Source organism: Coenobita brevimanus, chromosome 96, assembly GCF_032717465.1.
Source record: "Coenobita brevimanus isolate Jiangsu-jjx chromosome 96, ASM3271746v2, whole genome shotgun sequence".
Taxonomy (NCBI): domain Eukaryota; kingdom Metazoa; phylum Arthropoda; class Malacostraca; order Decapoda; family Coenobitidae; genus Coenobita; species Coenobita brevimanus.
The window spans coordinates 3616530-3688618 of record NC_137049.1 but is presented as its reverse complement, the minus strand read 5'-3'; the positions used below and the strand labels follow the sequence as shown (position 1 = coordinate 3688618).

Below are 72089 nucleotides of genomic sequence, written 5' to 3'. Positions count from 1 at the left end.
TATCATATAACCACCAGTAATTCATCAGTGTCAGAATTAACGGCTTACCTTTACCTTCTTTCAGGTTTTTAAGCATACGGATAATAGCAGTTTCTTACGATTACGCATTCAGTTCGGAAACTAGAAGCAGTCTTTATACGAAAGTAAAACCAAGCTAAAACCGTTTTAGAACGATATTTTCCAGTTAGATATCTGGCTGTAAGTAGAGACTCGAGTCCTTTGCCTGAGAACGAGCAGTTTTACGTGAAATCCACCTGCAGACGTTACCACTTTAGCGGTAATACTCACCTTTCGTACTGGCTACATACTATGGTTACTATTTTTCAAAGCAGGTATGATGATAACAGTGGAAGTAATTCACGGTATGCCGGCAGGTCCTGTGGAAAAATACTCTTTTATCGTATTATATGGCTTACAGAATCTATAGAAATGAAATATAATGTTCGTAAGCAGGCTCCAGTGATTTATCTAAGCTTTATCCTACTCTCGCATATTCTTTAAGCTGCAACACCTGCTGCTGTATTGTTACTGAGTCGGCAAGTAAACCCGCAGCGTTTACAAAAGGATACTGGTTTATTTCTTGTCTCCCCCTTACCTGCATCCCATAAACTTAGCCCATCCCTCAGTGTCCACGTACAGTATCTACCTTCTTCACCACACCATCCATGAACAGCGAAGAGACACAGAGGCATCATTCATCCCTGACTCAGCCCCACTTTTACCTCAAAGCATTCATCCCCCTCCCTTCCCACCCGTAAGCATGCCGTACACATCGGTTAAAATACCACCGCCACACCTAAGAATTTCCATTTCACCAAACATATCTTTTATACTTTTTACAAATACCCCCAATAAACTCTATCACGCACATTCTCATGTCTATAGATGTTATTTACATGTCCCTTTCTTCTGTTCAATAGTTTTCATTTTTTTTAGGTTTTCAAAGCAAACACTTATTCCGAACAACCCTGTCTACATCTCAGGTTAACCAGTTCTTCTCTAATGTGTGTTCTTTCTCATTATAACTTACTGGGTACGCTATGTAGCCATATACCTTTAATCTCTGTACATTCCTTAGTTTCTTTGTTGCCACTGTTCAGGAATACAGAACATGCATTCTGCCACTTTTGCTGCACATCATCTCAGTTCTTGTACTCCCTCCTCCCCCCACACACAATTGACGTACTTCTTCATAATATTATGGCACCATCTTTCATGAGACACACTACAGCATTGCAAGATTTCTATTCCTGCAGCTTATTTGTTGCACTTTAGTTTAAAATTATTGCTCTATCGTATACCCGTGCACCAGGTCTAACCAAACTATCTATCACTGCCATTCGGTCATTTGTTATTACTGAAAGTTTTTGGGACCACCTACCCCATATATCTATCAAATCAGAATCTGTAACTGGTGCCACCAAGAACATTCAGTTCAAGAGAGTCGTCTTGCATAAGTGGTAATGTCGACCTACTGACCGAAAGGATACAAAATCGATCCCACAACGGGCAGGGCAGAGTTGAGGGATCTGAATTTCGTTAAAAAAGACTTAAATGAACTTTCGCAGGATCCATCGTCATGTCATAAAACATCTCTGTTCATACAGGTGCTCTAGCCTTGAATGAGACACCTATAGCATGAATTCTTTGTACGGCTGAATGGTGGGCTCTAATGAAGGAATGAATGTGCACAGTCCGTAGCACGTAGGAGGACCAGTTGGCCTCAGGCAGCGGCCTGTTTTGTTTATCGCCCGAGTCGGATACGTAAAGAAATACATAAATGCAACAATGAATATAATGTCCATTACTGCAGCTATACACCTACACCGACCACCACTGAATACTGATGAACATGCGCGCGCGCGCGCGCGCGCGCGCGTGCGTGCGTGTGTGTGTGTGTGTGTGTGTGTGTGTGTGTGTGTGTGTGTGTGTGTGTGTGTGTGTGTGTGTGTGTGTGTGTGTGTGTGTGTGTGTGTGCGAACAATTTCTGATCATGAATCACCTTTCAAAATAATAGTCAATAGGATGTTCACCATTGTCATCACGAACTTTTGTAATAAAATCGAGAGGAAGGGAGGAGCACATTGTTTTGGCTTGAAAAGTACGAAGGGAATCTGTAAACGGTCACGAGATGCATTGGTCTGCGTACAGATACAAGGGAAGAGGAAGAGGAGAGAGAGAAGATGAATTACGCGGGAGTAGAATAAGAACAGATATTGCAGGATGGCAGTCAAAAGTGATGAGTGATAGTAAAGCATGAAAGAAGTTGTTGCGTAACCTGGTCTGTCTGGTCTAGCAGACTCATCAACCGCAGGCAAGCAATCTCACCTTGATGGCCGTCCCGTGCCGTGAACCGATGTTCCCTTGCGGCAGACACCTTGCAATAGTGAGGCGCGTGGAGGAATGTGTAGATTTGGTTCCTGGATGATTGCTGAAGGAAAGGAGTGCAGGGAGTAAAATAAGAAGGATCAGGAAATAAATAAAAAGTAAACAAATGAAAAGGAAGGACAGTAATACAGTGACTGCAAAAGACGAGAGAGAGAGAGAGAGAGAGAGAGAGAGAGAGAGAGAGAGGAAGAAGAGGAAGGAAAGGGGAAGGAAGGGAAAGATGAAAAGACAAGCTTAATATACAGGAAGAAAATAAAGAAGACGAATGATGACAGAAAAAAAAAATAAAGGAAGAAGGAGAAACAAGGAAGGAAGAGATGAGGATAAAAACTAAATATACAGACAAAAAATACAGAAGACGCATGGTGACAGAAAAAAGAGAGAAGAGGAAAAAGAGGAAGGAAAAGGGAAGGAAGGAAAAAACAGATGAAAAGAAAACAGAGAAGACGAACGATGACAGAAAGATAAGAGGTGAAGAACGGGAGGGAATTAAGAGAGGAAAAAGGAAGGAAGCGTAGAAGAGAGGAACAAGAGGGAGGAATGGAGGGAGAAAAAGGGAAGGAAACGTAGAAAAGAGGAATTAGAGGGAGGAATGGAGGGAGAAAAAGGGAAGGAAGCAACCAGACACCTTTGCTATAACTTGGGTCGCGTCCCCCCGTCGAAGGTGATTCATGGAGCCCTGCGTCACGAAGAAGAGGGGAAGCAGAGGCGGAGGGGTGGAAGGTGAGGAAGGAGGTAGGTGGGGAGAAGTGGAATGACGGAAGGAAGGAAATAGAGTTGAGGGAAGGGAAAATTAGGATGAGGGAAAAGAGGGAGATGTAGAATGACGGAAAAAAGAAAAATGAGAACAGGGAGTTGGGATTGGAACTGTAAGGATGAAAGAATATGTGGAAAGTGAAAAGAATGACATGGGAGGAAACAGACTGTGAGGAATAAAAAAAAAAAAAAAAAGCTAGATAAAACGTAGACCAACAAGCGCACCTGAATGGGATAACTATAGCAGAAAGAACAGATATATAAGGCAAAGGGGATGCAAGATAAGAGATACCAAAGGAATGACAGTCAGTGTAGGTGTGAATTAGTAAGAAGAGACGTATAGATAAGCAGACAGCGAGGGAAACGGCTCCAAAGTGCGCTGAAAAAAATGGCCTGGTTGGCATGTAGGCTCGCATTACCTATTACACTTCTTCCTCCTTCTCTCCAATTCGCAGCCTGACTTTTTAACCCCTCCTTCCTGCCCTCTCGAATGTCTCTTCCTTCCACTCGCGCTTAATGGCTTGGCGAAATTGGGCCCCGTGTAGAAGGAGTAGGCTAAGAAGAGTAAATAAAAAATGTATTATGTAAATTCTCTTTTTACTTTGTGCATTCTTATGATCAACTAACAATTTGCAGCAAGGCAAACGCTATTTTTTTTTTTTTTTCAATATATGTATGTTCCGACAACTAATGAACTAATCTGCATTGGAAATTACATTCTCGCTATTTGGTGTAAGAAAATATAGCCAGTTTATTTAAGAAATTCATAGAAAAAAAAATCTGTTACTTATTGCTTCTGTCAGCAGTTTCATCGTCAATTTCTATTAGTCATAAAAAGTTGATTGGTTACAATATTTAGTCTGTTGCAAATCAAATGAATCGTTGGAAAAGAATACCTTGTACACCAGATCTTTAAACTGGCCCGCCTCATCTCTTTGTTAAGGATTCAGCTCAGTGTTTTTGACTGGGATAATGCATCAGACTCTTGTACAGTACATTGCCAAGTGTCATGGTGCTGGTATATCCATAAGGGTACAGACGTGGTGTGCTCTGGCCGCTGTTTTCACCACCGCCGGTCTCCGCTAGCTCCACTGCCGCGCCGCTGTGCCGCCTGGGCTCACTGCGCCAGTGTCTCTACCCATTTCAAGTAATATTTCCTTCATCTGTCCAGCTGAAATCTTTGTAGATAGGCAAAATTGCATCTAGGAGACGTTCGTGTAATTAAGATATGAAACTGCAATTCATTTATAGGCCTCCCTCTATGATCGACCTCTCTAACTGTGAGACGGAAAACATATGAATTTTTAAAGAAGTCTTTTGGCTGTGTCAAAGAAAATATAAGTACGGACATCAGCTGAAATTTTTTATTCAGATATTTCGCCAAATAAAATTTTAAAAGTTGCAAGTCTAAATTATTTTGAACAGACGCCTTAGGTCCACCTCACACTTTTTAAAGATGTGCTTGTAACAACACACACACACACACACACACACACACACACACACACACACACACACACACATTTGATCAGAAACACAAAAACATTAGACACTACTTCTTGAGTACTGATTACACCCGAAGTCTCTCTATCTATCTATTGCAAAGCTTCTTAATCCCGTAAGGGATGGCCACAAACAAATCGCTTCCATGTCCTCCTACTTTCTCTATACTCATTTCAAAGCCAAAGGTGGCTGTTGTGTATACATACGCAACGACTTATCTTGCTCTCGTGTTCCTGAACTTGATTCTTCTGAATTCTCCACTCTCTGGCTTCGGCTTTCCTGTCATTCTCTGACTAAATATATCTGTGCTGTTTACTTATCCCCTAATTCTACTGACTATCAAAAATTCTTCGACTATCTTACTTCTACGATGGAACACATTCTGTCCATTTCTCCTTTCTCTGAAATCTCCATTCTTGGAGATTTCAATGTTCACCACCACCTTTGGCTCTCCTCTCCTTTCACGGATCCACCTGGTGAACAAGCCTACATCTTTTCTATCCTTAATGACCTAGAGCAGCTTGTACAGCACCCTACCCGTATCCCTGACCGCCTTGGAGAGAGCTCCAACATACTTGACCTCTTCCTCACAACTAATCCTTCTGCTTACTCTGTTAATCTTTTCTCTCCGTTGGCTCCTCCGATCACAACCTCATTACTTTAACCTGTCCTATCGCTCCAGTTCGGCCTGCGGACCCTCCAGGGAAACGTCAGTCTCTGGCATTTTGGAGCTGCGGACTGGGAGGCCCTCAGGCAGTACTTCTTTGATTTTCCCTGGAATGATTATTGCTTCCATGGCCGTGAGCCATCTGAGTGTGCCTTGCGCATTAAGGAGGTTATTCTCTCGGGCATGGAAGCATACATTCCTTTCTCATATCCTTTGACTAACGCAAGAAAGCCTTGGTTTAATCACGCTTGTTCTAATGCTGTCTGCAACAAGGAGAAGGCCTACAAAAGGTACCGGAGCCAACCCACCCCTGAATCACATAATCTTTACGTTTCTGCCCGGAATCGTGCTAAGTCTGTTCTTCGCTCTACTAAAAATAATTTCATCCATACTAAATGCTCTCAACTCTCCAACTCGAATTCTTCCCGCTCCTTCTGGCACCTTGCCAAAAATCTTTCTAACAACTTTACCTCATCATCCTTCCCTCCTCTTTTCTACTCTGATGGTTCTGTAGCTATTTCTTCTACTGATAAAGCAGATCTCTTCGCACAGACTTTCTCCTCCAATTCCACCTTAGACGATTCCGGTGCTGTTCCTCCATCACTTCCCCCTCTGACTTCCTCATGGCTGACATTAAAATTTCTTCAGTTGATGTATTTTCTGCCATTACTGGCCTCAGTACTAACAAGGCATATGGGCCTGATGGGGTCCCTCCTGTTGTTCTCAAAAACTGTGCTTCTGTGCTTACACCCTGCCTAGGCAAACTATTTCGCCTTTGTCTGTCAACTTGTACCTTTCCTTCTTGCTGGAAGTTTGCTCTCATTCAGCCAGTCCCAAAGAAGGGTGACCACTCCCAACCCTCCAACTATCGTCCAATTGCTTTAACGTCCTGTATTTCAAAAGTTTTCGAGTCAATTCTTAATAAAAAAATTTTAAGGCATCTTTCCTATCACAGCCTTCTTTCCGATCGTCAGTATGGGTTCCGTCAGGGACGCTCCACTGGCGATCTTCTCCTACCTTTCAGACTCCTGGTCATCCTCCTTTCGGGACTTTGGCGAAAGCTTTGCCATTGCACTTGACATCTCAAAGGCTTTCGATCGAGTCTGGCATAAATCTTTAATTTCCAAACTGCCCTCCTACGGTTTCTATCCTTCTATCTGTACCTTCATCGCTAGCTTCCTTTCTGGTCGTTCTATAGCTGCTGTCGTAGACGGCCATCGTTCTTCTCCTAGATCTATCAACAGTGGTGTTCCTCTGTCCTATCACCAACTCTCTTCCTTTTATTCATCAATGATCTTCTAAGCTGTACATCTAACCCTATCCACTCATACGCTGATGACTCCACCCTTCACCTTTCCATTCGGTTCCCGCAACGCCCATCTCAACAGTTACTTCAAGAAACAAGGGATGAGGCTATGGCACACCTAATGTCTGACTTGGCTCATATCTCTGACTGGGGTAAAAATAATATGGTTGTCTTTAATGCTTCTAAGACTCAGTTCTTACACCTATCAACCCGACAAAATCTTCCACAGGTATACCCACTAATGTTTAATAATATTCAGATTAATCCTGCATCATCCTTGAACATGCTTGGGGTTTCATTTACTCGGGACTTATCTTGGAAAGATCATATTACATCTCTTGTAAAATCTGCTTCCAAGAGATTGGGTGTGCTAAGCCGACTCCGCTCTTTCTTTACCCCTGCACAATTGTTGACTCTATACAGGGGTTTTATCCGCCCCTGTGTGGAGTACAACTCTCATGTGTGGGGAGGCTTCCCACATACAGCTCTTCTCAATAGGGTGGAGTCAAAGGCTTTTCGTCTCATTAACTCTCCTCCTCTTACTGACTCCCTTCAACCTCTGTCTCTTCGCCGCACTGTTGCATCTTTATCTCTTTTCTATCGCTACTTTAATGGTCACTGCTCCTCTGAACTGTCTGCTTGCATTCCTCCACCTTTACGACGGGCGCGTAGCACCCGTCTGGCAGCAAACTCTCATCCCTTTTCTGTCCAACTCTCTAATGCAAGAGTTAACCGTTACTCCCAGTCTTTCATTCATGCAACAGGTCAGCTCTGGAACTGTCTCCCTCTGTCTGTATTTCCTCCTGCCTATGATCTCCAGTCTTTCAAACGCAGTGTGTCCAGGCATCTCAAAATGATCGGATCTTGAATTTGGCTCTCTATTGTATTTTGTTTTTCTCTTGGAGGGAACTGTTACTGCGGGCTCATGGCCTTTGGTTCCTTCTTCCTCGCATAAAAAAAAAAAAAAAAAAATGTCGCCCTGTCCCCTACCATTTCACTGCCCTGCTCCCAACTCACACCCCTCTCTCTCATATACCTCTTCACTTCATCCTTCCTTTCATCCTTGGCCTCCCCCTCCCTCTCCCCTGCTCCACCCCACTCACATACACTCTCCTCGTCAGTCTCTCACTCTCCATCCTCACCACATGGTCAAACCCGAAGTCGCCTTTTACAATTACTCTTGTTCAGATCAGACAATGTCATTCCCCTTTAACAGGGACTTTTCAAACTAGAGATGTTAGATATATCCTTCAATAATTCCTACCGTCCCATGACGCCTGTTAAATCGAATTCTTACGACCATCAAATGTATTTTTTTATTTACTTCTCTAATCTGATTTTAAATATATATATATATATATATATATATATATATATATATATATATATATATATATATATATATATATATATATATATATATATATATATATTGCTATCCTCCTACCATTCTTTTGATACTAAAAATGATGATTCTGACTGAGGGGGTTAATGAAGGCTGTACCCAACTCCTCCAGTTCAAAATGTTTCTCCAAAGTTGAGTAAAGTCATCTATAGACAACAAGAATATAAAAATATTTAACGTTATCGTAGTGAAAGAAATAAACCAAAAAAAAGGCAAACTGACAGAGGTTATTAAAGCTATTCCCGAATAAATTAAAAAATTGTCACAAAAGTCTTGCAAGCAGATTATCATTCAGATAGCGGGCTGTAGCTTTCAAAACATAATCTAGGACGCTAATTTCTGTATACCACTTATACAATACACGCTAAAAATAATTTTTTCGGCATAATAATTCTTCCATTTTTTTTTTTAGTTTTATTTCCAGCCTAACTTAACCTATCCTAACCTAACCTTACCTAATAGACTCGTTTAGCTGACAAACTGACCTAACCTCACCTAGACCTTCCCTGGATAAGAAAAAAATAAAAAAATGGTACACAGAAGGGAAAACAGTCTCTCGGACATCATATAAGTGACAATAGCAGCCACAGAAGGCATAACTTTGTTTCTAAAAAATTACATTGTCTATGAAGTGTAATCTTTACATACTTTCCTATCCTCCGCAGTCTGACGACGAATTATTTATATCGTTCTTGCCAACTCTGGATTATTTCACTTCGTATGGTAGAGCTGTCCAGTGGTGAAGGGGGTAATGAAGGCTTTATTTCATTCCACTATTTCAAGAACTTCGTCCTAAGCTGCATAAAACTGTGTGCAAATGCAAGAATCAAAGTTGAAAATAAGCCGCTGGGTTGAAGACGGAGAGAACCTTTCAAATTTTATGCAGTAAGACTTAAAAATAAAAAATAAACTAATTAATAAATGAAAATCATGGTTCTCACATCACTCTCGCACTTCCTTTACCTGTTTCAATATAGAGAGTGTATTAGCATTTAAGCAGTGACAGGTTGGTGTGTGTCTGCCATTTACCGCGCAGGACGATTGTTTAGCCTCAGGGAACGGGTCAGTTAGCCTATGTTTAGACTCGGATAAAGCAAAAAATAATAAATATAGACGTACTTCCTTATTTATAAACTTTCTTCAGTTTGGGTTTTCTGTGAGAATATCTGTTTGTACTTTCGAATTCATTCACACAGCCACCAGGTACTTCACTGCCAAAGAAACATCAATTACAATGCAAGAGAAATACAAGACAGTACTAATTTCTGATGATAATAAACTACAAAAGATACTTGTCTATTGCAGAAATTGGTTAAGGTCCTTTGTGAATACGGTACCGCCTAAGATTTTTCATGAATACGGTACCGCCTGTGAGCTCGGCCAGCCTTCACCTCTACCCTGACATTAAACCACGGTAGGGATGGGGGAAATATCAAGGGGAATCTAAGTCATGATGACGATGTAGGTGACGATAACGATGGCTCTAACTGATGGGGATGACGATGATGACGATGGGACTGACAAAGATGACAGTACAAGTGACGAAGAGATGCAAGTGACGATGATGGTGATAATGACGAAGACGATATAAATGACGATGCCGGTGACGAAAACAGTGACAATGTGCGTAAAGATGACGGTGACGAAGACAATGGAACTGAAGAAAAAGAAGAAAAAGGGAATGCATGTGACGGGGACGAAGACGCTGTAGGTAACGATGACGGTGACGAGGACGAAAACGATGCAAGTGAGGATGGCGAAGGGGAAGACAGTGTAAGTGACGATGAAGAATACGAAGACGATGCATATAAATGACGATGACGTGGACGTGGACGATGACGGTGAGAAAGAAAATGATGATGACGATCTACGTGACGCTGACGGTAGCGTGGACGCAGACGATGACAGTGGAAAAGGGGATAACGAAGACGATGAAGGTGACGAGTATGGTGACGTGGATGATGACGATGCGGGCGCCCCTCGTCATTGCAGCCCAGCACTTCATCTTTCCGCCCGGAGACTTGCTAATTTCCACCGAGACAAAGTTCTGACACACCGCCGTAAATCTGTCTCGTGGCGGGAGGGAGGCGTGTGTGGGTGCGTATGTGTGTGTGCGTATGTGTGTGTGTGTGTGTGTGTGTGTGTGTGTGTGTGTGTGTCGTATTCATAGACTTTCTTGAGCTTTAATCTCTCAGTCCGACTTATATATATATATATATATATATATATATATATATATATATATATATATATATATATATATATATATATATATATTCTTGATGCTGCGGGACAATTTCATAAAGTACAGGAAGACCAATCGCGCTGGGAGATTTAACGTGGGCTATATCAACCCACCTTCATTCAGAAAGTAGTAGTAGTAGTAGTAGCAGCAGCAGTAGTAGTAGTAGTGGTAGTAGTAGTAGTAGTAGTAGTAGTAGTAGCAGCAGCAGCAGCAACAGTAGTAGTAGTAGTAGTAGTAGCAGCAGCAGCAGCAACAGTAGTAGTAGTAGTAGTAGTAGCAGCGGCAGCAGCAACAGTAGTAGTAGTAGTACTAGTAGTAATAGTAGTCCGTAGAGAAGAGATTTTGGGTATGATAGTGTGGAGATTAGTGTAGAGATTAAGTGTATGTTAGTGTGGAGATTAGTGTAGAGAATAAGGGTATGTTAGTGTGGGGATTAGTGTGGAGATTAGGGGTAAGTTAGAATGGAGATTAGTGTAGAGATTAAGGGTATGTTAGTGTGGAGATTAGTGTACAGATTAAGGGTATGTTAGTGTGGAGAGTAGTGTACAGATCAAGGGTATGTTAGTGTGGAGATTAAGGGTATGTTAGTGTGGAGATTAGTGTGGAGATTAAAGGTATGTTAGTGTGGAGATTAGTGTAGAGATTAAGGGTATGTTAGTGTGGAGATTGGTGTACAGATTAAGGGTATGTTAGTGTGGAGATTGGTGTAGAGATTAAGGGTATGTTAGTGTGGAGATTAAAGGGTATGTTAGTGTGAGGATTAGTGTAGAGATTAAGGATATGTTAGTGTAAAGAAGAGAATAAGTGGTGAATAAAATCGGCAGGTGAATGCAGGAATAAACTTAAGGATTCGTTAGTGTAGAGAAGAGATTAGGTTGTGTGTAAGATTTGTCTTTTTATATTCTAAGCCCTTCTAGCTTTTTGACGTGCATTATATATTATTCTTTCCAAACTGGACAATTGAAATCAGAAAGGAAAACTTTAGATGCAGGAAAGGTTAGCTATCGGCCCTTATTCCCATTGGTTAAGGAAGCTCCGTAATACCTGTTCAAAAGTGATTCATTTTTTTTATTACTCCTTACTCTCCTCTTCTGTGTCATTAAGTCATTCGAATACCACCATAAGCAGCATTGGTAACATACATATTGCTATTTGCCGGCCGTATCCAGAAATAAATCGCTGAGGAGAAGGTGCTAGGGAGCGTCCATGACCCTTCCTTAACCCCTTCAAGACTATTGGTCCCTCTTCAGCTAAAAAAAAAAAAAAAAAAAGTCTGTAGAGAAGAATAACTTTTTTCCTTGAATTTTTGCTGTCACCAGGTTCTTATATTTAGCACAAGGAAGACTTTGTATATCAGAAGGTGTTAATGGAGTTTGTTTCTAGTCTCATTCCTGCCACAGATCTTTCCTAATCTCAATAATATCATCAAAAAGTGGTAAGAATAATTTAAACATATATAATGTAGTCCTACTGAATGGATAAGTTGTCAGCTTTTTCTTTCTTTCTTCTTTCTTATTTTCATCTTTCTTTTTCTTTCTTCCTGCCGCCAGACGAATATAATAAACCTACAAGAGTCCCTACTGCACGGAGAAAATATTAAGGCCTTGTATAACTGCCAAGTTTAGAAAATTCTATCCTAAGATACTATAATATTTACCTGGAAATAGAAAGCAAGGAATAGCCATGACGATGAACTGAAATTTTAAGTAGTGCATACGGTCGTTTCTTTATACATTAAACTTATACACCTGCCAAGGAAAACTATTCTTGATAATGTTTTACTGTTATATATGGAGACTACCGTACCCTAAAAATTGGATAAAAATGTTAATTGATACGTCATTGCCTTTCTCCCTCCTAGTCAGTATTATAAATGCTTACGGGGCATGAGTTATCGGCTATATAATTCTTGCTACAGTCAGACAAGTATATTTATTTTAGAAATGCCATTCTATCCACTATTTGTTGAAAAGTCTCCATTCTCCCTAACAAAAATTCAATAATGCCATTTACTAAAGCTGACCAGTTAATAAATTTATGTGTTAAAATGGCTGAGATTAACGGGAGGCACGAATACTAATTATCACTAATATCAAAATTTAAAGAAAGTTCTTTACACTAATAGTCATACTTAGTAGAGTAATTCTTTACCCAAATAGTTAAAATTAGCAAATAGCCCAAAAACAATACAAATACAGAAGGTTGTTCCACCCCAAATTCTTTATATCTAATACTTTATTTCTTTTTTCTTATCTGTTCCTTTTCTCTCATTGCATGCCTCCCAGTAAATAATTTTCCTCCTTTTCCCACCTCAGCTCTTCCACTTACAAAGATTCCTAGTTACCTCCACTACATATTGCAGGCACATATATATATTTTTTCCATAATTTACTCTGTCCATCCATCCATCCATCCTACAAAACGTAAGATATTTTAACTATTTTTCTCACCGCCAGACAGATTAAGTAGTGTTAGTAATGGCTTCCTGTATTTGATGGTTAAAAAGTCTTCAACAACCCCTGCAAAACATTATACAGTGCATCCGAGTTATTATAGTCCTGTTACTGCAAAACGATTGTATTCTGTTCAAGAGTGGCCTCGTTCAACAAGGGATAACACCTTCAGTCCGATGTCGTACTTTTCTTTCTATTATTGCTGTCGTTAGAGGGTTTTATTCATCGCAGATTTCATTTTCCTAACGGGAGGTGTTAGGTATAAGTTTCACTAACCCTTTCCCTTCAACAAAAATACGCCACGGGTTTGAAAGGGTTAAGTTTCTGACATCACTTTTGCCACTGAAGTTTCACCCTTTAATTTACTTGCCCTTAGCGTCACACTGTTTTTTTCCCTCACCCTTTTTTTTTGGGAGGGGGGGAGGGGGATACTTTTTCATTCGTGGACGGCCGAGTACAAAGCCCTCCTTTTTTTTTTTTTTTTTAATGGACTTCTAGAAGGCGTATAAGCGGCGCCAGTGATTTACACCCACGTGGCAGTCGAGTGTCATTCGAATAAATCTCTTTAAAAGTGAACCTTCATCTCCCTCCTTCCCTCCCGTCCCATACCTCATCCTCTCACTTCCCTCCCCTTTACTTCCATCTCTTTTCATTACATCCGTTTTCCTGTTCGTTCTATTCTTTACCATGTTTCTCCTGTCTCTCCCTGTTATTTTCCAATCTTCTTTTTGTTTCCCTTCCTTTTTATTTCTTCAGTTTCTTGTATTTTCCTTAATATTTCCTCTCTCACCTCACTCCTTCACTTCCACTCAGCTTACATTCCTTCCTTTTCGCTCCTCCCTGCCTTTTCTCACTCTCCTGCCCACTCTCCCACTCTCTCATGTTTCTTCTCGCCCTTTCTTCCATTCTTTCCTTTACTTCTTCAGTGTTTTCCTACATATTTCCTCCGCACCTCTCGCTTTCAAGCCCATCCAGCTCACTCTCCATCATTTTCTCATCTCTCTGTGTCGTATTCTTCCACACCCCTCCATTCTCTCCAATTATCTTTCGTGTTACACTTTCTTCCACGCTTGTCTTTTCTTCGTCGGCGTTTCCTCACATTTTTCCTCCAGCACCTCACTCCTTCACACCCATTCAGCTCACTCTCCCTCCTTGTGGCTCCTCCCTCCCTCTCTCTTCCCCCCATCTCCCCCTCCTCCTCACCCCATCTTCATGTCCCCGCCCCTCTCTGCTCGCCAACCAACTACACTGAGCAGTGCGGACAAAGAACACAGTTGCCGTCAAAGGGGTGTGGGCGTGTTTTAAGCGGTTCAGTCTTGTGAGGTACTTTTTAATACAGCTTCGGAGACCCTCCTGGACGTGAAGGGGTTAATGGAGACTGATCTGACCGCCCTCCGGTTCAAAAATAGCCTTCGAGCCTAAATAAATAGCCTTTGGTTATCAAGAATGAAAAGGAAATGCCTTTTAGTGGTGAAGGGGCTAGTTTTTTCACTGCTATGGGCGACTTGGGGTATTTTATCCTCTTTATAGCACAGAGATTTTATTCAACGGACACACACACACACACACACACACACACACACACACACACACACACACACACACACACACACACACACACACACACACACACACACACACACACACACACACACACACAGTGGCAGGCAAAAACATTATCGCTCCGCCTTGCTAAAAGGCGGGGGATAACAATGATACAGAAAACGCAAAATCCAATAACTAGTCTCCGGAGCACGAGCAATAAATAGATAACCGATGATGCACAGACAATACCATATATAACTACCTATAACCCAAATTATGATGATCACTTAATAGTAGTCTCATATCCAATTAGTCTCCATTAAATAAGTACCTGAAACGATAAGTACCTTTCTGTGCTCCTAACTTATGATTATTGACCATTAGACCCGGAATGGCATAACCCACAGTAGGTCTACCCGGTATCTGTGAGTAAAACATTCGAATTTTACTTTTCATTTATATATAAGCTTAGGTATTCCTGGTCTTCGGCTTTTTTGCGTTTTCATATGTGGTGTATATCATTTTATTTTACTGCTCAGGCATTACCGGTTTGTAGGTTTTTTTTTGCGTTCAGATGTTTGTACTTTGCTAAGTGCTTACTCTAAATATGTGCTTTTGTCGTGCATGTTTTTGACACCTACAGTGTAGGCCTTTATGCCTGCAGTGCCTAGTTGAATGCCATATTAGACACCAAATCCAATCTTTGTTATGCATAATTACCTGTAATGCAGCATGCAGGTAATCATAAGTCCAGTTTATATACTGGTAGTTGAATAGGTCTGTGTGCTAAGTTATTTGCAAGACATTATATAAAAATGTGCCTGTTATTGTTGGTTTCGTTATTCATGATGTATTAAATTCAGAAATATTTTTTAAAAGACATTACGTGAAATAGAGAGGAGAGAAAAATATCCACCACAAAAGATGAGGATGAGAAACAAATTTACTCCTGTAACTGACCAACAACATGAAAGATAAAACAGACGGAGAATACATCAGCATGAAAAAGGCAATACGTATGCTGCTGTTATTAACAAATAACGTAAATGAAAAGTAGAATGGAAGAGAAGCATAAATATGGGGTTAAATTACTAATACCTTATCATCAGAATGCGAGGAACAGTAAAAGCCTATACTCCCGTTATTAACTACATACAGTATATACTGTGAGAAAAATACTAATGAGAAATAAACGTAACTGATACATAACACCAGGATGAAAGAAACAATAAATATACTCCAGTTAGTGTGTATTTAAGATTTATATTAGTTACCCAATAAGATAGAATATTAGTTACCCTCAGACCAATAAGATTATGTGTAACCTCACTAGAGGGGGTGAGCGACGGCCACACGGAGTTCAACGCGTATTCTGGTCATCCATTTTTCTCTTGGCTACAGCAGTCACATTCCTGCCATCTTTTATATAGTAATTGCTTCAGATCTCGGGCTCCACACCAACCTTCATTGAGATCATATTAATTACAATAAAGGATTATATGTAAACACTCGCATATCACAATGTCAAAAAAAAGTGTTCTAAATTTAACATAATACTCTTCTATAAAGTAAAAAAGGAAGATGCCAAACTAAGAGAGATCAACGAAAAATATTTCATATACAGACTTACACCACAATTAAATAAAGATCTATAAAACACTATCCCAGTCTTGGTTGCGAATCTGAAACAAAAAAAAAATAAATAAAAAAAAATAAACTTTAATTTCGAAGCTTCAGTTTTCACGAGGAAACTAACCTCAGTGAGACAATTCTACTAAGAATCAGTGGCTGTCAAACAATTGCAAGAGGAATACATCTCCTCGTGGCCACTATAATAAATTTAATTCTCCTGAAGATCCAGTAAATTGGAGACAAGCTTTTAGCTAATTTTTTTTTTTTTTTAAATACATATATAATAATAAGTGATTTTAAAACGGCCCCTCATCTTTAGTGACAATTGTCTTTAACAGATACACATCATAAAATATTTTTATCAAACTTGTTTCCTATTTCTATGCATATTGCGGAGTTCTCGTGTACGACGCCACCATACTACTACAAGCAGATTCAGAAAATCTGTGGAAGATAAACGAAAATTCAATTTGTTTTTGCTTTAACATAATTCACCATACTATACACACGTGATTATTTACAGGCATATTTTTTCGTCACTAAGAATAAGTGGCCGATGATGAGAAATATTAAGGAAATATGATATAAAAATAAGCCTCACATATTTGATCAGCCACCCGCTGAGGGGGAAGGGGTCACCTTGACGTGATGGCTGGGCCTGAAGCCTGGCTGGCAGTGCCACCTACTCTGAAGGACTGTCTACCTTTGTAGGGTTCGGCATCTGTCGGTCTCGTGGACCAAGCCCCCCCCCCACCCACATCACTGGCAGAGGAGTCCTGCTGGTGATGTTGCTCATCTCGACTCATCTTTCATCTTAGCAGGGCTTTTGCCTCCCTACGTGATAGCCGTGCATGGCATTCTTCAATGCTGGGTAACATGAGTCCTGGGGGCGTACGTAAGAATTCCGAATCGGAGCGAGAATTCCGAATCGGAGCGAGATTTCCGAATCGGAACTTGAGATTTCCGAATCGGAGCTACTAGTGCCATTTGTTGTCTGTCTTTTGTTATGAAATATCTATCAGCTGCATCATCCTTATCACGTAATGACTTTAACTGGTTGGATTTTAGTCATTTCCTTGCATGTTTGGTCTTTTATGTTCAGTCACGGAGTCTGGGATGTAGGTAAGTTTGAAATTTGGAGTTTTTCATCAGTGAGCACTGATCGAGATTTGTAGATATATGACACAGTATAAAGACCTTGAAAGAACTATGGTGGGAGTAGGTGAATACAGATTGGCTCCAGGATATGAACATTATCGTCTGAAGACGACTGTCTATGTCACCAAGACTGTAAAAGATCGCTAGAAGTTGCTTATAAAATTTATGCGCAGCACTGGCCGAACAAACGGGTGCCAAGTGACATCCAGCGATGGACTTCTCACCCTACCCAAAACTCCGTCGGCTGGGGAGAAACCCCATCAGGCTAAAATAAAACGTACAGAGCGCACAACGACGACTTCAAAGAAACTGAAATTATAGAATGAACAATATACTGTTTGTGCAATATATATATTTCATATACAATTGAGAAATGTATTTTATTTGTTGAATGAATACAGCGCATGACAATAAATAACGGGAAATGAATCCCACTACAAACAAGTACACACATAGGACCAAAATACATGTAGTTACAGTCCCACCCGTTTCAAAGTCTAGCTCCGATTCGGAAATCTCGCTCCGTTTCGGTAATCTCGCTCCGATTCGGAATTCTTACGCACCGGTCCTGGGGGTTAAGCGATGCCGCACGATGCCCCCCTATTCTAGCTAGACGGGAGGCCTGGTTGGGCATGAACTGGTCAATCGTCTGGACACGTTGGCTGGGGTTAAGGGGGCACTGGGGGGCCTGGTGGCTCCTATCGTCCTGGAGTCACCCTTGTCATGGTACCCCGGTGGTTAACTGTATACTCACTCACTACCTTTGGGGTACCCAGCGGTGTTATGATTGGCATATGACCTCCGCTTGTTGGGTTCCATGGTGACTAAAGGGGTGAGGGAACTATTTTTTTTTTTTTTATGTTCCTGGCTTTATTAAATAATAATGTTTTCGACCCTGTATCCGTCCCTGACTCACGAGAGCTATTACCACCCTGGAGCTTTACAGGGCCCTTGAGGAATGCCCTCCTTTACCTCAGCACCCAGCTGTGATCAGGAGGCTTTCCCGTCTGACTGGTGAGGCTTTGGGGTCAGTCTTGGATGAAATAGCGCCTGATGCATGTGCATAATATCTGGTACTGATATCCTCTGTCGGTGGGCCAATATCAAATATTAACATTTTTTGCTTGCACCGTGCCGTTGTTTCTGCTTGTGGCCAGGAACTTAAAATTTCTTCCCAGGGGGATGGGAGCATCCTTGTTAAGGTGTCGTCCCCAGGCCAGACCTTCCGCTTACAGGCTAAGATCCCTGCTTCCGGTAGAGATGTTTCTTGTGTTCCTCAAGCTACATCTAACCGCTGTAAGGGTGCCCTTTTTCCCATGACCTTATCTTCTGGAGTGGTGACTGTTGAGTGCCTGAAGAAGAAAACAGACAGTAATCTGACCCCATCTCCGACCTTGATCCTGATATTTGACAAGTTAACATTGAGTGCTTCTGTGAAACTCACAGCTATCACTTCCTGTGAAGCTGTACGTGCCAACCTCAGAATGGTGTTTCCACTGTCAAAGGTATGGACTTGGTAGCTGTTTTTGTTGCCGTGCACTGGCTGGCCATCCTGGTGTCTCTATCTCCTGTGGCGGAGCAAGTCATTCCGGTGACTGTCCAAGACCCCTTAAGTGCTATGACTGAGGGTGTCCACATGCTGTATCTTCTCGACATTGTCCTCGCTACTGCCTGGAGTAGGAGGTTTTGTACATTTGTACGCATTAGAAGGTTTCGTTTTCTGAAGCAAAGAGGAGGGCCCAGACTCTTCTACCAGTCAGGGGTTACTTGTGCCTCTGTCCTTTCTCGAATGTCTGTGTGCTATCTTGTGTCTCGGGAGCTGCCTCAATCCACTCCATTGCCCAATTCTTGATCTGGTGATTTGCTGGATGCTGTCACCGAGGTTAGTACTGCAAGACTGGTGTTCACCCACCCTCTTATCCGACTGTTTCTGCTCCCGCTTCGGTGGCTTAGGCTTTGCCTACTTCTATGGTGGTGGCGGATGTCCACGTAGGCCTGTCTACTTGTTCTGCTTTGTCCATCCTCCTCGAAGTTCTGTCTATTTGGCAAGTGTCACCTTGATTCTTCGGATTCCTCTGAACCTGAAGATTGTCCACCTAAAGTCTGTTGTGCAACCTTGTGTATACCTCTCTGCTGTTCCCCCTTGCCCTGGAGTCTCTTTACTCTAGCCAGGTCCAGGCTGATATCTGGATGGTTTTGCATGGATCATTGTGCTTCAGTTCTGCCGCATCGGATATCATCCTCACAAGGTTCTGGTTCTGTGGAGTCTGCTTTACTTTCTGAGGCTTCTGGTGGTGGCACTGACCGTCCTACTTCACCCAGGGGGGCCTGCTGCAAGCTACCTTCCAAACAACCTGTTCTAGCTCAGAGGAGGAGTGTTGTAATTCGTCATCTTCGCCTTCACGTTTGCCTTTGGATGGTCAACAAAATGTGCGAGTTCCTGGTGCTGGGCAGTCTCTAAGGGCCTTCCTAAGCATCAGTCCAAACCTTCTTGCCTATCAAGGGCTGCACAGTCTTGCAGTGGGCTGCGTCTCCTCATTTCCGTTTTTCTTCCACAAGGACGGTGTGTATGCATTTTTGTTGTCCTGATGGTAAATCTACGGGCCCACATCTCACAGCAGTAGTTTAGTCACCCTTGCAGGAGCTGCCTGGCTTGGACCAACTGGCCTACTGCAGTAATTGTAGGGGAGGTGGTGGTTCAATCTGTAGAGAGGTGGCCTGCAGTCCTACTGGACTCAGGTTCAAATCCCTACTGGGGCAGGGAACAGTTTAAGGATTTGAATTTCATATAATCAGAGTACCTGATCTACCAGAAGACCCGCTGACATGTCGCTACAATACCCCCGCTAATACCAATACACCAGTTCTGTATGAGACAGCCCTAGCATGTATTTAATATGGACGGTGGGTGTTAGTGCAGAAATGGTGACATGCAGAGGTGTATGGCATGTAGGACGAATACTAGGCCTTGGGAACAGGCTGTGAAGCCTATGCACAGAGTCGGACACACACACACACACACACACACACACACACACACACACACACACACACACACACACACACACACACAAATCCTCTCTTCTTATGTTCTTAGAATGCATGCCTCAGCCGGGTTAGGCAACACCTGAATCGCTTCACAGTTTTGAGTTCAGTCCATTATGCTGGGTCTGAGTGACATCTCTGTTTAGTATTGGAGATCCGAAGATTTAGTACATCAACGAATATTCAGAGATATAGTAGATATGCCACCATAATCCTGAAAACCAAGTCTAACAACGCTGGTGTGGTCTAAGTCTAACCAAACCCACTTACCGCAGTTTCCCTTATCGCCTCAAGTTAGGGAAAGTACACACACACACACACACACATTTACTTTTTCATCTACTGAAAAATATAAGGCAAGTCAAAATAGTATTGACCATTGGAGTAATGAAGTAGGGAAACAGAAATAACCACGACATGAAGCTAGGAAATGACCAAATGAATAATGTGCCACGAAAAAGTGATCAAATTTTTTTCCTCTATGTGCATGTGGTGTGCCGTGTTCTTTACATACTACCCAATGATCGGTCCTAACAAAGGAAAATACATCCATTAAGGAGGGAACGGAGAAAACTGTGCATATGAGACAAGGCAACGAAAGAAGGGATGGGGGAAGTAGATAAGATTATTGAAAAAAATAAAAAAGGCGGAAGGGGAGGTTAAGCCCTATTATAAGGTGATCCAAAGACCATTCTTTAGGGGCGTCAGGGGATATTCTCTCGAAAGCCTGGGGTGTCTGAGCAAATTTAAGGGGTGGACAGTGCTCTCTCCACCCACCCCCAGCCATCTCCCACGCTACGTCATTTGTATTTAAGGATTAACATCATCGTCATCCAAATCTCCCCTGCCCACCATCAGGTGAGGTTAACCATTGTAAGATATCCATGTTCTTTAGACGCTTGTAAAAGAAAATGACTGCTAGGGGTTAACTTGCCTGGAACGTTACATCTCTCTCTCTCTCTCTCTCTCTCTCTCTCCCATCATATTGCTATATGCCTGGTCAAACCCCGATTCAGTACTAGGGAAGTAATCAAATAACTTTATATTAATACCATTAACCTGTGTCCTCGTATTTTACAGGTTGTCTGGCTCTCACTGACAGTCGTTATCAATGACACTGACCCTACCTGCCACAAATGATCTCGTCTCTGCAATAGTTAAGTCAGGCACAGAAGCAGGGACCAGCGCTGGTTGTAACTAAACGAACCACGGGACAACATCAAACTATTATCTGTTGTTATTACTAAGTTCTGTAATAGTACGCCTGCTTTCTTTTTGCAACAGTGTTACCATTACTGTATTTCCTGGCACTACTGCAAGTAATGCATCCCACTCTAATATGCATATATAGCTAGTTTAGGTGTGTTAAAAATAGATATGGACTGCACAGTCTATGCCCAAAGTAGGATGAATAAATAGTGTATGCAATGGGATAAACTCTTTATTTACAGGTTTATGTAAAGAGTGAGGTAACTTCATATACATTTAAATGTCTCGCACTACACAAACCTGTGAGTCATACCTCAGCATAGTTTTAATATATCACTCATGCCGATGATAGTGACAGAAATATGGCTACACTTAATACTGCTGAACTGTAGATCCTGCAATCACCAGTTTAGTGCGTATCACAGTGATCAGCGTTTCATTTGTAACGGAATCAACATTTTGTTCACTAAATTGTCACACATTAAACATGCATACTTTAACATCTATTAGTGTTTGACTCTCAATATCTTATCGCTTATTCGTCATGTATAGACTTTAAGAATAATTTGCATAGCATGTTTGGCTCATTGCCCTGGCAAACCTACATTATGTGGACCAATGGACGTATATTAGGCTACCTAAATCAGAACCACTGTGTAAATACATCCTTTTTCTGGGGGAATTTTCATCATGCAGGATAACTTCATATCAGTTCTCATTTTTTCCCTAATGAATCTTGTTGTAGTCGGAACTACATACTTCATAATTCCACTCAGTTCCGAACGTTCTTAGTAAATGTAATAATTGTTTAATGTACTATTACCTTCCCATTTCTCCGCATGAAGGCTGTACTTTCACAAACATTTAATAATTGTGATATCAAACTCTGATATGTTACTTTGATACTCTTAGTGTGAGGTTATGCGAGTACAGAACATGGTAGTAACTATAATTGTTTCAGTTCTTCTCTCACTATCACCCATGTTCAATCAGTGTAAACTTCCCTGACGTAAGGTCGAGGACAATGAAGGGCTGGTTCCTGCGAGCCCCGAGGATAAGCATGGAGGTGCCCAGCCTGGCGGTGAGGGGCGTCCAGTCTTCTGTAGGGGCGGCTATCCTCGAGTCAGAGAAGAAGCTTAATTTGTCGTCGTCGGTGGCATAGCAGCGCACCAGCACCTGCCCTCCTATCCTGTAGGCAAAAGCCAATAACAGTCACGCTGATTATAATTAAAGGGCTAGTTACAGTACCTAAGTCCAAGGATTATTAAAGAACGTGATAAATGATACGATAAAAGAATGAATCAAATAAAGCTGTTTATTAATTATTCAGTAAAAACTACCCACCCACAACGCGAAACATGGAGTAAGGAAGGTTTATTCTTTTCAAAAGCTATATACAGTAAGTCATCCTGGATGGCCTTTCATGTAACTACTGCAAAAATGTAAGATAACTAAAAACAGCAATATGCAGTAATACTAGCCTGCATGCAATAAATGTGGCGCCCTCGCCTGAGGTGGATGCCAGGCGGATGGGCGGGGTTATAGGTGGGTCAGTTGGTGGAGGTAGGCGATGCGTGACCACCCGACTCCGCCACTCCACCAGGCTACCGTCGCTGCACCCCACCACCACAGTGCCACCCTTAACAGAAACAACGCTTATTAGCAGTTTGGTTAAGAAGTTTTAATGAGAAGCAACCTAGTGAAAGCAAAAAGTTTCATCATTTTAAATTACTTTTGCAGGAATCTTCTGAATTTAAAACCATTATTATGATAATTATTCTAATAATCTAATATGATACAGTGGGAAATACATTAATATGTGCAGAGCTTAAGTGCAAAAGTAATGACTTCTGTGATTAGATTGTTATCTGCAATATTCATACTACAGCTGGGCAAATATCTCTGGATAAACCAACATAGCTCCACCGTCAGGGCTAGTGTCAGCAGGTGATCGGAGTGTCCCCAGCTGCAGTAGAGGGCCGAGTCAGGGATCTGCGCAACAGACAAGAGGACCTTTTTTGTCTACCCCTGCTTTTCCCCGCGTATTAAAGTGGCCGGGGCGGTTAGTAATAAGTTTGTAGACAGGTACCTATGCGTGACGAGGACGTGATTTTTTTTTTTCTCTCTCTATCGTCAATGCCAGACGACAACATTCAAGTAAGGAGTGGCTTCCCATCATCAGAGGATTCAGAACAGTCTCCAGTAACCCTTTTAAGATCTGAGAATCATAACTACTTTATTCTTTGTAATGCCAAATGATATTCAGTTTGTAAATGACTTTCCCTTCTCATCTGGTCAAGAAGTCTTGTAAGGCACCCGAAGGAGCAGCTTGCCGACATCATGAGACGTAGGGATGCTCTGCAGTTATCCTTTGGTGTCGGGAAGATTAATGTGTCTCATCCATTGCACAGAATTAATGTGTAATGATGGTCTCGTCCTCTTACACCAAGCAGGAGGTGTCCCGCAGCAATTTTCCCTCACAAAGGAATTCAAAATGAAGCTTTCCCCGTGCCTCATTATATCATACAAGGAAACACAGCGTTGGCAGCCTCGAAGCACTAACCTAACGGAACTGTCCGATAACCTCAGCATGGTAACCCTTCACTGTACAGATTTTTAAAATTGATTCTGTGTACCTGTGTGTGCAAATTTCTTCACAAAGTTAATGAGGTGCTTCAGTGTCTCTATTCAGTCTCTGCTGTATAATAACTCAATCATTATAACGAACTTTAGTCTCCGCACCATCACGTTAACTCACAATGACTACCACAGCTACCTCTATCATATTCACTAATATCACTGTCAACATCGCCACCGTCTTTACTACCACTGTCAATGCACAATATCTTAAATCTTTGCTACCACTATCATCATCGTCACTACTACTTGCATCATTCCGACCTCTCATCCCACCTAAGGATGCAGTCAAGTAGGGTCCACAGATAAAGTAAAAGCCCGGTAGAAGGAGAGTTATCAGAAGTCTGCAATGTGAAATAGGCCGATCTTTCATTCACTCACTGTTAACTATGCCTGTTTCGTTAGTACTATCCAGAACACCTTTATTGCCACCACCACCACCACAACCAGGCTTGAGACCGTAAACACCAGGTGATCAATGCAATACCCCTGAAGCGGATACAAAAATGGTGATAGGGAGAACTGGAGCTCATATTTCACCAGTCATCAGGGAACTATACTGCATTCTGGCTTATCTCCTTTGCGTTCATTTTGCAGATTAATTTCACTTAGTGTGTACCGGCATGCTCTTATAAATATTTTTTATTTTTTTTACCTTCGCACAAAATTTGTCTGCTAAGTACACACCACATAATTGAATCAAAATGACTAATGACAACAGTGCCTCGGTAACCCAAGGGGATGGCACCATATAATACTGCACGTCACCTTCTGTAGCCCCTTCTTATGTGACATTCCCATAAGATGTCCTTTTTTTTTTTTTTTTCTTTTTGTATGTGTCCAACTCTGGGCTAAGATGCGAATGAATGTGTTTGAATGGATGAGTAAATGGGGAGTGTGTCGTCCTATCTCGGCTACCTCCCTTTCCTTGGGGGAAGCAGCCTAGGTATATAGATAGATAGATAGACTCTGGGCATAGGCTTCACAGCCTCCTATCAAGGCCCAGCAGTCCTCCTACATACAATACACCTCTACATGTCACCACTTCGGCGCTAACACCCACCGTCCATATGGAATACATGCTAGGGCTGTCTCATACAGGACTGGTGTATTGGTATTAGCGGGGGTATTTTTACGACATGTCGGCGGATCTTCTGGTAGATCAGTAAAGCCTGATTTAATGAAATTCAAATCCTTAAACTGTTCCCTGCCCCAGCCGGGATTCGAACCTGGGTCCGTTAGGACTGCAGGCCACCTCTCTACCGATTGAGCCACCTAAACCATTACATCAAAAATTTTCCAAAATTCTGCAAGTTATGATTAAGATATTATGCCCTGAAGGCTGGTTAAACAACACGTTTACTCTTTAAATATCACTGACCTACCTACCTGGGACTAATGGCAGCGACCCCCTTCTATATCCTGTATTCTCTAAGTTCTCATCTCCAAGTTGCATTTGAAGCATGTACACAATGATGTAGCTTGATTCCGAGCTCCCAAACTAACCTGAATTCTCTGCACTTAGGCTCCGGTAATCTTGTCAGTCTTTGTGCAAATACAATTTACTGTTGACATATCCCACAATTTTGCTAAGCCCTTTTTACTCAAACTTGGCCTAAAACTGCCATCTCTCCATTTTGAAGGCCAAATTGATGTTAGTCAGGAATATGTGCAGTAGGAAGCATGCAGAGCACTAGCATTACCTTTTTTCTGCCACTGACCTACTTGAAATATGCTACAAGAAGACGAAAATCTTTGCTAACTTAACGTAAAACAACTATAACAACCGAATACTCTCAGGCTATCACACTTATAAAAAGTAATACATTATATGTATTTGAGAAGAATATAATGATATCCATAACCTTCGGCTCCCGTCACGATTCACCGATCAACTTCTAGTCTGTCTGCTTTTACCTCACGGAATCGGACCACTCCTACAACTCAAATACAAAATCGTGGTTGCGTGAAATTTAATGAGCCTTAGCCGTAAGATAATGAGTCACCTTGGTTAGTATTGTGTGTGTTGTTCAGTTCTAACGTGTGGAGGAGGGGACACACCACGTAGCTAAGATGAACAAAGTGGCTTAGAAGATTATTCATTTTCTCAGCTTCCCTTCTCAACACAAATTTCCTTCGGACCCACCCACTTTGCCTCAGTGTTTCATTACTCTGTCCTGATACTATCACGTTGAATGGCGTTCTTTTACATTCTACTTGTATGCCTTCTCCTTTTTCGTGGGAGTGCAGCACCAGCCTAGTTACACAGTAGATTTAGTCCTTCATGTTTACGACTCTTGTTCCTTTTTTTCATCTCGCCTACCACCGTCACTCTTCCGTATGTAATAAGTTCAGATCTACATTCCAACTACCCTGTAATTGAATTTATCTGAAATGAACGATACTGGCAGGCTTCAGATATGTTTCCTTTTCTTTAATAGAGTATAAGCATCAGCATAGGCATCATTACCAGCAAACCATTACAGCCAGTACCATATTCATTAGTAACACTACCGTTACTGTTGCCATCATTACCACACTATCACCCCCATCATTACCATCACTATCACCAGATGCAAATGGTTGGCAAAAGACAACCGGAAAACGGCAGATCGCTGAAAGTCATGAAAGGATGGTCGGTCGGAAGAAACGGATGGACAGGGAGGAACCTTTATATAGATGATTTATGAAGAACTGCACCTACCGGAGAAGCACTGATGACGGAGAATACAACTCCCTCTGGCATGACATCAGGGAGGCGGGCTCGGGTAGGGAAGAGGGAGTTGCCCACCAAGTCCAGGAAGAGTAGGGAGCGTGGGGTGAGTGCTGCCAGGGTGGTCTCCCCAGTGTGAACCACGCCAGTCACCAGCCCAGCACCCAGGTGAGCCTCAGCAACATGTGCACCTGAGAGTAAGAGAGCACTGTGATACTGTCCTCATCGTACACTGTACAATCATTAGCCAAGTCACCAGTTAATTTTCTTTCCTTTGTCACCGTTATGTTCTTGACCTACGAAAGAAGAGAGAGCAATGTCGAGTCCATTAAGGTAGAATTGTTAACATCAATGAGGAGGATGTCTACTGATAATAGAAGGTACACAGATGTAGAGAGACGAGAGGGTCAACACCCCTAGCCTTGTTTCCTTGCCACACTAATAATAATAATAATAATAATAATAATAATAATCATTATTATTATTATTATTAATATTAATATTAAGTATTATAATTATTAATAATAATAATTATTATTATTATTATTATTATTAATTATTATTATTAATAATAAAAATAATTAATAATAATAATAATTAATAATAATAATAATAATAATTAATAATAATAATAATAATAATAATAATAATAATTATTATTATTATTATTATTATTATTATTAGTATTAGTATTAGTATAATTATTATTAGTATTAGTATAATTATTATTAGTATTAGTATAATTATTATTAGTATCAGTATAATTATTATTAGTATCAGTATAATTATTATTATTAGTATTAGTATAATTATTATTATTATTATTAGTATAATTATTATTATTATTATTAGTATAATTATTATTATTATTATTATTAGTATAATTATTATTATTATTATTATTAGTATAATTATTATTATTATTATTATTAATATAATTATTATTATTATCATTAGTATAATTATTATTATTATCATTAGTATAATTATTATTATTATCATTAGTAAAATTATTATTATTATCATTAGTAAAATTATTATTATTAGTAGTAGTATAATTACAATTACTAATAGTAGTATAATTACTATTAGTAGTAGTAGTATAATTACTATTAGTAGTAGTAGTATAATTATTATTATTAGTAGTAGTATAATTATTATTAGTAGTAGTAGTATAATTATTATTAGTAGTAGTAGTATAATTATTATTAGTAGTAGTAGTATAATTATTATTAGTAGTAGTAGTATAATTATTATTAGTAGTAGTAGTATAATTATTATTAGTAGTAGTAGTATAATTATTATTATTAGTAGTAGTATAATTATTATTAGTAGTAGTAGTATAATTATTATTAGTAGTAGTAGTATAATTATTATTAGTAGTAGTAGTATAATTATTATTAGTAGTAGTAGTATAATTATTATTAGTAGTAGTAGTATAATTATTATTATTATTATAATAATAATAATAATTATTATTATTATTGTTATTTTTATTATTTTATTATTATTATTATTATTTATTATTGTTGTTGTTGTTGTTGTTGCTATTATTGTTGTTGTTGCTATTATTGTTGTAGTTGCTATTATTGTTGTTGTTGTTGTTGCTATTATTGTTGTTGTTGTTGTTGCTATTATTGTTGTTGTTGTTGTTGCTATTATTGTTGTTGTTGTTGTTGCTATTATTGTTGTTGTTGTTGTTGCTATTATTGTTGTTGTTGTAGTTGCTATTATTGTTGTTGTTGTTGTTGCTATTATTGTTGTTGTTGTTGCTATTATTGTTGTTGTTGTTGTTGCTATTATTGTTGTTGTTGTTCTTGCTATTATTGTTGTTGTTGTTGTTGCTATAATTGTTGTTGTTGTTGTTGCTATAATTGTTGTTGTTGTTGTTGCTATTATTGTTGTTGTTGTTGTTGCTATTATTGTTGTTGTTGTTGTTGCTATTATTGTTGTTGTTGTTGTTGCTATTATTGTTGTTGTTGTTGTTGCTATTATTGTTGTTGTTGTTGTTGCTATTATTGTTGTTGTTGTTGCTATTATTGTTGTTGTTGTTGTTGTTGCTATTATTGTTGTTGTTGTTGTTGCTATTATTGTTGTTGTTGTTGTTGCTATTATTGTTGTTGTTGTTCTTGCTATTATTGTTGTTGTTGTTCTTGCTATTATTGTTGTTGTTGTTCTTGCTATTATTGTTGTTGTTGTTCTTGCTATTATTGTTGTTGTTGTTCTTGCTATTATTGTTGTTGTTGTTGTTGCTATTGTTGTTGTTGCTATTATTGTTGTTGTTGTTGTTGCTATTATTGTTGTTGTTGTTGTTGCTATTATTATTGTTGTTGTTGTTGCTATTATTGTTGTTGTTGTTGTTGCTATTATTGTTGTTGTTGTTGCTATTATTGTTGTTGTTGTTGTTGCTATTATTGTTGTTGTTGTTGTTGCTATTATTGTTGTTGTTGTTGTTGCTATTATTGTTGTTGTTGTTGTTGCTATTATTGTTGTTGTTGTTGCTATTATTGTTGTTGTTGTTGTTGCTATTATTGTTGTTGTTGTTGTTGTTGCTATTATTGTTGTTGTTGTTGTTGTTGCTATTATTGTTGTTGTTGTTGTTGCTATTGTTGTTGTTGTTGTTGCTATTGTTGTTGTTGTTGTTGCTATTATTGTTGTTGTTGTTGTTCTTATTATTGTTGTTGTTGTTGTTGCTATTATTGTTGTTGTTGTTGTTGCTATTATTGTTGTTGTTGTTCTTATTATTGTTGTTGTTGTTCTTATTATTGTTGTTGTTGTTATTATTATTGTTGTTGTTATTATTATTATTATTGTTTTTAGTATTGTTATTATTGTTTTTAGTATTGTTATTATTGTTTTTAGTATTGTTATTATTGTTTTTAGTATTGTTATTATTGTTTTTAGTATTGTTATTATTGTTTTTAGTATTGTTATTATTGTTTTTAGTATTTTTATTATTGTTTTTAGTATTGTTATTATTGTTATTATTATTATTATTATTATTGTTATTATTATTGTTATTATTATTATTATTATTATTATTATTATTATTATTATTATAAAGATATCATTGCACTGGTTGTGCTTCATTATCTTAAACACAGGATGAAGAATTTGAAACATTTTTCTTTGAGTTCTGTACCATACTGTGCTGACTTGGCCTTGGCCTAAAATCTCCATCCCTCCATCTTGACTGCTGACAACAGATTAACACTAGAATATGAGCTTTGTCACGGAAAAGTACTACAGAAAGGATGCAGAGCCACAGTATTGTCTTATTCTGCTACTGAGCTACGTGAAACAAGCTGCAAAAGGATGATAATTTGGGCCAGGTTAAGGTTAATGAACTGTAGTAACTATATAAGCTTAACGCAATATGGTATAGTACTCATACTCTCTACCTCTTCCCCCCATCCCCCGTGATTTGTTCATCTTCCAGGACGCCTGTGATGGTCCGCCAGGAAACAGTCACAAACAAGAAGCTGTGGCAAGGCACAGCAAACCCGTCCCCAGCAGTCATTTTAGAGCTGACGTATCAACACAACACGATATCTAGTCAAAGATGTCACATATCAAATTTGGAGTAAATCAGATAAGAAATTGACGCTATTATGCCCATTTGGATTTCTAGGCCTGTTCTGGTGCCGGACATCGTTTCCATGAGGTGCTGGGGTCTCACACTATTTTTACGTATTACATACAGAAAAGTTTACTCATAATTGAAGAGTGTGCAGTATAGTGTGAAGATAATCAACCAAACACAACTTTAGTGTAAGTGTGGCATGGGAATAAGATGGGCGCCCAGACCTGCAACGCCAGCATTTTTCTGACATAAACTGGGTAAAGGAAGGTGATAGAAAAATATGAAATATACCTATATTTAAGTCTTGGGGAAACATATATCCATACTAATGTATTCAATGTACTTAATACTGTACTGCCTTACTGAGGTGTCTGATGTGCATGGTAGAGTTGTAATTCACTTCTACTCATATACAAATCCCAGAGTGTCAAAGGGATATGGCATCTCTAAACACGGCTGACCTGAGGGCCACTCCCAGAGCGGAGCAGGGCAGGTGTAGCAGATTACACTCAGCCTTCAAGAGGGAGAGACGTACTACTCTGAAAATACTCTCTTGTCGCAGTTGTATCTTTCTCTATGGCGAATAAAGAGAGATAAAAACTCACCTGCTCCATTTTCTGTTCACCTACACGCTACCGAGTCATTCTGATTACAGGATCTACACCAATATTCCCGCCACCTGTGAAGCAGAGGGACATTGCGGGAAGTACCAGCTGTGGAACTCAGTGGAGTCACGCCTAAGCGGCTACACATAAAGTTGGTGGTCAGCTGCGGGATTCCTACGCAAGCTGGAACAGGCCTGACCCACTTGACATTGACCCCCCTACCACTAAGTAGAGGGTGACACCCTGATGTAATGAGGCATGTTATAGGATGCATGTTTAAAAGATGCACTTTTAGGTTTTGGTTTCTTTTCGATATGACGAACTTGAATGGAGCAATGGCGAAAAAAAGTTTTTTTTTTTTTTAATTCTTTTTTGCATTTTGAGGGCCTACAGGCTGGAGCTTGGCCCACTTTGGCCCAAAATTTAATCAGGTGATCAGAAGGTCATAGCTCATCATCCCTGACATTCTAGTCAAAATCGCACCGGTAGTTTTCGCTTAAGGTTGTTAACAGACAGACAGACAGACTAACAAACGGACAAACCAAGTGAAAACAATATCTGTCCCCGAGCCTCCGGCGCGGGGGGGGTAATAATTTACCCGATAGTCAGGACAGTGCTCAATATGGACTCATGCACAAAAAATAAATAAATAAATAAATAAATAATGCTTAAAATAAACCCTACTTAACCCCCTCAGTCCGATGACGTACTTCACAGAGATATTCTGCTACTTTTACATTAATCATTAATACGTTGAGGGATCAGTCTTACAGTGGAGGGATAAGTGCAGTCTATTTCTACACGCTTTTACACATTACCACTTCGGCACTAATATCCACAGTCCATATAAAATTGTCAGAATGAAGGTTGTACTCGTATGGTAAGTAACTTTGACTATTTTAACACCACTTTCTTGGCGATAAATTCTGCACTGAAGTCACCTGTACCGGTATGTAGCTTGCCAAATAAATCGCTAAAGACATGGCATTACGAAAACAACACCATTTAGAATATGAGTCTGCTGAGACCTATAGCGAACATCACTATACTGATATTTCTCTAACTTGCCCTGTAACTGCCATCTCTTCATACTGAAATTTGGTTTGTGGCAATATATTAACACTAGAATATGATGCAATAGTACTTTCACACTTACCTGGCCAAGATTTTTGTCCTTTTGTAATTCATTTCACGTAGATCAGTGACAGAAAAAGGCTGGACTACGGTTCTACATACGTTCCATTGGACTGCTTCGTTGCTAGCCTCATATTCTAGTACTAATCTCTTCTAATCTCTCAGCAGTCACTATTTAGAAAAGGCAATTCTAGGTCAAGAAAGTGTGAAACTAGTACAGTCACCATGCAGTGCTAGGTAAATAACCAGTAGTGTCAATTTTTCTGGCCACTGGGGAACGTGAAGTAATCAGCAAAAGGACGAAAATCAAGGCAAATTTACGGTAAAAGGACTACAGGGTGGCCAGCAAATAACGCTCCACTAGAAATTCACGTGACAGTGTCTTGTGTGTTGCGGGGAGGGCTTATTCGCTTAGTGTGGCAGTTTTTTTTTTTTTTTTTTTTATGTGAGGAAGAAGGAACCAAAGGCAACGAGCCCGCAAAACTGTTCCTTCCAAGAGAAAAACAAAATACAAGAGAGAGCCAAATTCAAGATCCATTCATTTCGAGATGCCTGGACACACTGCGTTTGAAAGACTGGAGATCATTGGAAGCAGGAAATACAGACAGAGGGAAACAGTTCCAGAGCTGACCTGTTGCATAAATGAAGGACTGGGAGTAATGGTTAACTCTTGCATTAGAGAGTTGGACAGAGAAGGGATGAGAGTTTGCTGCTAGACGGGTGCTACGCTCCAGTTGTAGAGGTGGAGGAATGCATGCAGACAGTTCAGAGGAACAGTGACCATTGAAGTAGCGATAGAAAAGAGATAAAGATGCAACAGTGAGGCGAAGAGACAGAGGTTGAAGGGAGTCAGTAAGAGGAGGAGAGTTAATGAGACGAAAAGCCTTTGACTCCACCCTATTGAGAAGAGCTGTATGTGGGGAGCCTCCCCATACATGAGAGTTGTACTCCACGCAGGGGCGGATAAAACCCCTGCATAGAGTCAACAATTGTGCAGGGGTAAAGAAGGAATGGAGTCGGCTTAGCACACCCAATCTCTTGGAAGCAGATTTTACAAGAGATGTAATATGATCTTTCCAAGACAAGTCCCGTGTAAATGAAACCCCAAACATGCTCAACGATGATGCAGGACCAAGCTGAACATCATTAAACATTAGTGGGTATACCCGTGGGAGATTTTGTCTGGTTGATAGGTGCAAAAACTGAGTCTTTAATGCATTAAAAACAATCAGATTATTTTTACCCCAGTCAGAGATACGAGCCAAGACAGACATTAGGTGTGCTATAGCCTCATCCCTTGGTTGTTGAAGTAACTGCTGAGATGGACGTTGTGGGATTCGAATGGAAAGGTGAAGGGTGGAGTCATCAGCGTATGAGTGGATAGGGTTAGATGTACAGCTTAGAAGGTCATTGATGAATAAAAGGGAGAGAGATGGTGATAGGACAGAGGCCTGAGGAACACAACTGTTAATAGATCTACGAGTAGGAAAAGAACGATGGCCATCTACAACAGCGGCTATAGAACGGCCAGAAAGGAAGCTAGAGATGAAGGCACAGATAGAAGGATAGAAACCGTAAGAGGGCAGTTTGGAAATTAAAGATTTATGTCATATTTGATCGAAAGCCTTTGAGATGTCAAGTGCAATGGCAAAGCTTTCGCCAAAGTCCCGAAAGCAGGATGACCAGGAGTCTGAAAGGTAGGTGAGAAGATCGCCTGTGGAGCGTCCCTGACGGAACCCATACTGACGATCAGAAAGAAGGTTGTGATAGGAATGATGCTTTAAAATTTTTCTATTAAGAATAGACTCGAAAACTTTTGAGATACAGGATGTTAAAGCAATTGAACGATAATTAGAGGGTTGGGAATGGTCACCCCTTTTCGGGACTGGCTGAATGAGAGCAAACTTCCAGCAAGAAGGAAAGGTACAAGTTGATAGACAAAGGAGACAGAGTTTGCCTAGGCAGGGTGTAAGCACAGAAGCACAGTTCTTGAGAACAACAGGAGGGAGTTGGAGATTAATAAATGATGCAGTATACACAACACACGAGAAATCTCCAGTTGAAGAGGAAGTGGTGAGTTAAACATGATCCACCCTGCCTCACCTTTGATCCAGTTGAAGACGTGAATGATGTCGGCGTCGGCCAGGGAGGCGAGGAAGCGACCGCTGGGTGAGAAGCTGAGCCCAGTGACTACCCTTTCTGCCCCGCCCCGAAGCAGCCCCAGCCCCACCCCGTCACGGCCCCGCCACACATGCACCAGGGCTCCACTGTCCTCGCTGCCCTCATCATTCTCCTCAGACTCAGGGTTGCCGAGCTGGAGGGGATGATGTAGAGGTTACTGCTTTAATGGGTTTGTTTATACAGGTGTATTCTGATGTCGACAACCATTTCCTTCTACAGAAATTCGGCTGCTGTTTCTGTTACGTTAGCCCTTTGCTGCTGAATGCCCTCCCTGATATCCATGAACAATCGAACTTACTTTACGTTTCTGGTACCCACGACTCCCTGTCTACCTGTCTTCTTGCCTGTTTCTTTATGGTTAGATGCCTCACCTGTGCCGTGGCCACTATCATCGGATCGGCGGGGAGGAGGGCGAGGCAGGTAACGGCAGCAGTGTGGTCCCCGTACCCCAGCTTGTGCCCTGCCACCCGTCCTGACACAAGGTAGTCATTAGCCACAACTTTTGAGCTATTGTGTCTCATTATTACATTCGAAACAAATATATTCATCAGTGGATACTTTATATACCGGAAAAAAAACTCGGGTACATGTGGTCGAGTAATGATTAACAGTTGCGCAAGGAACAATATTGGTTTTAATGTCACAGTGATGTCTGTTCTTGAAATGAATAATTATATCCGCATATGGAAAAGATGTTTATTGGGGAGATACAAGAGTTTTAGTCTGGCTTGGACCCTCTTTAGTCATGAATAAAGGGGATCAGTTGTTTTCTCCTATACTGAATATCGTTTCACCTTTCCCTTCTTCTCCCCCTCTACACTCCTCACTACCACCACTCTTCTTCCTAGTACCCTGCTAAACACATGTCTTTCCTTGCTATTCTTTCCCGAAGGAGATACAAGTCGGGCCGAAACTGATTTATCTCACCAATTAACAACTTTTTCAAATGTGAATATGAATCTTTCTGGGGAGCATAATTTTTAGCATTTATAGTTTAAAGCATTCAAATAAGCTTTCTTTTCTTCTTCAAAAGGAATTCATAAGGGTTACAAGCTTACTTCTTTCTTTAAACAGAGATGATAAAGAACACAGAAATATGGCTGCAGCACCTTGTGAGAGGCTTAGTCTGCCGACGAGCGACCCACTGCAGTAGAAAACGGTGGAGTCATCCGCTGCGAGAGTGGGCAGGGACCTTATTCTGGCGGGGGGCTGTGCGGTGCCGGCTAGATGGGGCAGCAGCCTTTTGTTGCCCTGGCCTGGGGTTCTCAGGGGGCGTTTCCCCATTAGAGAGTTGTTGGTCGAGTTCCTGGTGGTGGGGGGGTGTCGGTTGCGTCTGTTGGCAGGGGTGTTGGGTTTGGTGCCGGGGGTGCTCGTGCTACTGCGAGTGGCAGGTGTGTTGGGTTTAGCCACATTGTTGAAGAGAGAATTTCTGATTACAGGGGCGTTTATTCCATTTTTGGTGGTGGGAGGGGTCTTGGTGCCAGGGATACCGACAGACGAGCGTACACTGATGGGCAGATATTCTCCCTCCACGCCAGCCGCCTCCAGGTCAGTGATGGTCAGCTCTGAAAGTATGACGAAGAACTGACTGAACACTCTCTGGTTCTTCTAACTTACTCTCAGCGAATACAACTGTCAAATTAATGTTTACTGGAGTCATACAATTGAGCTGCCCTAACTATAAGAGTGTTTTGAGGCCCATTTTTTTTAATACTTAACGCGATATTCGTGAGTCTACAGTCTTAGATAGAGAATTTAGTGATTAAGGTACAGGTAATTGAATTATCCCAAGCCGTTTCAGAAAATTTCGAATATATCTCTTATGAGACATTACTAAGCTTTATCATTGCCAGTGAAAAAACAGGGGTCCTCAAATATGTAGACAAGCCAATCACTTTGAAAAAAATCTCAATATAGTTTTTTACTTCATCTTTTTTCGTTCCGAATATGTAAAAAAATATTGTAGGCTACAACCGCATCCCATATCAAAGGAAATTAATCATCGCAGTACACATCATATAGCTATATATCTTTTTTAATATCACATTGATTCCTTACTGTAGACAATCGTAATATATGCAGTAAAATACCATTTCTCGTATGTGTAAATTGTCTTCGTAGCATTTAAAAAAAAATTCTAATGACAGGCCTTATTATTGCTAGCTGATATGCCGACAACAATGAACACAACTATTTACACATTATTATTGCTATGGATGCACAAAGATATTCCATGCTGGTAACACTGGATAGGTTATCTTACCTGAGGATGCTAGCAGTCAGCCTTGTATATATCTGACAGAAATAAACTACAACGCCCAAAGCAGTGAGTAATGTATCCAAAGAATGTATAAGTTTGTATGTTCAAGATTTAATCATTACAATACCATTTTGTTTCCTTAGTAAGCCAATATTTTTAAAACACAAGTTGAATCACATCAGCCAAAACATGTATGCCAGTGAGTGAAAGAATGATATGAATATACGAAATATCAGGGCATGAATATTATAATAATAGTTTTAAGAAAATATAAACTTGCTGGAATCCAGTTTTTGGTGAGAAGAGTGGGTTTTCAACGTCTCACAAAGATGACAGACCCTGGATGACACTTTCGAGAGGCTACTCATATGTTTAAAGGGAGTAGTTTGGTACAATTCATTGTTGACCCAGTACAAGGACCTAACAAACTCCATCATCCATACTTGATAGCTAGAAGCGCATACTACAAGGACGTCATTTTTATCTTATCCGTGCTGTTTGTTCCTCGCTACGAAGAGGAATTCCAATGTTCAGTATAGCAAAGAGATGTTAGATGGGGCAAAATGAAAAGGTGTCCTGTGACTGAGGAGATTAATACCATATACTTCAGTGTTCACGTCCGTCAAGACATAATAACAATATTAATTTGGATTACCTCTACTTATTGTACCTTAATTCCACTAATATGTACAGTACTCAAGTGAGCTAGTTGCCAATATTCTCATGCAATTATCGGAGTCCCTAATCAGTCAGTGGCCTGCCTGATGCTGTTCCAAACTCACTGTGGATCGTTACCTACAGCCAGCGGACCCCAGACATCCCCATCACCTTAATCGAATACACATAATATTTAGAATCTTATGTGCATCTTTTTACACCCAGTTTTGCTGGGCAAGGTCAAAGTTCAACCTGCTTGTCTTTGTGTGAACAAAATATCTAAAATAGCTTTGATCTGAATTCGATCAAACTTCGTGGATAGGTTAAGGATTACCCAAGGAACTGACCTATTGTTTTTTAGAACAATAGGTTAAAATTCATGGTATCATGGCAAGGTCAGCTTCAACAGTTTTTATCCGATTTAAACCAAACTTTGAGGGTGAGTTTAACGTATGACGAGGATAAAGGGATTCGAATTTTTAAACAATCATTCAAAGTTCAAGGTCACAGGGAAAAATTAACTTTCCGATCTGATTTGGATCAAACTCGATGGTAGGGGTAAGGATCACGAATGAATGAAGTCATGCAAGTATGTGAGTAATTGTCCGAAGGTGATGATGCGGGGCTAAGTCTAATGTTTGGCATCGAGACCAATTTGATTGACACAGGTGTTGCATTCTCTAATTATTTTCTGCTCTCTGGAAGTGACAGGTTCTCAGGTTCTATTTTTTTGCACAAAAACAAGCACCAGAACAGATTAAGTGTCGGATGAAAATGTAGTAAATAGAACACAATGGACGAAGCACAGAATTGTTTCGATCTTATACCCTACTGATATGCTATAGGGTATAGCATATCTAAAGTCCTTCCAGTGTTGATAATCATCTCTTTGCTTTCAGTATAATCGACTCCTAATGTGTCACTGTAGGAAAATTTAGCATTATTTATCACTTCACCGAAGGGAGCAAAAAATAACCTGATGGTTAAAATTTGGCGAGTTTTGAAGCACTATGTATTCGTATTTATTTTTGAGTGGAAATGATAACGTGTTCACTCATGAGTACGGACCTTTTGCGCTCTTCCTGTTAGAGACTGAACACACTGACTACTAACACACGTCCTTCATTTTCCACATTATCAGAAATTAGAACAATGTGATATTCTATTCATAGCTGACTCAGTACGATTCCTCTGTCCAGAGCAAACAATTCCCTAATTCAGACATTTCTGTTGTGATATGGTAATATTTAGCTTTTTGCCTAAGATAATTGCATCACCAAGGACATGATGAGTTCTGTTTGTCTGTACCTTCAACAGGTAGATCATCAGGTTCAGTGTCTTGTTGATCCTCTTCCTGTGTCCCCACACTGCCTCCCTCCTGACTCTCTTCCCCACCTGCCTCTCCATTTGCATCAACCGACTGGCCACGTCCCCTGACCTGCCACACCACCACGGACATGTCAGCACCGCCTGAAGTCACCAGCAGCGAGTCGTCGTAGGTCCAGCGCACGTTAGTTACATGGGAGCTGTGCCCGCGGTACTGCCGGTGCTTCTTAGGACTGCCCTGAAACGTGAGGTTGTGGTCATTCTCCGTGACAGTGGTAATAATACAACTGACCTCACTAAATCTGCAGCAGCAATTGAATCCAGCATTATAAAAATAAAGTTTCATTCGTGCTCTCTACCAACCATACATAATATTATGTAGTGTCGACTGCAGCAAAATTTCCCTTTTCCCTCTCAATACATACCTCTTGAAATTTGAGCCTCAAAACAAATATAAATTAACTATCGCACTTCTATTTCCTGAGCCTAATCTTGGTGGAGGAGTCCTCGAATCTCCAGGTGTTTCTCTCTGATCTGGAACGGCTCTTGATTAGCGAGCTCCCTCTAACAGCAACCGAACTCTCACCAGCCCTATTATTCAGTCCCTCCCTAATTATTTGCTCATCTTTGCCCAGCCATCTCAAGGTACTTCACTCTATAAATATACCTTACTATATTCATCACTGTTTCGTTTTCCTCTTGGCAATGTTCACTCTTCCTTTCATCTTGCTAAGTCACTCCACATGCAGTTCCACGGTAAATTACTTCCTTTTACTCTCAGTTTCAACTAATCGTCTCAGGTTAGGAAAAATATTGAGTTCCATACATCGAAATTAGAAGTAGTACTGTATTAAGTAGAATTCTCATTGCTCCCACACTCACATTTCTATCTCTTGTCACGGATCTTAAAGCCCGACAACTCCATTACTTACTTGTCCTTGTATTAACTTTTTCTCCATCACTCTTGTCTTGGTCGCTTCAGTAGCGTCATTCGTGTAAACACTAAACAACCATAGAGGCATCACACATGTTTATTTCACTGACACACTCTTTCTAGCCACTCACATGAACTTTTTACCCAACCAAATATACTAAAGGTTCTCCATCACTTTTAATGTCTGTTCCTCCTGTACAGTCTGGCGTATGCTTTTTTTTTTTTTTTTCCCAGCTGTTTAAATGCCTTATATTCCCTCCCACATGCTTTCTCTACCATTTGCATCACTTCAGAATGGTGAAACACACAACTCCCACCATGCAGGAAGCCTTGTTATTGTTCACTCAGTCATATATTCTGTCGTACTTTGTTGTCTATGCTTCTTCGTAATCTTTGCCTACAGCAGTTAACACTGTATTCTCCGACAGTTGTGCAGTCAATAGGAACACCTCTTCTATTGTACAGGGGTGTGATTATTACTCTTTCCATTCAGCTGGTGCAACTTATATCAAGGCTTCTCCCCACAGCAGGGAACTAAAGCGAACAATCCGGGTAGATTTGTCATAGGATGTTCTAGGGATGATTTAGAATATGGTGTACATTTTTGTTCAAGGGAATGTGGCTCTTGATTAATTTGGGCAACTTCTGGCATCGTTACCCTTAAGGTCATTGCCGCTGTACGGCAAGAATGAATTGAAGGTAAACACAGAAACCCCACCAAATGAACATCAAACACAGAAATCAGACACTTACTATAAAACCACACATTTAAACTGCAGCTCATTAAGGAAGTTTTTTCAGTAAAGAAGAAATTGGCTCTTTCCATCATACACGTCTCTTCACCAAGTAGGCTACTGAGGGGAGAAGACAACGCCGATCTCTTGCCCTGATCCTTAGAAGATATGGACGGCGAGCATCCCCAGGACTGGGTCACTCAATCAATAACACCTTATAGTCAAATGGACCTGACAATCATTACAATAAGGAGGAAGTGTCCCCTCCAGAGGTAGGCACTGTGTCAGACTTGTATGACATTCTCAGGCGAGTCATGGTAGTGATAAAGTTACCTCACTAGTGTAATCCAAACAATGAACCTGCCTACTGTGGCTGCACCTCACTAATATAGCGTCATTGGCAGTTTAATATCGAGAACAAAATTAATATTTAGATATTAATTGGGAAGTTCATTTCCGGTTCTTCTGACCACAAGACATGGCAATAAACGACTAGCAGGAAAGTGATACCTGAGTAAAGTTGTTGCCATGTGTAAAAGACTAGCAGGAAAGTGATACCTGAGTAAAGTTGTTGCCATGTGTAAAAGACTAGCAGGAAAGTGATACCTGAGTAAAGTTGTTGCCATGTGTAAACGACTAGCAGGAAAGTGATACCTCAGTAAAGTTGTTGTCATGTGTACATACAGTATCGTACTGTATATTTAGACAAACAAATACGTGACTGATAGTATTCCCAAACCACTGTATATTCACTGACCTGTGAAGGGTATCTGTAGAGCCTCAGCAAACCGTTATCATCACAGGCAGCTGCCACCAGAGGCAGCTTGGCGGCGGTGGCGACGGCATTGATGTCGGAAAGGTCATCACCGGAACCCCAGATGCCCTCTGTCGTCACGTCCAGTGGGCAGGTGAGCGGGGCCGCCCAGTTCAAGTCCATCCGGGCAGACTCTGGTAGAAGTTGTCGTGTGCCGTGGGGAGCCTCATAAAAAAGCTCCTCGCCCGCAGCTAGTGGTAGTAGTGATGTGTCAGCAGCAAGACAGGATCAAGGAGACAAAGTAAACCATAAAAAATTTAAAGTATTTGATACAGCAGCCTAATTACCGTAACTATTTACCCGTATAAAATGAAGTAATATTCCAGGCTTTTAAAAAATTATAGAAGCAATTTCTGGTGTATATCTATATCCTCTATCTATCTATCTATCTGTCTAACTGTACACATATCTACTTATCACCATCTAGTTATGTCCGTGTATCCACACACACACACACACACACACACACACACACACACACACACACACACACACACTGTAGAAACATTCTGATACGTTTACATGAGTGTTCGTGCTCTTTGAATGGTATTATATTATATAATCTTCAATGTCTCCAGCATTCGCTTACAATTCTCTTGCATCTTTACGGGATCATCTAACTATGAATACTTTTATATTATGGGTCTCTCAGTGAATCTGTATCATATAATTTTTAAGTTGATCTTTTTAGTTTCCTTCCTGATTTGTGTATCATCACTTTCAGGCTCTTATGACTTAGACCAGGCTGGACAATAGCGTTTGGCATTGTTGGAATTGATTGGTAGAGCTGACACGACAATGAAAGCTATAATGATCTTATACTAGTATTATCACTGTCTCCCATTCTCATTCTAAGATGAACCCTCCGATGTTACATGCAACCTGTCATAATTATCCCTACCATGAGAGAATTAAAACCTATTTCATATCTTCATTCTTACGTACTTTTATGCCTTTTTCAGTTTTTGGAGGAGTGCGAATATTAGAAGCAAATATTAATTGCTTTGGTCACTCACCGGTTCTGTGTCTGTCAAACTACGACATCGCTAACTGATTTTGAAATGAGAGTCTTGTCACTGAATCATAAAAATTTTACAGATATATTTCATATGGATTAGAATATGTTTATGGGTATTTTGCTTCCCTTTACCGTCCACCTTGATATAATATCGTCCATTGAATTATCTAGACACTCTGCTTTAGTCTTGCTACCCATCATTTCTTGTGTAAATTCTTATGTTTGTCTACCTCATCTGGCGTGTAACAGACCTGTATTTATCTGCAGGAGCCGTGAGTCTGCATGCCAGGAGAGATGTGTGACCCTAGCTGAAGCCCCACGACACACTCCCACACGCCGCAGTCCCGACCCCTCCTTGCTCACACTGTCGCCATCCGTGTCCACCACGTACAGATCCACCACGCCCTCCTGCGACCCCACGGCCAGAAGGCGACCACTCGGGGAAAAACGGACGTCTGTGATCTCCGAGAAGCGGTGGTGCGCTCCTCCGTGCTTCTCTAGGCTGGGGTACAGATACAGCCCGACGCTGCCTGAGGATGACACGAAGGGATAAGACATGGCTTGAGTTAGGCATATCGGTCTCTGCCATGACCTTTGCCATTGCCTTAGTTAATGCAGAGCAAGAGCCATTGGCATCCGAATCATCAGCCATTAAATACACCTCCAATAACAAAATTAGAGGAAGTTACATATTCACTCCCTCTTTGTGTTTCTTTCCTTGTTTTTGCCACAAGATATCTCAAAACTTACAGAAGGGTTCCAATGAAATGTTATGGATATTTGGGTCATTAGCTGAGGAAGACATGATTAAATTTTGTTGGTGATTTAAGTCTGAGCCCCGGTTCAGATCTATTTTTTATTCATTTCTCCACAAGATATCTTAAAAAGAAAATTATCGACGGATATTAATAAAATTTTGTGGATATGTCGGTCATGGGCCAATGAAGAGTTGACTTAATTTTGGTGGTGATCTGAGTTGTCTGGTATAGGCGTTGGTGGGGGTTTGCGCTCTCTGTGTGCGCTCAACATGTTCCAGTTTTGTATTCATATTTATAAGAGTGCGTCGTCAAGTGAACAGTGTATGGGAGTAAATCAGTTGATTAGTAATAAAAGAACACTGCCCATTTACACATTTACAGGACATTCAGCCTGGTCCTAATTTACTGTGTAGCAGTTAAGAGGACACAAACTGGAGGCAGTTAAGAGGATACAAACTGGGAAAAGTAAGAAAGAAACATTGAGAAATCCATATATTCACCGACCGTCGAGAAAGCCAATGGCCAGGAGAGGTGCTGAAGAGTGTAAGTGTAGACAATGTGCTGCCTTGCGAAGGTTTGCAGACCCCAGTGCCCTGCCACTGTCCAGCGCCCACCGCCTCAGGGTGTTGTCCCCGCCCACCGTCACCGCCTCCAGCAGCCGTGGATGTGTGTCCAAACCCCACACCTCGCCCTTACTGTGGCCCTAAGGAGGAAGGGACGATATAAAGGCGTACATCAAGAAGAGACTGTGATCTGTGTAAGAATTATATACAGATAGTTAGACAGATTGATATAGTACAGATAGATGGATAATTGGATGTCTGTGGGGGGGGGGAAGGAGACAACACACTGAGTTAGAGTATGTATATAACTAGGGAATGTAATCTTGGAGGTAGGGAAAGGCATGGAAGGGAAAGATGTCTTGTATGGCTCTGCGTATGAAGTTTTGATTCAGAATAAGTAAAGAAACAACTGATTTATGATAGAAATGGATGAATTAACGTGACAGTCAACAGAATGGTTCAATACCACATGTGGTCTGAGAAGAACATATTAATATGTGGCATATTTAGTATGAACGATCTGACCCTGGCGCTAGCCTGAGTGATTAGCATTACCAGCTTAGAAGCTGCAGGTCCGAGACTGCCATAGTTCGAATGCTGGTGTGAGGAGCTGGTGTCACTCGACTCTGGTGTCTTTCCATTCTCTGGGGGTCGATTGTTAAACTGAGTACCCAGGGTAACACCTTGGAGAGGTAGATAGAATAATCTGGATAATGCAGTGTTTTATATCACACGACAGTATAACCCGCCACAGGCTAGAAGGTTTATTTTACGGAGATGACTACCGCGGTCAAGTGCCTCAGGGCGCCTGCCCTCACCTTTACCTTGGAGAAAGAAATCTGAAGGTCTGGATAACGAGTTTTTGTAGTTGTTGTTGTTTTTGTTGAGTATCCCCCGTCTGTCATACGAAAAATAGTGTTTCCTTCATTCACAAAGGGAAACTGTTGACAACTTCTAGTGGTACTTATTTTATTTCTCTTGTTATGGGTCTCACCCAATAATGAAAATTTTGGTCTAGGTCATGATGACACCACTGTTTATTGTCTAGGTAACTGTGCTTAGCTGAATCATAACCTAAGAGATGTTTTTTATTCCTCTATACCACAATAAGTATTACAGTTTAGCAACTTGTATTTTAAACACTAACTTTTGCTTTAGGGAGGATTTCTTATCGTGTGGCCTTTGTTCTTTCTTCAAGGCCTCTTCTTCCTCTGGCTCTTCTGAAAGTAATAACATTACTGACCTGGACCAGGACAGTGAATATGCCGTGTTGATCCATCAGGAGAAGTTCTGCGTGCTGTGTGGCCACCAGAAGAGGACCGTCTGGAATCGGACTGGAACTTTCATTCTCAGCAGTGGTGGCAGGTGTTTCATCCTCGGCAGCATCTTTCTTGTCTGGATCTCCAGCCGGCATTTTGTCAGGGTCTGGCGTAAGTGGAGTAGATGAGTGGTTCTGATCGTTTGCAGCTGAGGCAGGCTTACCATCGTTGCCAGTAGCCGATGATACATTTTCTTCATCAACGTGGCCGTTCACATTAGGGCCATTAACTTCTGAAGGCAAACCGTTGACCATGGCAACAGGTGCAGTGGAGAGGCCTCTGATACCTGGCTGAGAGGAAGTGAGAGCAACGGCGGAGAGATTGTCAAGGAAGCGGTCAGTGACGGGGTAAGTCTTGAGACACTTCTTAACATCACGATCCCACCGGCACACCAACCCGTCCTGCCCACCAGTCCAGACGCTCTGTTGGTGGGGTAAAAAGAGCCGTGGTTATGGGGTAGGGTGAAAGGAAGTGCATTGACAGGCATTAACGAGTATTTTATACTCTTTCTGTGAACGTGAATATCATCTATGGGTACCAGTGAATATATAGTCTTAACAGAAAATAAATTTAATAAGAATGCCTCACTAACCATTCACGGCATCCATCCACATACCGCCCAAAATTCCTCCAGGATTCATAAGATACATACGTTATCCACAAAATCCATCAAAACACCTTAGATATTTATCCAATATCCATAATATTCGTGTATTCAAAATGATTCACTCACATACTCAAATTGTCAGTAAGAATATTCAGTAGGCTCATTCGCACACTGTAGGATTACCGGTATTCAGATGCAACAGAAGCTATGTACTGTACGTGAGGTGTGACGTGGATGGAGTAGACGGGGTATTTGTGTGCCCTGACGCTGCGCTCTACCTTTGCGTCCCGCACCACCAGCACGTGCCCCGTTGACACCCCAAACAACCACCACTCGCCTCCTGTTGTGCCCTCACCCCCACCCACGCCTCCGGCACGCCCACACAGCACCGTGCTCTGGCAGGAACCATGGGCAACACAGCCAGGGTGAGTGCAGGAAAAGATGATGTAAAGTGATTCGTTGAAAAAAAAAAAAAAAAAAACGTGTATTGTAGAGGTGTATGGTATGTAGGAAGACTGCTGGGCCTTGATAGCAGGCTGTGAAGCCTATGCCCAGAGTCGGACACATTAAAAAAAAAAAAAAAGGCAAAATAGTTCTTTAATTTACAGATTATTACTGTTCGAAGACAGATCTACTCTTTTTTTGTCAATGACTTAATAAAGTTTCATAATAATCTTGGCCATGAATGTAGAAAATATTATCATAAATTTCAATGGCCACTACATTCATTTTGTTAATCTATCAGATGGGGAAAACAAGTTCATTACCAAAATTTCAACTGAGAAAATTTACGCAGGTGGATGCGTGTTGGTGCTGTTTGTACTTTTATCCTGCTACCGGCAAGAGGATCCTCACCTGTCTGAACTTGTTTCCTAACAGCACCTGACGATAGGTCAGTCCCCCGCCTGCTTGAGTCCAGAACTTTATATGCTTCACGCCGAAGGTCACCACCTGACTGGCGTTCCAAGGGCTCATGGTCACACCAAATACTCGATCACTATGACCTCTGTGGAGGATGAAACCAGTGATCTAAGTGATGGTGATCAGTAGGGAAGGTTTCCTTTCTGCTGTTCCAAACTGGTTATCACCACAGTTACTAAGCACTCCGAGCAACGGTATAAAAGTGGAGCATAGTTGACAAAGATCCCTTCTTTGATAACAGATAAGTTCCAATGTTACAGAGTTTCAGAGCCAGTGCATTTCTCAAAACATCTTGATTATGATGGGCGATACTGGTGTAACTGTCAACAGACACAACAATAACATATTGACCGAACTTTAAGATACGAGCTAGTTGGCAGTTAATCACGGATACTGAAAGTAAAAAAAATTAACAGGCCACTGTCATCACTCTCAGCACTGTATCTGTTCATCTACTAGGCACCCTTGCAAGAGCGCCATACTGTTCCACTGCAATAGCCCTAGACAGACGCCTTCCCCCTTACAGTTCTGTGAGATGAAAAAGGCGAGTAGTACAATCTCTAGTCCTGTCACAGTACACTGGTATTTTACTTTTCTAGGTGCGAGGCAAGTGTTTTTTCTTTAACAGCGTGAACACCATCATTTCACTGAAACTTTACAAAGGTAATGTGAGTACTGGAGTCGAGAGAAGGTAGCCTTTAGTCACATTTCACTCCTCCTTTCTAAGAATTTCTCATTGTGTCGATTTACATCGGTAATGCAGGTCTGGTCTTTTTTCGTACATCCTTCATTCCTCCAGCACGAATAAATTTATCGACATCTCTAAGCAAGAAGAAACAATAACTAATTATTGCACAGTTGACCGTGTTTCTCTGAACTGCACTTACCCACATTTGCCCTCCACCCAACCCCTTTGTCTCCATACCTGGCCGTGGCGATCTTGTACCCCTTGAGCCAGTTCCAGACCACGATGGTGTGATGATCGTCCAGACCAATAGAGGTCAGTCGCTGGCCATCACCACTGAAAGCCACGCCAGCTACACCTCTCGAGTGGCCTCCCTGAAGAAGCGACAGGATGCGTACCGTCTCTCCTTCCCACACGTGAATCGTCGTGTCACGCCCTGCCTTGATTGAGGACATTGACAATTTTAATTTGTGAGTAAAAAATCGATAACAATCAGTCACATAGGACCTTTTGAGACTTACAGGCCCGAGTCTAGGCTACTAGTCTCCATAACTATTAAAGTAGAACGCTGTTGTAATATTACGTGATCAGATAATCTCTGGTTATTTCTAGGATATTAGTCGTAATCCCTACAGACAAGAAGATTCTCCCACTCTAGCCAGTGTATCCTACCACTAGACCACCAGATGTCTATAAAGTAATGTTTATTGTAAAAGAGAATGATTATGAAAGGGATGAGAATTCGCAAATAGACCAGAACTGTATCTTTAAAACTGTCAGAGATAATACCCGGTGCATTCCATATTACGGTAAAGTGGTCACCTGTCCCGACGCGACAATCTTAGCGGCTGGGTCAACAGTGAGGCAGAGAATATCGTCGGTGTGGTGGAGGTAGTGGCGTTGCCGGCGAGTGACGGGGTCCAGCACCACTCCCACTGCTGCCACAGGGTACACTACGCTGCCATCCATCAGCAGGTGCACGTTGTTCACACTCTCTTCCGACCGTACTCTGCACAAACGCACCATATCTCAGTAAAATAAACTTGATTTTGTCCTGTCGGAGATAGGCAATTATCCGCTGTTGCCTTCAGTTTCCCTTCACTGTAAGCTAAATTAAAAGAAGTCTGGATGTGTGTGCGTTGCGTGTGCGTGTGTGATGCTTCAGTGCTTCTTCCAGTTCGTTTTTCATTGTTGTTCCTTGTAATGTGCTTGCATGTACCCGATATTTTTAAAACAATGTTCCTACAGATATATTTGTTCTTTGGAATATCAGTACTTGTGCAGCGTTCACATAAAAGTATGGTATACCTCATTTCCGTCGATTTCTGATTTTTTTAAATCTATCATGAGCACTGCACATGCAACCAAATAAGAAGTGATGCTCTGAACGCTAACGAGTCAGCAAAATTGACTGACTTCTACACCAACACGTGAAACAACAAAACATATGGGCACATTATCACATCAGTCATCTATAGACTGTTCTGAAAGTAAAGCCAATCTCTCTCTCTCTCTCTCTCTCTCTCTCTCTCTCTCTCTCTCTCTCTCACACACACACACACACACACACACACACACACAGCTGGCAAAGACAACATAAATGATCCACATGCAATTGATCTTCTTTATAGCACAATTTCTGGGAACAGGGGATTAGTCATGCCTCCGTCGACATCACTGTTTATCACACAACACGACTGCATAGATTCCAGAGCAGTAACTAAAACACCGCCTCACATCGTGCCACAATAAGGATGTGACAATCTCGGCTGATTAAAGTCGTCTGGCTTTAACGGGTCTCTAATCTGCCCTGAAATTGTCACATCCCCATCTTGAGAACTGGGGTGTAACAACAGATTAACACTAAACTATGAGAGTAATCATGAAGAAGTGCTATGGAAAGGATGTTCAGCCTTAGTACTGTCTATTTCTGCCATCTCACCTACATGAAATAAGCTGGAAAACGATGAAAATTAAGGCCTAGATAAGATGAATAGAATATCTCGACCATAAAGGCGTTTTTGGTAATGGTATTAACACCCAAGTTCCTTGACCCACCCATACCTAAATAAAATCGAGCCTTAGCCGATATACAATACTATACCCTTTCTGCTGTAACTTTGCCCAGAATTTCTGTCTTTTGCAGCTTCTATTACCATAGATCGTTAGCATGAAAAAGAAAATAGAACAACTCTGCATCCTTGCCATAGCACACTAGTTTTAATTTGTTGTTTCAGTTCAGATTTCAATATGACGAGATGACAGTTTTAGGCCAAAAGAGCGTAAAAACAGTACAGTGTTGTCTTGCCTATGAGAAGATTAATTGTAACAGTACTGGCTGTCTCAGGCTCCTATGACTATCTTTTAAGTTAACACGATCATCTGGCGTTAGCTGAAGAGGAATACTAGAGTTGTCCTGAGTATAAGAGGGTTAAGAGTGACGCACTAGAGTTGTTCTGAGTATAAGTGTTAAGAGGGACGCACCCGAAGACATGAGTCATGAGGAGGGTGTGGTGTGGCGGGGTATCTGGATGGCGGGAAGCGCTGGTCTTGGCGGCGCGACGGCGGGCGAAGGTAGAGTCATCAGCCACCTCCACCTCTATCACACCTTTGCCACTCCCTCCTCCACCCTTCTTTTCTCTCCTATTGAAAGTGACCTCGTTAATATTTAGTCTGAGTAGATCTTGTTAACACTTCCAGGTTCATTTGACTCTCAGCTGTATAAAATCGTCCTGTTTAGCAGGAAGAAAATGCTATGGCAGAAGTAACTAAAAGACTGCTAAAAGTATTAATAGTATCAGGCTTCTACGACTCACTCAGGTGAATATAATCGTCTGACATTTGCTGGCTTATAATACGAGAGTAGACACAAACATAAGAGTGCTATGAGACCCTGCTAGCTACTTTCCATTATCCTTGTTCTACATCCACACCTCTCTTATTCTCATTCTGCCACACCATCTCATCTGTCACCTTTTTTTCGATGCCCAGCATAATTAGGCTAACATATGTATAACAATGTCGGCATCATTGTACCTAATATACATGAATCTTCGCTCAAACTGACACTTAAGCCCTTCCACTCGCTCCTCAGTGCACCTTATGGATTGCATCAGGTACCTGAGTTCCATCTATTGCTATGTCTGTTCCCATATATTCCAAAATATCCCCTCTAACATATCCTCGCATCAGGCTGCTGTCATATCGTTGTGCCGTCTCCTTATCTCATATTAACTTTTATTGTCTTTGTCTCATCCACATTCTCTTTCTTGTTTTACCCCCTAAATCAGAAACAAAATTGTGTCATCTAGTTTGCTTCCCAGTCTAACCCCTTCCTTGCATGTTTTAAGTTGTCCCTCTGCCCACAACATTTAACCTGCCTCTCCCACCAACCCATTGATGAACAAACTGTATAGCCAAGGACATAGCACGTACCCCAAAAGTAAGACTTCTTCTCCCTTAGAACATTTACCCTTCTCTCTTCTCGCTCACATTCATGCCTTGCTTGTTCAGAAAAGATTTTTCATTGCACCCCATAGTTGTGAAACAACTGCCATAAAATCAATCACCAACTTGTCATACATTATCTCCAAAGCCAGGAATACTTGAGTCCAACTCGGGACAGGGTGAGCAATGGGGAAAGTGCTAAAATACGGGTCGAAAGTTCTAGAACTAGTTAAAAAAAAAAAAAAAAAAAGCGAAAATCCGTCGCAAAAAGTATATTGTCAAAAGAGATAGTCATGAATCAGAAAGAACAATACATTCAAGAGCCTTTTCTCTGCCATTGAAAGAATCAAAGTCTAAAAGCTTACAAAAGTAGTCTTTTTCTGCAAAAAGTGAACAAAATAGAACTCAAATATCTTATATATATATATATATATATATATAAATATATATATATATATATATATATATATATATGTGTGTGTGTGTGTGTGTGTGTGTGTGTGTGTGTGTGTGTGTGTGTGTGTAGTATACTGTTAAGTATCGAATAATAAATATATTTTTTATATTGATTAAGACCCTACCGTTGATATTCTACAAACTGAATGTTAATATCTGTAGAACAGTTCACAAATGCCTAACCTCTGCATTCATCACTGTCTAGGTTAAGCACACTAGCAGCATAATTGCCTTTATTTTCGTTTATAATATTCTAGAAATATTAAATGAATATTATATTTTAGTCATGACAGTATATATTTCCGTATTCGAGTTCCTTCATTACTTCAAGATATACTTTATCAGAATCTCCTTCCATCAAGAGATTGACCTTCATACCAACCAGCAGAACTCCGCAGGTTTAAAAAAACTGCATCGTGTGAGTTTCTTTATGAGATTAGCTGCATTCATGTGTACAACACCTATAATTAATGATATTAGCGATTACTGTATTATGATACAACTGAATTATGGCAATGTCACCTCTTTTTGGTCTTGGTGGGTTGTAGGGACCCGTCCAGGTCTATGGTCAGCTCCGGTATTCCCTCCAGCTCGTCTTCAGTGTCCAGCACATCATCGTCTGATTCACCCTCCACTGCCGGCGACACCTGCACTGTGAGGCCTAAGGTTACCCTACTGGAACCCCTCAAGCTTCTGACAGTCATAGTTTGCATTTTATTTATCTAATCATTAGGTGTATAATTAGAGATGGAAAAATAGTATATTGTTGTAGCCCACAGCGAAGAGAAGTGCATCTTATTTCATGCAAGGTACATTAAGTGTGAGACATTCATTACAACATATGTTACACATTAGGATATTCATGAGATGAACTCAGGCCTTTCTAAATATCCTATCTTAATTATCTGCCAAACAAACTCTTTGTAACCAGAGTCAATCTAACCTTCCCTTCGTGCGAGTCTTCGTAAATCTGGCTAAATCACTGTTGACAGCCGAGACAAATATAACATGTAATTTTTCTTTCATATGGCTCAGCCTAATCAGCTCCACTGACCTCTCTCGCGTGGAGGCGTGTCTGGACGGACGTTGCGGAACCTCCAGACGAAGACGGCGTGGTCCGCGCCTCCCACTGACACAACAGTCTGACCGTCACTCAGCCACCGCACGTTGGTAACGTGAGCGCTGTGCCCTACGAAGCTCCGAGATTTGGATCCTGTTGACAAGATACTCTTGTGAAGATTAAGAAATCGCGTGTATGAACAAGGTGTTGAGAGACAGGAGGTAGACTATATTTCTTGTTGGAGAAAACGTTAAATTAAACATCGTCCATCCCACATTGTATTTTTCTCAAAGTGTATTACTCACACCCTGTCTCACAACCCAGCACCAACTCAGTCTATCCTAGTCAATTATTTTCTCCCAGCCGACCCTTCATAAACTCCCATTATCGACATTAGAGATATCTGCGACTTACCCTTTCCAACCGCCAACACCGACCCTTATACAGCACTTACATTCATGAGGTATTCACGCCCCTACCCTACACCCTCAATTACCACCTTAGCCAGTCCAACTCCCTCCTATATTTTATTCCGCCATCATTGACTTCCATCCTATAGGCGTGTTCACAGGTCTCACCTCCATCGTATATACTTCTCTGACATACCACAACATCCAGCATTACCTATCATACCTACACATTCCTCCTTACTCAACCCATTCATCTATAATCATTTGTAAATATCATAAAGTGCTTGTCTTGACTGTCTGCTGACGTACAGTACTCATGTTCACAGGGTATACTTCCTCCGTCCGACCGCACCGTCGTTTATCATCATTATCATCCCAGCCCCATCTGCTCATTCGCCTTTATGTACCTCATTCGCTACTGAAATACCTGTACTGACATAGGCTACCTCAAATTCAGTCATGTTGAGAAGGTGGATTACACACCCACACACACAAACACACACACACACACACACACACACACACACACACACACACACACACACTATATATATATATATATATATATATATATATATATAAATATATTTATATATATATATATATATATATATATATATCAAATATACATGTATGTTCCGGAGAAACTTCACGTTCTCTAACCTCTCTTGGGGCAGGGGAATCTGAAGAGCTTGACCAGACCGTAGTCGTCCCCTGTGACCACAACCCCGTGAGTGAAACTGGCGTCGCAGGTGTTGACGTCTGACACATCGGCGTATTTGTGCCAGATGCCCGCCACCGCCTCGCCCAGCACGCCCGTCCATGTAGCCCACTCCAGCCCCTCTATGTCACTCTCGTCAACTATTTTCTCCGCTGTGGCGACGCAGACAGGAAGAATGGGACGAACTTATTATATATACTGGATATAAAAATCTGAGTGGAGTCGGGTCCCCTAGTTGAATAAATTTTTCGATGTTGATTAGAAAATATTAACACCGATAATATTAGGGGAAGTACTGTGGAAAACCACGTTGGATTAGAAGCATCTCATGAACGTAACGAAATCAAGTGCCAGTAGACGAAAATAAGAGAATGGGAATCTTTGGTGAAGTAGTGGTAATAATTTAATCCATGAAAAGTTTGGTGTATGTATTCTGTTGCTGGATCACACTGTGCCTACGGAGGTTCAGTGTCTTCATCGCATGGCATTATCTGAGGCGTCTTTGCAACAGATCAGGGGTGGATCCAGGAATTTTCGGTGGGGGGGTCTGATTCGCTGATTCAACCAAAGACTTGACGCGACATACTGATATTTCAATGTTGAAATTGCCTCTTTATTCAATGATGCATGGCCGGTGGGGGGGGGATGCATCCCCCCCATCCCCCTCCCTGGATCCATCCCTGCAACAGATGACTGGTTAAGGAGCTCCAACTGGATGGAACCTGTATCCGATGGGTGGTTGGGGTTTACAGCACACATAATGCCACTCGGGGGCAGGTGAGGCTGGTCACCCTTGCCTTAAGTGTCAGGACAGAGTAGCCTAGCCCTGGGATCTAACGTTCTAGGTGAGGCAATAAAGGACTGGAAGATGGATGGACGGATGAAATAAGAAATAAACCAATCAGGAAGAGATGCTAGGGAGCCCCTTTAATTACCAAAAATACGGCTCGTAAACGATCTTCCGTAGCAGCCAGGGGTAAGATTCTCTAATATATTTACGATCAGCTCCCTCTAGTAAATCAGACTTTACTCTGCAGGAACAACAAAGGACTTGGGAAGTTTGTGCACTCTCGTTTCCTTATCTTTCCAGGAGAAAAAAAAAAAAAAAAAACATCTCAGGTGAAATTCCCTCTCGTAACTAAGAATATATATATATATATATATATATATATATATATATATATATATATATATATATATATATAAAATATATATATATATATATATATATATATATATATAAATATATATATATATATATATATATATATATATATATATATATATATATATATATATATATATATATATATATATATATATATATTCAAAAATCTAATCCACGTCATTATTCTTTATGTTCGTTGTTATCTGAATGTCTCGGCTGAATATTGTTTTGAAAATACATCGGGCGCGTTGGACCTACTCATGAATATGGACTGATGTTTGATATTGCTGCTGCAGCCAACGACCTGCTTCAGCTTCCGAGGGTAATCTAGGAGTGAAGGGAATGTTTACTTTGTTTAGCCCCTCTGATTTAAGATATATATCCCAAAGTGAATAAAATCATCTGAAGACAGAAAAAATTAGTTGAAAAAAAAAATGTTTTCGTACTGAATGCGTTAGTCCGTTTTATTTGTATTATTAATCACCGTTCCTTAATGTGCAGATGGTATACTGTACGACCCATCAAAGGCAACTGCTCATACAGTCAACTATTTCCCGCTTTCACTGGCTCATCTGGGAGCTGATACACATAACCATCCTATCACCTGATTTCCTATGTGCTATTTTCATTTTCGTTTTCAGTTCTTCATTTATCCACTGAAAACCTCGGGTATTGTATAGATACATTGCAACTGAGGGTCCAAGATGCTGGCCACCTCAAATGGTGATAAAACCGTTGTGAAAAGTGATCCAGACTGCAAGGTATAACTTTAACTGGGTGTTTAAATCTTTACACAGTGCCTGACAACCAACACAGCCCTGGCAGTGTACAAGCCACAGACGTAAAAAAGAAAATGAACAACTTCTACTAACTAGCGACATGATAGATGAGCCTCTCGCTGGCCCCGGAATTGAGCTGCAGGTGTGAGGAGTCTGTGGTCCAGTCCAGGTGGGTGATGAAAGAAGATGCACCACCCAGCACGTACACTCGCTCGTACTTCTTCTCAACACTGTATACGTCAACCTGTAGTATATAGACCGTTTTGTAGGTGGTAATGTAAGCTTCGTAGTTCCTTCTTAGTTACACCTCGACATTTTCTTTTTATGGTATTTGTATGATTTCAGTACCAATATTGTTTGGACTAACAAAAGGGAGGATATTGAGGTGTAACGTGCAGAATTAATCGCTGAGGAAGAAATGTTACGAAAACTCAAAAGTCACATAGAATACGGCCCGTAGTGTCAGGATGTTATCCAATTTGAAGATACTGTCTTTACTCTAACTTGGCCTAAAGCTGCCATCTCCCCATTTTCAGTGCTGAGTTGTTACAATAGATTAACACCAGAGTACGATGCTAGTCACGAAAAAGTGCTGTGAAAAGGATGTTGAGCCTTCGCATTGTCACTCGGTTTCGTGATGTAAACTAAAATAGGACGAGAATCTAAGCCAAGTTAAAGTGATAGAACTATAGTATCACAATAAAATGTACTGAAAATAATGAGAAAAAGAAAACTGTGCAGAGACTAACAGAGAGACTAACGAGGAGAGTGTATGCGAGTGAGGTGGAGGGGGGGGGTAGAATGAGGGGGAGGCAGAGGATAAGATGGAGGGATGGAATGGAGAAGTGTATGAGAGGGGGGGAGTGAGCTGGGAGCAGGGCAGTGAAATGGCGTTGGACAGGGAGCCATGGAGGCGATTTATTTGTGGCCATCCCTTTCGGGATTGAGGCGTTTGGCAAGAGATAGATAGAAAACTGTGCATACCGAAAGTATTGCTGGGTTATTAATGGTACAATATGAAAAATATAACACAACTCATAAATCAGGGAGTGTACAGCGTGACCCACATACAACATTCCACTTGCACTCCGCCGGGAGATTTCTCGTGTATTGTTGGAACGGCTTAGTGTCATCAGTATCTAAGCTGCCTCACGTAGTCATTCCCCACAATAGATGCCACAACCACGCCTACACTTGCCAAATGAGTAGTGCCCAGAACACACAAAATGCTACTACGTGAGTTATTTACAAGCCACCCTGCATAACCGTACAAACTGATAGTCTGCTGTAACAAAGATAATGAAGCAAAATAAGCATTTAAAGAAACTTATTGTCTCATTAAAAAGTTAGCTTATCAATTCAGTTTAGAGGTCTGCTGCAATAACTTACATTCTAATCTCTTTTGCCGTCAACAGAGCTTGGAAAGAGAGCTCTTGGTTGCAAAGGGGAGATGAAAGAAGAGAAACGTAAGGGAAGGCGCTGATAAGACAAAGGTAGGTTCAGAGATTTAAAGTGTAATTTCTTTTGCCGTCAGCAGGGCTTGGACTGAGTTTGACTGTAACAGGGAGATGGAATAAAAGAGCGGAGGTGATGCAAGAGGAAAAAATGGATAAAGTAAGCGTCGTACATAACTACAAAATTCCGAAGGAGAGTGAAAAATACACCGCAATAATGTAAATGTCAACGAGGCGGAATGAGATCTTGAAAAACCCAAGTGAAAAATCGTATTTAGCTTTCTCGTTAAGGAATGGCAGATACCTCTCGCAATCGGGCGAAGGCAGTGAATAAAAAAAATGAAGAATGGAATAAGAGAAAAAATGGAACTATGCTCCTTTTACTCTAACTTGGTCTAAAACTACCATCTCTCCATCTTGAATGCTGAGTCGTAGCAACAGATCAGCACAATATTCTGATACTGATCACGAGGAAATGCTATGTAAAAGATGTAGTGCCGTAATACTGTCTTTTTCCTCAATTGACGTACGCGAAGCAAGCTGCAAAAGGGCGAAAATCTGAGCCAGATTAAGGTAAAATGAGCACAGTAAGCATTTAGTAGTGGGCGAGAAGGAGAACGTACGAGAAGAGGACAGAAATAAAAAAAGAAAAGAAAAGCGAGAGAGTAAAATAAGGAGCCTTGCTGAGCCAATTAGGGAATTGGAACTTAATTCCGATCGGTTAGTAAACGATGCTCTTCATTTTAAGTAAAAAAGGTGAATCCGAATTCTTGAGATGTTACAGACGAGAGTCCATACCGTACCAAAGAATGAGACTTACAAAGTTATCGTTGGATGCGACTGCCAGAAGGGTGCCACAGGGTGAGTACTTGAGGTCGTGGCGCACCTCCTTGCGGTCCCACACTCTTTGCTCCTGCTTAAGGTGCCTGTAACAGCAGACATGAACAGGTTGGCATCCTGTCAGTGAGATGGACGGTGCTAATGTCAGTATCGCATAGTCCGAACTCCTATTGTTCGAGCTGGCTGCATTAATTTGTCATTAATACGTCTCTGTTCGTCATTTAACTTCTCTCTGACCATTGAAAATACATTTTATGTACTATCATTATTGAAACTACTTCCTGATCTTTGGCCATATTCATTGAAAATAATTTTTAAATAAAGAAAAATTGCTTGCTGGATACGTCCTCGTGACATGTAGTAATGCAGAATACAATCAGAAGAAACTGAAAATAAGTCAGTGGTCAAAATGTATATTTTAATGTAGTTTTATTTTTAGCGGGACAGAAGTAAATAGAAAGCGCAGAGAAATAGGCATATACTGTATGTGTCAGCTAGGAAAGTGCAGTATATACTGTAGATAATGAGAGAACAGGTAGAACATACCTCGCTGGACTGAATGTGTGGGGTCTATATCGTTGTGGATGAAAAACAGCTATCTCTACAGTAAATGCACACTATGAACTAGGTAAGGAAACGTAAAAATGCTAAACATCATTTCTAAACTAGTCTTGGACATTTCTCTTTTTGGGTTGTCGTAGAATGCAATATGGAGAGCTACAGATGAAAAATTGCATTCACCCAATCCAGTGAGGATCAGAGAAGACATGAGAGAATTGGGTAGAGAGCACTTCTAATTAAGAGAAAATGAGACAGACCCTAGTTATCCCTTGCTACATCTCTTCAGGATAAGTGCATGACAAGATGCAACAGAGCGTACTGTTGGACATGAGTATCACTTATACAAACGGTGTAAACCTGATTACGAGCGTGAAATTAACGAAAAAGGTGAACGAAAAGCATTGAAAAAAACAAGGAAAAGTCTGTTGACTGACTCTATCTGTAGGATGATGAGCGTGCAGCATAACACTGACGAGGAAAGTCTGTTAACTGACTACGATAAAGGTGAACATTCAGCACGACACAGACGAGTAAAGCCTATTGGATGCTGAGTGTGGAGCATGACACTAACTAGGAAAGCATGTTGGATTATAGGTGTACAGCATGGCACTAACGAGGAAAGCTTGTTGGATGATGAGTGTTCAGCATGGCACTAACGAGGAAAGCCTGTTAACTGACTCTGCTTGTAGAATGATGAAGGTGCCGCCAGTGAGACCGACCGCCACATGTTCGCCGTCAGGGGCGAAGGCAGCAGCACGAGCCTCACTCTCCACCACACACGTCGCTAGGGGCACCCGGCCCTCCACGTCCCAAAGTCTGCACACCAGGAATATGAGTCTCAGATTTATTTGCGATCGATTCCGTGTCGTAACTTTTTCTAGTTCTTGTAGAAGTAACCAGACATACAGGAAAAATCTGCAATCTCCATACCCTGTTCTTCCTGCAGAAAACTGGCAGCTTACGATATTTTTCTTCTCGTAACTAAGATTTGTGTGTTTGTAGAAGGAACGGGAGATGCGAGAAAACTCTGCGCTCTCCTTTCCTTGTACTTAGTGTAAAAATAAGTCATAGTTACGACTGACAACTAATTGTAATTTCGTTCTTGAATCCAGGCCCTGAGCAAACCCAGGGAATAACAGCGTACTGTATATGAAATTTTAATCTCTTTTACGTTAATAATAGGTGTTTCATTAGGTGATATTATTTTCTTAAACTTCAAACAGAATTGAGCTTTATGTTTGCAGGGGACAGTCAAAGAATTTCTTTATGATGAATGGCCCATCCCACTCTTTAACTATGGAGACCTCGTAAATGGCCATTACAGATGGATGAAGGATTTGAGTCTAGCAGTCCGTCTCTACTTATCGTGCTTCAGGAAATTCATATCTGTTTGACACATTTTATCACTTCAGTCGACCATCGTCACTGATTATCACACACTGTCTTATGCGACTTGTAGTAACAGTTTCCTTTCAGGACTGCTGTTTTGTATTACTGGATGCCATGTTTTTCCAGGAATGAACCCCAAGTATTACACGTTTCGGCGATTTTACTTTAATTAGATCTTAGGTGGGTAATAATGTCGTATGCAATTCCCCAACACACTCTCTCTACTCTGTGTGACACTGCTGCACTTCCCTTGCAATGGCAGGCACTGACCTGACAGTGGAGTCGTCCGAGGCAGTGACAGCAATGGGCTTGAAAGGGTGAGTGGCTAGTCCCCACACCTCCCCCACGCTGTGACCCTGCACCACACAGGCAGCCTGGAAGTCTCCCTCGTGACTCAGCCTCATCGTCCACACTTCGTTTTTCCCTGTACCAACAATCACCTGCCACACCCATCAAACAACGTACATTTTTTAAACTGATAAATCATCCACTGCTTCATGCAAGATTAGAAATGATATAGGATATAGCACAAAGAAAGATAATGTACAAAGAGATATGCCTATTGGAATTATAGAGCCATTATAAATGCACTTATCTTGAAGCGATGATAAAGAATGGAAAAAGTAGTCATCGACTGACTCGACAACAAAGGTATAATTCAAGGATGAGAGGAAAATAAATATTAAGGGAGAAGAACGATCAGCCTCGATGATAGACTGTGGAGATGAAAACTGATATTTTAGTAAAGCACAGCCTTTACTATTTGTAGCTTATAAGGAAAATCATTCAGGTCTTGTAATGTGAATAGTTAAGAAAACCTTCACGATTTCAGAACAAAACTGTACACCACTGACTACAGTCCAACAGATGTTGGTAATACCTCATCAGTGAACGCTGTACTGGAGTTCCATGTTGGCATTCCACGCCTGTGTTAAAGCCGTCTTAATCTTATTAGGGCTAGCTTAACAGACAATCCCACTTCTCTCCTAACTAAACTGACCATTTTGAATTGCCGCTGTTGTAATGATGTTTAAAAATCTGTTAGGTATAACTCTTCATCAGTTTCAGATGGTTCAATTAATTCCCAACATAACTTTAAAAATAAAAAGTTCGGATACATCTTCTGTTAATTATGATTAGGGTAAGATGTCCCTTAATTAGATTTTACTGGTAGGCTACATTTGTCTCCCATCAACCACTATATTAACTACAGTATATTAATTGGGTAATATTAACTCGTATGGTCATCTCCAGCCTTCCACACGGTATGTTTGTAACCTGTCTGTTGATGTCCGTCTTGATTTGCATTTTTGACTCCTTTGTGGGAGCGACTTTAGCCAATCTGGATAAGTATGCCATGTTTAACTTCATTTATCCGAGGATTTTTTTTTTTTTAATATGTTCCTTTTTCTCTAACGTGGCTTAAGATTGTCATCCTTCTATCTTTAATTTCCAAATGCATCAGTATATTAACATTAGAATATGACGCTAGTCATAAAGAAGTGTATGGAAAGGATGTGAAGTTATAGTATTGTTTTATTCTGCTGTCGAGCAACGTAAAAGAAGCTGGTGGAAGACGAAAATCTGGGCCACGTTAAGGTAAAAAGGGTATACCTCCAGACGATTTTATTTAGCATAGGACGAACCTCTAGCAGTACAGGGGCTAATGAAAGTTGTCTAACCCCTCCAGTTCGGAAAGTCTTAAGAAAATCGCCTGAAGACAGCGAAAATAAAATGTAAAATGCATCATCGGATTGAAGAGGATAATATTCTAGCTGTGTCCTAACTCTCTGCTTTACTTACTTTGTCATTGAACACAGCCAAGGAGTGTATGGATCCAGCAGTGTCGTATACCAAGCTGGGGGGTTCTGAAAAATGGAAATAACAGGTAATAACCATGAGCATTGTCCAGAGTTACATCTTATAAATTACGGATGATAAAAAAGAAAAAACAGAGCACACAAGAAAATATAAAGATTTAAAACACTTTTACAAGCAGTCTGCTTCAGTTCAACCTTTCATTATGAAGTAATATATGTAGACTGTACACTGAATGAAAAGACAGCTTTGGCATATATTATAGGAGGTAATGTTTCAAAATCTGAAGCAGCATTGAGCGTACCGATACTCGATACTGTTGGCTTATGATAATCATTTCAGTCTGAGGGTTCACTTCTAAGATGTCTAAAATTGTCTGGCTGTAACCAGGAAGAAATTGCACCGTCGTTATCATGCTGATATTGGAGATTGTTTCTAACCCCTCCAGTCCGAGAGGCCTCTGTGTGAATAAAATCGTCTGGCTGTACCCAGGATAACATACAAGATCTGTCATCAAGTATGAAAAGTTACTGGAGATTAATTCTAATTTTCTTAGTTTAATGAATTTAAACTGGGTAAGTTTTTTGAGAATAGCCAGGGTAAACTGCTATTTTAACGAAGAGGCTATCTGTAGCCTGAATCGGGAAATCTGGAAATTGTAGTGTGGTGCATCCTATTAATATATATCATGCAGCTTGTCATAATAGTCTACCAATCCTAATTACAGTGCGCACGTAGATTAATCAGGTGAAGATCAGTGGCAGTGACAGACCTGGAACTGATGACACCTTGTTGAGCTGCCTGTCGAAGATGGTGATGGTGCCATTCTTGCCCCCAGTCAGCAACCCACCGGGGTACACCTCCGTCACCAGCACCCCGCCCTGCACCAGTGGCAGTATAGTCAGTGGCAGTATTTAACCTTATGTGTAATCATTACTAACTGACAAATGTTTATTGGGTACATTGGTTCGACGTTACTAGAAAAGAGGTCATATTACTCTCTTCTGTTGCAATAAACTGCATATTTCGTAATATATGGTTGACGAAAAGTGACACTGATAACTTCTTTGTTCTAAGAGTATTCACGCCCCCTCCTCCCCTAAAAAAAAAATCATAAAGAAGACTAGGAAATGGATCCGTCTATGCTGGATCATGAAAACCCGGGCAGGCACGTATGACTATGGGAAATAAAGAGAAACGTGGATGAGGAATGGAAAAGGATAGCATCAGAGAATATACACAGAGAAGATACGATGTGATGTCACTGAGTGAAATACATATGAAAAGGAGTCAATTCTATGATTAGATAGTTGTGACAGTGTCAGAGGCCAGGTGGGACCACACGAGAGAAGGCTAAAAAAGGACAGAGGTTGCTGAATTATAATTCATTATGATGTTTGTGATGGATGATGTACTTGGGCTAATAACTGAGTTCGGTGAAAAGGCTGATTCAAACCAACCATAAAGTTCCAGTTCCGTCACGGACCATTGCCGTCTCTTAAAACATTCCTCCATGTAATCGAAAGGAACTGTTCACATCAGACGGTCCACCACCGTAACATACTAGGTTCTTATCGGTTCCATTCAGTCAAGGTTTCTCGAGAAGTATATTTTTACGTGAGTGGCCCATATCGTGCTAAACAATAATGCAAGTTGCGCGAAGCCAAATCACAGAGGCGCCATAATTACTGCAATAAACTGCAAAGCGCACAGTGATCTGAACTGCGATGGATGGCATGAATACAGTACAATTTTAACTAAATGGTGACAATCCACAAGGGGAAGGGGAAGTGATATATAGTGTGAATTAGAGCAGAGTAATGGTGGCTTCTCGTTGGCCCAGAAGAAAACGTTATAATGCATCGTACATGCTGGGAAAGAAAGCTGTGTATTTGTGTTTCATATGACACACACACACACACACACACACACACACACACACACACACACACACACACACACACACACACACTCAAAGAGAGAGAGAGAGAGAGAGAGAGACCCTGACCTATGACAATCTAACCACCCATCCAGTCCTCCACATGGTAATCTCATAATATATTCTTTTCTATTTACCGATATCTATCACAAACGTATACTGGGTTACGTACCGTTGAACAATCCACGAACGTAATAAAAAAAATTACAAACTACTGTGGAGCAATTTAAAACACCACTAAAGTACACCTCTCACTCAGTCACACAATCAGAAATTAGAGGAAAACCAAGCTGCATAGAAGAAGAAGAGGAGGAGGGAGAAGAGGAAGAGGAGGAAGAGAAAGAGGAAGCAGGAGAGACTAGTTACAATCTTCCTCTACGCAGTGCTCTGATCTTACTAACCGGATGGACGTTCTTAATGATGGAGGTGAGTCTTGTCTTCTCCCACACGTAGAGGTGACCCGCCTCGCCTCCCGTCACCACCCTACCATCTCCCATGTGCGACACGCTTACCTGCCCCGACACGCCCTCGCTCCCAAACACCCCCGTGTGACCCTGGGCCGAGATACACGTAGAAATCAATTATGTAACTATGGCATGTGTTCCCAGGAGGACAAGGAAAATGTAGAATCATCGTAAGCTTCTTGATCCTGAAAGTCTTAATTAGGAGAAAAATTTATGGGGAGTACGTTTTGTGCTGTAGGAGAAACGAGGAAAGAAGATAGTAGTTCTCTCTTAGTCTCTCATTCTTCCGGAAAAAAAACAAATCCAGCTAACTAAAAGGAATTGATTTTAAGTCTGTGTGCCATTATCCTGGCCAACACACACACGGATAGGTAGTAAGCATCATCATCACTCTTATCTTATTTCTCACTAAAAATGAGGTGATTACTATCCATACATAGTCGAGGGAATGCCAGAAATGTAGCACTACTAACAAGGTACAACAGAGTAAAGGGCGACATATAAATTCATCCATTATTCAGGCCTTTGTTCCACTTTGAAACATTATTATTATTATTATCATTATTATTATTATTATTATTATCATTATTATTATTATTATTATTATTATTATCATTATTATTATTATTATTATTATTATTACCATTATTTTATTATTATTATTATTATAATAATAATAATAATAATAATAATTATTATTATTATTATTATTATTATTATTATTATTACTATTATTATTATTATTATTATTATTATTATTATTATTATTATTATTATTATTATTATTATTATTATTATTATTAATTTATTTATGACTCAAGACTTTTTGATTGTATGGAATTTCTAGGATAAAAATGCATGACTTTCTTTAATATAATGATCCTGAAATATCCTACTTTTGTTTCAAGTGATTTGTCTTTGCTTCTGCCAACTTCCTCTCTCATGGGAACTCTTAGATGAAAACACATGATTACGAGCATATTTTTGTATTCAGTGGTCGTCAGATATTCTTGGTTTGCTTCATGTTTTTTTTTTTTTATGCAAGGAACAAGGAACCAAAGGCCAGGAGCCTGCATATTGTTGCCTCCAAGAAAAGAAAAACAAGACAAGAGACCCAAATTAATTAATCTTTACGTATCTCATCTTCCCCTCTCACCTGAAGAACATTACCACTGAGCTTCCAGAACTTGACGTGGTTGTGGCCACACGTGACAAGTCTGGTGGACGAGCCCGGCTCCCACTCCACCTCTTCCACCTGATCCATGAACAAAATACGGAGAGATAATCACACTATAGACAGGTAAACATACAAGCAGGTAGGCAGGATGAAATTATTAGAGAAAGCAACAACTATTTACTGAATATTTAAGCTCTATTGGATAAAATCAAAGCTATCAGACCAAACGACAACTATTCGCTAGATACATTAAGGTGTAGATAGGACAAAAACAAAGCTATTAAACAAAGCGGCAACTATTCACTGGATACTTTAAACTGTAGGGTGGTTACTGGTATAATGCTCCCTACCTTGCCTGAATAAGCAACAGCATGAGCGAGTCTCCTGCCCTTCCTCCAGTCCCACACCATCAGCTCCTGTTTGTGGTCTGGTCCTCCCACCGAGGCCAACAGCTACACAAGGAAGATAACAGAGGACACAGTGAAGAGCAACGTTCCGAGCAAGCCCAAAGTCCCTTTCATAAAGCCGCAGTTATCAAGCTAGAAACGGATAGTATTTCATCTTTTTAATCAATGTTCTGGCAATTAAGGACCTCCTCTGAAACCTCCTTCATCCTACTTAAAGAAACAGCAACGAAGGGGAGTTCATCGTTAATTTGTAATGACATCTTTGTTCTGATCTGACGAAAATTACTAACACCTCTCAGCTCAGTTGAAGGCTAGGTGTAGGCCACTGAGACTGAAGGACAGTTTTGACTTGTGACCAAGGAAACACATTCGTACCACATACCTAAGACTACTGAATTTCCTGTTACCACTAATTAATAGTCAAGTTTTGGGAGTGACCCTGTTCCGTCTGGTGAAAGCACAATGACTTTCTTTAAGCAAGGTAGAAGGAACGAAAGGCCAGGAACCCACAATATACAGTTCCTTCCAAGAAAAAAAATATAAAACAATACAAAAGAGAGCCAATTCAACATCCGTTCATTTCGAGATGCCTGGACACACTGCGTTTGAGAGAATGGAGATCATAGGAAGTAGGAAATACAGACAGAGGGAGACAGTTCCAGAGATGACTACGGTGAATATGGCTCGAGTGCCGCACCTTGCCGTCTGTGGTAAAGGTAAGTGAGGAGACCTTGTGTGTGTGGCCATCCCTGAGCACGCTGATGGTCTCTGTGGTGGCGGCATCCCACACGGTGACGTATGCGTCTCGCCCCGACTGACCTGTTGCTATCCTCTCACCATCGCTCGACACCGCCAGGCTGGTAGGTAATGGGGATACACGATGATTACTGTACCGTGAACAGAGGTGGTGAACAGCCTTACATAGTGAATGACAATGATTCCAGTACATTGCCTCATTCACTCTCGGATAAAGAACTCTCTCTCTCTCTCTCTCTCTCTCTCTCTCTCTCTCACACACACACACACACACACACACACACACACACTCACACACACAAATATTGATAGTTAGACAGATAGATATATAGACAGAATGACAAGTATTCTATGCCCTCAAGAGCCATGAGCCATTTCAAGTTATCAATAAATACAAGCTTCCCAAAGAACAAAAACCCTTTCATTCTAATGCTGTAATCCACTTAAAGTCAGACAATTTTATTAAGTAGATAGTGAATCATACCAGCCTAAGAATTCATATTGTCACCATACACCCCCTCATGGTCGGGAAAACTTTTGCATTCTATTTCAGCCAGCGCCAGACAATATCATTTAGCTAAAAGTCAGCCAAATGAGCTATAGGAAGTAAAAATGAATAATAAACAAATAACATATATCAATAAATAGACACCGCACATCTCACACTAGGTAGATAAAAAAGGTCACTCTCTCACCTGTCAGATAAATGAATGTTAAAATAAATAAACCTCTTACATATCTCACACCTAGGAAATTCATTCATTCATTCATTGCCAGACGCCATGTATCCCAAACGGGGTGACCAACGGCTTAGAGTTAGTTGTTTTACAGGGAGGGGCACTAATCCTCCACCAACCCCACTTGACACGTAGGGATGCCAACAGCATCTGGTGTTCCCAGGCGGTCACCATCCAAGTACTAACCAGACCCAACGTTGCTTACATTAAGTAAATAAAGAAACTACACATCTCACACCTGGTAATGTCGTCGTCATGGCCGGTGTAGAAGGTCTGCTTGCGCTTATCGATGTCATGCACCACCCCAACACCAGCCACGTAGTACACCAGACTGCCGGCCTGTGTCACCCTGATGTTGTTGCGTGCCGTGTGCCCGTTGTAGCCGAACACCCAGCTCAGGTCCAGCCACGCCTCCGGAACTCGCCGCGTCCCCATGCTTCACTTTCTGACACCCATGAGAAGGTGAGAGCTGAGGTGAAGGCAGATATAACCCATTCTAATTACATGGAAACTTTGTGGGTGCCAGGAGCAGCCACGCCTCCGACCCTCGCCACGTCCCTATACTGGCACCCATGAGAAAGTGAGGTAACGCACTTTACGGAAATTAAACGAAAAATATGAAGCCACAAAAGAAAAAAAAATAACTGATGATCAAAGCGTTGGGAAGTCGGGACCAAAATGGAGTTATGAAGATGGTTTTAGCTTTTTCTGGCTTACTGCCTGAATGACAAAGGATATAGGAGGCACTTAAACATCGATGATTAATGGAGGGGTTCCATATACGGTAGAGAAATTTACCGGTATAGTTTGACCATTTTTTATTCCTTGCATAGGAGAAGGAGAACAGGGGTATGAAGGCATGCCAATTAGGTTTCGTCTGATACATAATTCCCTTGTGTATTTTCAAAATGGAGTTGATTCGTTGAATAATGAAGGCATCATTAGATTTTGAGAAGCTAAATCCAGATCTGTTTAGATGTTGGAGCTTAGATATTGTGAATGTTAATGAGCGTTTCCAGTACGATGATCTTAGGGAAGAAATGAGACCAAAGAACTACAGACCGTATTATGGGTGGCATAGGAAGCTCCGTAGCACCTCTTCCTGAGCGGTTTATTCAGCATATCAGACTTTAACATTCCTCTGTGTGTTATTTATAGCAATGTAATAATGACCTATTGTGCATCAGTAACTTACAAGAGAAAGCTGAACCTATGTGTTTTAATTGTTTAGGCTATACTCTATTTACTCTGACTTGGCCTAAAATTACCGTCTCTCTCATTTGAATACGGAGTTGCATAAAGAGATTAACAGTCGTGTTAGTCACGAATAAACGCTATGGACTTGATAAAGAAGAGAAGCATTGTCTTTTTTCTTTTCTTTCTTTTTTCTTTTCTTTCTTTTTTCTTTTCTTTCTTTTTTCTTTTTGCTATAGGACTAAATAAAATAATCTGGAAACGGGCGGAAATCTTGGACAAGGTGAACGGAGTATAGGCTTCACTTCTTTAAGTCATCATAAGCCAGATGGTAAGCATACGAGGGGTAATGGTTGGGTTCTTGGGGTCAAAGGCACTGTTGTGAAAAGTCCAGGAATTAAAGCCCAGGGAAAAATAGTTCTGCTTATTCCACTAAACATACAAGTTCCGATTTTACTCGTTGATTGAGATGAGACATCGCTTCCTGGTGATGCTGTCATGTTAAACTGCAACCCGAAGTTTTTATTTTTTTCCTATGAGTAAGTGATCACATTTCTGACCGTTCCTCGATGCTAATGAAGTAAATGAAAATACATGGTTTGATCAACCTTACTTTTCTTTGTATTACAAAAGTACCAGTGGACAAGAAAATGGCTTTGTATCATACTAGGACATTTTTTTTACCTTATAAAACTTGGGAAAATGCAGCTTACCATTCAGTATACTGGAAAGTAGTAAGGCACTTCAGTCAGTTACGCCTGGCCATTGTGAAACATAAATTTGTTCTATTTATACCTCTGGTTATGAAACATTTACTCAAATGAAGGACAAAAACCTCATTTTGTTTTCAGTAGAAGGTAGAACATATACATACGCTCTCTATACATGTACTTCTTATTCGTGTAATTAATGCTGAGGGATTATCTAACTGGGAGATGGACAAGATTCGCCACTGTTGTACTTTCACAGTAACCTGACCCAGATTTTTTTTTCCTTTTGCAGCCTATTTCACGTAGCTCTTTGGCCTGAAATGACAATACTGCAGCACTGTATCCTTTCCATAGGACTTCTTTCAAACAACATATTCTAGTGTCAATCTCTTGTTGCACTCATTAGTGAAGAAGGAGAGATGCCAACATTAGGCCAAGTAAGAGTAAAAGAGTATAATCGTCATGATGATTTTTTTTTTTTCAGTCTCTACCCATACATATACAGGAAACTCAACTGTCTTTTCATGTAGCGCGACTAACGGCATGCAGGTTTGGTATAATGTCAGTCAACAATCTCGCGAGACTTTTTAGTGCCAGGTAATTTTCATTCGTCATCTGTTTGGTGTCTATTTTTCCTCATTTCCGTAATCGTTATTTAAATGTGTTAGTTGCATAAGACCCAATATTTGCCAATGCTTCAAGTAAAGCCACACCCACTGTCTTTGCATCTAGTTAACAGGCATGTCGGCCAGAAATTCTGATTTTCGGTCTTTACCATGTGTAGCAGACTCATGGGTAGTATGTGCTATAAAATAGCTGTGTGATGAGTCTGGATGAATGAATGAATAAATGAAAATGTGACATGGCGGCGCAACAGCAGAGGTCATATGCCGATGTGATGAGTCTGAAATTATGATATTTGTTCAGGCAGTGAACCAAATTGCCTTCGTTATGAAAAGAACTAGGGAACTGGCATTGCTCAGTGTGATCTCTGCTTCTGATAAATACAAAATTGTCACCATTCATTCGTCCACAATTTTTCGAGACTTTTTGGTAACACACACACACACACACACACACACACACACACACACACACACACACACACACACACACACACACACACACACACACACACACACACACACATCTTCGGACTTAAGTGGTTCAACATATGGTTACTCCTGCGGTTCAGGAAACGATAAAATACAGTATGTGACGGTAGGTTCATTTAAAACTGAGCTCGGTCTTGATCACCTCCGAGATCTTGATAATGTGCTTTTGAGTGTGAGGAAATTAAGGCTGTAGAGACACTAATATTGCTGATAATGGTCAAAGAGCTGCTGATGAACTTTAACCTTTCAAGACAGACAGATGAGGATGTAAAGGGGAGTTGTGGTTTTGATAATGGATGTGGCTGAATATGTTTAGAGAAACACATTGAAATGGCCTGGGCATATGAACAGGATGTAGATCGAGAGTGTATATGAATGAGGTGGAGGGAGAAGTGGAGGAGGGGGAGACCAAGGATGAGACGGAGAAATGGAGTGGAGTGATATATGATTGAAGAGACATGGGTTGGAGGGATGACAGCCAAATGGCAAAGGACAGGGCGACATGGAGGCGATTTATTTGTGGCCAAACCTTGCGGCATTAAGGAGTCTGGCAATAAATAGATCGATAGATTGCCCCTTCCAAAGTGAAAAATTCATTTAAAAGCAATGCATTATTTGTAGCAAACACAGGAGTTACGCTATTTCAAATGCACATTCAGAGTGATGAGGAATGATCCTAGACTGAAACATAAAAAAAAAAAAATGCATTCATTAAGAAAGGTTTTTGACATCGAGATAATGTCATCTTGAGTAGGTTCATTCGAGAGAGCACTGGAAAAACCAGTACACAGGTTTAATGTCCACTGTGGTATGATAACCATATTCATTAAGGTCTGAAGTTTCTCTGGTTTTGTTGCTTAAGTTGCACCATCAGATTATATACAATGCCGTGGGTGAAAAAGCATGTTTTGATTCTTAGAAACTGCTTAAAAGATAAGGGAGCTTCCCGTCACACAACAGATGTAATATTTAATGTCAGTAATGTTATAATTGAGATGTTAATGCAATGTCAAAAATTGCTGCAAAAGAACCAGATTAAAACTCCAGTGAAAAAAAAAAATCCTGTCCAGACGGAATTCATTTTTGGTCAACGTCACTTACTAGATGGAGAGGGTGTTGATGAAATCTGAAGACTACTCAGCTTATCACTGGAAGGTCCCGAGCAGTATAATTCACTTAATTATTGTTAGAAAGGCAAGTTAATTAAATTGTCCCATATACATAGGGCTAAGGCACGACTAGACAAACTATCGATTGAGGTAAATTTATGCAGAAATTAGTTTTATGTTACTGCATTTGGGATCATGAAGTGGTAAAGTAAACTGGATGGACTTACAGGATGTTACAATATTTCGCTACTGATTTGTGATTCTGTGATAAATTTATTCTCTTCACTGATAACCATATATTCTCAGGTGTGGTATACATACAAGGGCATTTGGAGCCATGATTAATGAATCTACAGTTCACTCAGTTACGAACGAGGAGATGAATTCTGAAGATCAGAGTCAATGTAGCCTAACTTCCATCACTTGATAATCAGTAGGCTGTAAAGCGGGACATACAGTTACCACACAAGGCCGTCTGTTTACCTATATTCCTTTCGGCGGTGCAGCACCTTCCATCACTGGCAACTACAAGTGACTGGAGTGCTAAGCCACGTTAGCATTTCTCTCTCCCTTCCACCCTACTTGCCCTCCCCCTACCCCACCCCAACCCCTCTCCAGCTTACCTACCCCACCATGATCTACCTACATAGGCTACCTGGAGGAATCAATAAAACATAACATCTACTTTTGTTTCCGTAGGAATGTTCTCTCTGTCTCTCTCTGTCTCTGTCTGTCTGTCTGTGTCTTTCTCAATTGATAGATAGATAGATAGATAGATAGATGTAAATATACATATATATTCATATATACATATATATATATACATACATCAATATATATTTACACAGATAGATAGATAGATAGATAGATAGATGGATAGGTAGATAGAGAGATATAGATGTAGATAGATAGATAGACATATATATATATATATATATATATATATATATATATATATATATATATATATATATATATATATATATATATATATATATACTTACCTTTATATGTTTGTATTTGTATATGCAGATAGATAGATATAAAGAGAGAGAGAGAGAGAGAGAGAGAGAGAGTAGACAGGAGGGGTGAGTAAGGCCGTCGCCACAACAGTCGTAGGTCGCCCTGGTGATGCTCTGTTTACCCAGCAGCACCAACGAGACTAGTGTGTATGTGTGTGTGTGTGTGTGTGTGTGTGTGTGTGTGTGTGTGTGTGTGTGTGTGTGTGTGTGTGTGTGTGTGTGTGTGTGTGTGTGTGTGTGTGTGTGTGTGTGTGTGTGTGTGTGCGTGTGTGTGAGCAGAGATTCATCGAAGGCACTGTCGTGATACATGGTGCTACAGCCATTTATAAACAATTTTACTTAAGGAACCAAAATCACCATGAGTCCTGAGGGTACATAAGCTATATTTCTCTCCCATATCTCTCCGAACCCAGCCCTCAGCAAACGAAACTTAGACCTAACCAGTAGAGTGTGATAGTTTAGCGTGTGTTATACTGTTACACTTAAGTTTGGATAAGTAACGTGAAATTAAATAATGTTAGATCAGGTTAGGTTACTTGAGTTTACATTAGGATTTTTAGTTATTGGGTGTTAAATAAGTATCGACCCTGCATAA

General features: G+C 40.7%; 1 protein-coding gene across 1 annotated transcript; it reads right to left on the bottom strand.

Moving 5' to 3' along the window:
• Positions 1-22287: 22287 nt before the first annotated feature.
• On the bottom strand, positions 22288-66779 carry LOC145413417 (echinoderm microtubule-associated protein-like 6). The gene is made up of 32 exons (XM_080283102.1): positions 66583-66779; positions 65549-65708; positions 64795-64896; positions 64424-64522; positions 63205-63357; positions 61637-61745; positions 60850-60914; positions 59317-59486; positions 58336-58473; positions 57077-57182; positions 54896-55046; positions 52798-53007; positions 51719-51877; positions 51187-51316; positions 49246-49404; positions 47584-47770; positions 47002-47201; positions 46011-46161; positions 45374-45550; positions 44793-44970; positions 44473-44552; positions 43171-43369; positions 42160-42438; positions 40834-41081; positions 38391-38646; positions 35275-35730; positions 34537-34637; positions 34487-34501; positions 34088-34277; positions 26654-26853; positions 22794-22951; positions 22288-22501 (listed from the first exon to the last, which is right to left on the bottom strand). Exons 1-32 carry the CDS (start codon positions 66777-66779, stop codon positions 22288-22290), a joined length of 5397 nt encoding a protein of 1798 aa, XP_080139228.1.
• Positions 66780-72089: the final 5310 nt, after the last annotated feature.

Bases quoted from the DNA above. Each gene is read 5' to 3' on its own strand.
- LOC145413417 (XM_080283102.1), bottom strand. From the start codon at position 66,779: ATGGGGACGCGGCGAGTTCCGGAGGCGTGGCTGGACCTGAGCTGGGTG. The intron at 65,709-66,582 runs GTGTGAGATGTG...ATTACCTACCAG, and splicing joins CATGACGACGACATTACCAG to CCTGGCGGTGTCGAGCGATG. The intron at 35,731-38,390 runs GTACAGACAAAC...TCATACTTTCAG, and splicing joins TGATGATCTACCTGTTGAAG to AGCTGACCATCACTGACCTG.